At 38.5% G+C, this 72,089-nt stretch overlaps 6 protein-coding genes across 6 annotated transcripts; 3 read left to right on the forward strand and 3 right to left on the reverse strand.

Annotated features, from left to right (window-relative positions):
• Positions 1-1,025: 1,025 nt before the first annotated feature.
• On the forward strand, positions 1,026-2,557 carry LOC111338617 (uncharacterized). Its single transcript, XM_088739516.1, has 2 exons — positions 1,026-1,505; positions 1,912-2,557. Exons 1-2 carry the CDS (start codon positions 1,052-1,054, stop codon positions 2,226-2,228), a joined length of 771 nt encoding a protein of 256 aa, XP_088595642.1. The 5' UTR covers positions 1,026-1,051; the 3' UTR covers positions 2,229-2,557.
• Positions 2,558-2,649: 92 nt separating this feature from the next.
• LOC148720878 (melanocortin receptor 4-like) lies at positions 2,650-4,169 on the reverse strand. The gene has a single exon (XM_088739515.1). It carries the CDS (start codon positions 3,806-3,808, stop codon positions 2,861-2,863), a length of 948 nt encoding a protein of 315 aa, XP_088595641.1. The 5' UTR covers positions 3,809-4,169; the 3' UTR covers positions 2,650-2,860.
• A 5,540-nt stretch (positions 4,170-9,709) lies between these two features.
• Positions 9,710-24,034, forward strand: LOC148720879 (uncharacterized). Its single transcript, XM_088737689.1, has 2 exons — positions 9,710-10,565; positions 23,079-24,034. The coding sequence occupies exons 1-2, from the start codon at positions 9,710-9,712 to the stop codon at positions 24,032-24,034; spliced, it is 1,812 nt and encodes a 603-aa protein (XP_088593815.1).
• Positions 24,035-32,467: 8,433 nt separating this feature from the next.
• Positions 32,468-34,502, forward strand: LOC148720880 (melanocyte-stimulating hormone receptor-like). The gene has a single exon (XM_088739530.1). It carries the CDS (start codon positions 32,523-32,525, stop codon positions 33,456-33,458), a length of 936 nt encoding a protein of 311 aa, XP_088595656.1. The 5' UTR covers positions 32,468-32,522; the 3' UTR covers positions 33,459-34,502.
• A 7,757-nt stretch (positions 34,503-42,259) lies between these two features.
• On the reverse strand, positions 42,260-50,882 carry LOC148720881 (uncharacterized). Its single transcript, XM_088737691.1, has 5 exons — positions 50,651-50,882; positions 50,158-50,544; positions 48,906-49,576; positions 48,422-48,425; positions 42,260-43,194 (listed from the first exon to the last, which is right to left on the reverse strand). Exons 2-5 carry the CDS (start codon positions 50,171-50,173, stop codon positions 42,260-42,262), a joined length of 1,626 nt encoding a protein of 541 aa, XP_088593817.1. The 5' UTR covers positions 50,174-50,544; positions 50,651-50,882.
• A 10,775-nt stretch (positions 50,883-61,657) lies between these two features.
• LOC148720882 (melanocyte-stimulating hormone receptor-like) lies at positions 61,658-64,226 on the reverse strand. The gene has a single exon (XM_088739143.1). The coding sequence runs from the start codon at positions 63,714-63,716 to the stop codon at positions 62,766-62,768; it is 951 nt and encodes a 316-aa protein (XP_088595269.1). The 5' UTR covers positions 63,717-64,226; the 3' UTR covers positions 61,658-62,765.
• Positions 64,227-72,089: the final 7,863 nt, after the last annotated feature.

Genomic DNA, 72,089 nt, shown 5'->3' on the forward strand with positions numbered 1-72,089 from the left:
ACCTATCATGGTTAATAAAATGAGAGGTGATTAGGCTCTCAGAAATATTGATAATTTTATTAGTGGACACATTTTGTTTCGGACGAAGAGGACATATTTGCTAAATAAAGACGAAAAAAGGCCATTTCGCAAAATTTCGTTTCATTTTGTTTCGTTTCGCAAAATAGTACAATTTCGTTTCGTTTCGTTTCGTTTCGTTTCGCAAAACAGTATAAGCCGGTGAAGCCTCCACTGGCATAGTATAAGTAGCAATTGCCTCTTTTAGAGTTGAACGAATACAAGAAAAAAACTAGAATACGAGCAATAATTTTCGCTATTGCATAGATAGCGCTCTCTACTGTGAGGATCGTGCATCATACGTATCTAATACCGCAGTTCAAAATATATGAACTTCATATATTCATTGTAAATAATAATTATGCCGAGGCAACAAATTCGATCGAAGAGATTAAAGATCACCATGAGCCCATGACTACTGAAATCAAATGTTGTTTATTTCCGTGTGATTGACACTTGTGGTTAACATAAATCACTGATTGCTGTCTCAGCTCGCCCACACTTGACAAATTACAAATTTGGCTGAGACAAATTTGTCGAGATTTTTGGAAGGGCCAAAAGAGCAAATTTTGTCAATCCAGTACGTCCGGAACCTTAGAATACATTGCTTTGGTTTCTCTGTGTACTTTTCGAAAATGTCTTCATCGCAGAAATTGGAGGAAGTCGAGGAGGATGATAGGTCCGGCGACGAAGCGTTCGAGGAGGCAAGCAAACGCATGAAAGAAGCATTCGACATTTTGAACCGTCAGTCAAAAAAGACTCGTAGAGAAATGGAAGCTTTTGACAATGCCGCCAAGAAGCTTAAACGTGTTCATTTCCAGAAGACGCTGAGGCTTAATGTCGGAGGGTATTTTTTCCCACCAGTCTGGAAACCATGATTAAAGATCTAGGTTTGTTCATTTCATTTCTAGCTGAAATCATGTTCCTAATTTTAGCCTGGTCGAATTTTGACTGAGTGTTGTTTTTCATCAATAAACTGATTAATCCAGGTTCCATGTTACACGCTATGTTTTCTGGAAGATTTGACACAAAACCTGGCGAGGATGGATATTACTTCATTGACCGAGATGGAACCCACTTCCGTTACATCCTGAATTATCTTCGCACCGGAAAACTTGTTATACCTGACGACCAAGTTATTTGCAAAGAATTGCTATACGAGACCGAATTTTTTCAAATTCAGGGGATAATTACTGAGCTGAAAGCGAAGCCATTCACGAACTCAGTAATCCTTTCGTCATATCAACGAAAAACCTTGATCGAGTGGTTGAAAGATACTTTGACCAGCGCGAGTCATGACGATGTGTTGTTGTACCGAGCTTCTCGAGACGGCTGGAATGCTTCCAACTTTCACTCCTGTTGTGATAACGAAGGACCGACAGTTGCAGAGATAAAGAGTGGAAATTATATATTTGGAGGTTACACCGAGGAACAGTGGGAGTCACCTGGTAAGAAGATTTGTGGGGGACATAGAGATAAAATCAGTACTAGCTGTTGGGCGCGGCGGAAGTGGCCCCGTGCACGTTGACGAAATAGCAAGACCTATTGTTAATAACCCTAGGCATTTTTATACAGCTTGGAAAAGCATATATTAAGCAATTTTTCTCTGGTTTTAGGGTATGCCGTGCAACGAAGGGGAAATTTCTTTGAACTTTAAAATTCTATATCGAAATAGTCAAAATAGTTTTTCTAGGGGTCCCTCCGTGTAGTCGCTTTAAAAAATTCGAACCCAGACCTCTCTCGTATTTACTATGTCGGGGAAGATCTGGGTACACATTTCAGCTGGAAATAACATAAAATGGTAACATAACGGTGATAAGACTTGTTTAATTCGGTTGTTCTTTTCTTTTATAGGTACTGGAATATACAAAAGCGCGCCGGCATCGTTTCTATTCAGCCTTGTCAACCCATACGGTCTACCCCCTACAAAGATACCTCTGCTGGATGGAAGAGAAGGAAATGCTATCTATTGCCAAAACCTCGTGGGACCAGTCTTTGGAGGGGGTAATGCTCATGATCTTTACATCTCCAATACACCACATTATTATTCAAACTCTGCGAACCTGAAACATGCTTACCGGTGCCCTGAGGATCAAAATGCTAGCTCCTTTTTCGTAGGGTCACAGAACTTTGCAGTCAACAAAATGGAAGTTTTTGGGTTCGAAAAGTAACATACTTGTATACCTACACAATTGTTTAATATCACTAGTTGAATTTGCATTCATCAAGCCTATTCATGCTGCTAACAGTTTGAAGTAACCCAAGTAGGTACCAAGGACTTTCCTTCTAAGGAATTTAAAAGTAAGAAAACTCGATCCCTGGAATTGGAAAGCTATTGGTCTTGGAAAGAAAACATTTTGAAGCATTAATTTATTTTTACTAAATTTATTTTAAGTGTTGACCTAAACATAATTGAACAGATGAAGATAAAACCTCACATCTTATTGATATCAAAGAATTAAGCCTATACATCATTAAAATATAACTCTTGCAAGTTCAACTGGTCTCCCTGCTTATCTAACAAAATTATAAATCCTTTTCTTTCCAATGAAACCTTTATTGTATAGGTTAGTTTGAAAAATAGCATTAGCTGCAGAACTCGATCGAAAAATGTCTAATTCCTGTGACGGATGCTAGTGCATATTATCAAATACCATCGTAAGAATTTGACTTCGTGGATCGATGTCTCACTTCTGTGGTAGAGTAATTATGACCGTGTGTTGAAAGGTTGGTCAACTATTGCAATAAAGTTAGTGGTTTCTGCTTGTTACAACACGATTGTCCGTTTAATGCACCGCTCGTTTCAATTCCAAGCAGAGGAAAATGCTTTTCTGATTATCTGCTTCACTGCTTGTCTCACCTCACTAATCTTCCAGCAGTAAAGGAACGGGTTTAACGAGGAGTTAAAGTAAACTAAACCATAAGCTATTTCAAAACTTAAGGAAGATTGAGATGAATATGTTTCGCGGAAAACCATCGTAATTTGCATTACAATGTACGGTAGGTAACACACGACTAATGCAATCTGCACCCACAGTCCACTAAGCACTGCCTTTTTGTATCGCGCCATGTTCAGTGCATTTGTTTGGCTAGGCTGTTGTTGGACATGATCTTGTACTTGTGCACGATGACTGCGAAGAGTGCGGAAAATTTTTGTGTACGAGGTGACTGAAACAAACAGGCAGGGCGACGCCACGATACAGCTGCAGTAAAAGGAGATCTGGGAATCTAGAAGGTAGGAAAAAGCAGCAACACTGGATACAACCCAAAATGCAGCTACAACGAAATGTGTGCGCTTCAAAGTTACAATTTGCTTGTATCTGAGCCCCATCTGTAGAGCAAGAAGTCTATCCACGCTTATGGCCGTAATCGTTAATAAAGAGGCTCCACATAATACTGTGCCTGTGATGAAGGCAGCGTCAACCACGAATCGACAAAGATTCCAGCCTCCGTAAACTAAGGAAATATAATACATAGCATACAATGGCTGGCCTGCAAGACCGACTAACAGATCGGTTGTGGCCAGACAACGATACAAGAGTTTGGACGGCGGATGGAGGGAAGATTCTTTGTGAAGGGCAGCAAGGATAAGAGAATTCCCAAGAAATGCTGTGATGGAGAGGAGAATGTTGATTGCGGAGGGATAAATAGATTGTTCTTGTAATCCACCTACTAAAGATGGGGAGCATCGCTGTTCTTCAAATGTTTTCGTTTGTGTTCCACGTTCTGTTAAATTTGTTGAAACCGTCATTCTGCAGTCATTTCCTAGAGCAGTTATAACTGCTTTTTTTTTTTAAAAAAAAAAACAAAATTTGCGTGAAGTTTAGATTTGAGTTACTATCAATCTCGGTGAGTTGAAGTTGGCGATGCCAATCGGTCCAGAAACTGAAACTGAATTCGTGGCAATCTCCGACTATGTAAAACTGAATGGTTACGATTGTTTTTGAAGAATATTAGACGTCAGCCTTTCAATTAAGAGCGTGTTTCCGCATTTAATTATCTTTTCGCATCCAACTTGAACAAGAAACGAAGCAGTGACAGGAGATGCAATAAAGCCCTTTCCACTTTTCTTTTTTTATTGTTTAAATGCTCTCTTCCTTTACGTTAGAAAATTTACGGTACATTTGACAAATTTTTTCCTCTTATGTTACACAAACGGAAACAATTCTTTGGTAACGAGCAATTCTGTGATATTCTATTTATGCTGTATGTCCTTGAATGTCTTAGAATAAAGGCTGAAGTCTATTACTAAACCGTGTGCGACACAACTTCAAGTTTGCCTAATCAGTAAAATTCAATCAGACATGAATTGACATTAAGAGTAAAGCAAAAGGACACTTGAGATATAATTACTTTTTTACAATATAAGATGAGAGTCCATTTTTTTGGGCAGAAAAAAAGTCAATGACAGCTAAAAGTGAATTATTAAGTCTAACATTTAATTTCAGAAAAATGATCAATATTAAAAGTACTTTTCTCCTTGAATAGCCTGTACATATCAATGATATTCTATTCCCTTTCATCAAATTCATTGACATGTATAAAAAACATCTTCGTACATTCATAAGCTTTGAGGACATTATCAAAGATGTAATTAATTTTTAAATTAGCATCTCTCCTTCACTGCCCTTTTGAAATTTTTGTCCCTTCTTGCATTTTCCAGGAAGGGTGAACGAAGTAAAATGAGACCAATGTTCCGTTATGAATTGGTTTATTCTTGGTACATAGTAAATGCCGTCGGATGAAATAGAAAAATATATAGTGTGATTTAAGTATCGTTAATGCCTCACGGTTTCCTTATTCTTTAGTTGTTCACGCAGAATAACAAATACCAAAAAACGCTCAAGCGATGATGCTATCAAGCTTTATATTTATTACCATCCAGGGACGTAGCCGACAAGCGACTTTTACTTGGAGCGGGCGTAACTCTAAAACTTGAGTTTGTTTTTGGAATAAAATATACGATTTTATTAAAAACTGGATCATTGGATAATGCAATTCAAGACTTTTCATTGACTTAGCCATTAAAGTATATGAGCCAATATACCATAAATCGGCCTCCCGGTTAGCTCAATGGATAGGGCGCTGGACTGTTGTGCGGGAAGTCGAGAGTTCGAGCCCCGGCCGGACCAATACTCAAGGTCTTAAAACAATTGAGAAGAATATGCTACCTTTCTCTAACATCAAAGAAATGGTTAGATATTCTAGTCTTCTCGGATAGGGACGAATAAATGGAGGTCCCGTCTCCTGCAGGGTTAGGGGTATGAGACGTTAATTTCCCACGCACGAGATTACTGTGTGGTGGATGTCCTCCCCTGGGGTGGGTTTACTGGGCCCTCGGTAATTGGCGCAAGCTGTCGAGGTGTCCCTGCCTGTCGGCGAGGTTAAATAAATAAAAGATATGGTAAGCGTACGCATAAGCTTAAAATTGAAAGGGAGCTAAAAATTTAATAAAATTTAATAATTTAATGTAGCGTTTTTAATAAAACAATTATTCCACTCGCCTTTGTTGGATATGAGATGATTATAGCCAACTCGGCGCTACGCGCCTCATTACCATCTCATATCCAACGCGCGCTCGTGGAATAATTGTTAAATAGCTCGAGGAGAATCTAAATCCATGGACAACACAGCATTTGTCTGATTGTCTGCTTCACAGCTCGTCTAACCTCATCGATCTTCCAACAATAAAGAAACGGGTTCAAGGTGGAATTAAAAGAAGCAAGAGTAATTGCTATTTCTCTAGTAACAATCAAATGCGGTGGATATGTTTTGCTATGAGATATTACTATTAACACTATACTTAATGGTACATAGCAAAATACTAATGCCAACTGCACCCATAGTGCACTGTTCACTGCCTTTTTGTATCGTGCCATGTTCAGTGCATTTGGTCTGCTCGGCTGTTGTTTAGGATCATCTCGTACTTGAGCCTGATGACGACTGAGTGTACGGAAAATCTTTGCATGTAAAGCCATTGAGATTGCCAGGCAAGATGGTATCATGACGCGACCAAACCAAGGCGCTATAGGAGAAACAAACACAAAATATAGAGTGTCGACACTGGGCACGACCCAAAATAGAGCTAATGCGACGTATGTACGCTTTAAAGTCACAATTTGTTTGTATCTCAGCCCCAGCAACAGGGCAAGGAGCCTGTCCACGCTTATGGCCATCGTCGTCATTAAAGACACTAAATATAATGCATGCGATGTTACAATGCTTGCATCAAGTATTAATCGACAAAGATTCCAGTGTTCATGAACCACGGACATCCAGAAAGTAGCAGCAAGAGGCTGTGCAAGAAGGCCGGCTAAAAAGTCAGTTATAGCCAGACAACGATACAACAGTTTGGACGGCGGATGGAGGGAAGATTCCTTGTGAAGGGCAACAAGGATAAAGGAGTTCCCAAGAAATGCTGTGACAGAGAGGAGAATGTTGACAGCTGAGAAAAATCTTGCTTGTTGTTTAAATCCACTTCCCAAATAGGGGAAGCAAAGCAGTTCTTGAAATGTTTTCGCCTGTGTTTCACATCCTGTTAAATTTTTTGTCCCCATCATACTTCGTTTCAGTCGTTTCGTTCTTCTCGCGGGTCTTCTCTTATTCTAGCGTGAGATATCTCGTCTTGACAGCTTCCGAAAAGTTAAGATCACTTAAACCCTGCTTTCTTGGAAATACTCGTATAAAGATCTCCTCATTGGTGTGTATCCATTTAAATGGGTAAACAAAGAGTCTGCTGTCAAAAGTAAATTGATTTCCCTTCAACTTTTGATTTACCCACACATGAATTAGCGTTAAGACGGAAGCATAAAGACATATGTGCAATTATAATCTAACTGCGCGACAAATGATTGCTTTTTTTTTTCTTTTTTCACTTTTTACTATTATATTGCAAAATAAATCTAAATTTACAAATCTAAATCTAAATTTATCATACATATTACATATTACTGTTATCATTATTATTATCATTAACTAATGAAAGTTAAAATTTCTAAAAGCTATATGTTGATTTTCAAACATTTTTAATATAATTTTTCGTTGATAAGGATGAAATATCATATAGCTGGCTTTTTATGGTATTTAGGATTAGCTTATTTGCTGGCAACCAGTCGCAGACATTGTTTCAATCTTCATTGACAAGCGATTCTAATAATGGTAATGATTTATCTTTAATTTAAACAAAACATTGGTATCATCTGCAAAAAGGAAAAACTCAAATTTAATTGAAGAAGCCGAGATATCATTAATATATATATATTGAAAGTTTAAAAAATTGCGAGGATGGACAACTTCTGACCTAAAAAATATAAAAAATATTAATAAAAAACGTTTCGGTCAGAGACCTTCTTCAGTTATGTACAACTTTTGAAATAAAAAAAGAGCATTAAATAGGATCGAAGTGCCAATACTTGGCTGTGTAGCCGCGCGATGCGGTTCCAGTCGAGCCCCACAAATTGACCCTTGCTCACCATAGAGTCTCCAGTAGCTCAGTGGTTAGAGCATCCGACTAGATCACGGAAGGTCGTGGGTTCAAGTCCCATCTGGGGCTCGCATTTGTTCTATTACACTAAAAATTGTTTCATCTGAAGTGCTAATGATTACGTAATTACAGATAACGACTAATGAACTGGTGCTAATAAAAAGATAACAAAAATCTAATTACAAAGAAAGCAATGGACAAAATACAAGAAATAAATCCTTAAAACTAAGAGATAAGGATACTAAATATGTTAATATGAGTGGCGTAACCAATTGCAAAGAAGCAATGCGGCGAGCATTAAAAAAGGAGAGGCTCACTTTTTACTACAACTGTAAACCGTAACAAAATCTCAAAACAAGGCCTTTGGAGCCCGAAAGGGCAAATTAGCAACAAAATCCCTGGAGGGGCCCTTAAATGATACTGATCATAATAAGATCCCTTGACAGGGCCTCTGAGTCCAATCCACAACTAAAGGGCCGACAAAATCCAAGAAAAGGGCCTTTAAACGATCAATTAGTAGCGCCTAATATAAGATGGAAAACTAATTATAGCAAATTCTATTTTTCGAATGAAATTCCTTTCTTTTATTCAAACTATGGGGTGCCAAGGAGAACAACTGAGCACTCCAATAAGCCTCTTTTGTGACTAAAAGCCTATCGATCTCTGCAGAGCCACCTGTACCTGATCAATGCATGGGAACGAAAAATCGTCCAGGGTGTGTGGGGTTTTGTTAAAGTGTATCGCTACTTCACAAGTTGTTTTGTTTGTGAGCATAGTAGATTTGTGATTTCGAAATCTCACTTTAAAGTCGGTGGTAGTAGATCCCACGAATTGCAGGCGACATTTCTTACAGGAAGCCAAGTAAATGACATTTTTAACAGGAATTTCTAGAGTGAATGGTGTAATTATAATCGACAACCATAACAAACGCATCCTAACAGCATCTATACAGTCTGATGACACCGCCGCCACCGCCACTACCATTGATAACAACAAGACATGCAACTGCCGACAAAAGAACACATGCCCGCTCGACGGAAACTGCCTGCAACCATCAGTAATCTACCAAGCCTCCGTTACACGCAAAGACAACAACACGACAGAAACGTACATCGGACTCACAGAGAATGACTTCAAAACAAGATACAGAAACCACACCGCATCATTCCGCCACGCTAAACACAGAAACTCTACCGAACTCAGCAAGCACATCTGGACCCTCAAAGACAACAACATCGATCACTTTATTTCCTGGCGCATTCTCTCATCGCACTCACCGTATAACAGCTCAACTAAAAGATGTAACCTCTGCCTCAAAGAAAAATTCCTAATCATCTGCCGGCCCGAACTATCAACACTAAACAAACGTAATGAGCTCGTGTCTTCATGCCGCCACAGAAGCAAAGCCCTCCTACGCAACAACTAAACTGTCAATTTCGCGCTGCATAAATTAGACTAGTTAGATCATGCAAATTATATTGTATATAAGCAATGGTAAAGTTCATTCTCATTAAATCCCCTGATGAGTGGGCGACCACGAAACAGGCTTGTAGGGATGAACTTGTAGTTTACTTGTCTTTTTCCTCGCACAATATATACTTAGCTCTACTTCTATGTATTGAGCACTGTTCTACGAAAATCAAGTCACACTTTATATATATATATAAGTTATATATATTATATATGTTATATAAGTTATATATATATATTTATATATATATATATATGCAGTTAGATATAGCTCTTTGGCATACAAAGCTTTGCTTTCATGTCCAAATTGAGCACTCTAACTAGGATGAGTCATTGCTCTGCAATTGCGCATGCTCGCTAGTGTACTCTAGTTTGAGCACTCTGGCATGGCTTAGACGATACCACAAAGGTTGGATCGTTTGGGGTGAGCATATTGGTTCTCCTCCATCCTAGTATTAGCACTGCACTGATGAGACTTTTGCTTGTTGGTAAGTGTTCGCTCCTTTCCCTAGTGGTTGGGAGTTTGTCCTGGTTTGTTTTTGTGGTTTCTGAGGATTTTTGTTGGATAAGTGAGTACCTGCCGGGAGGGAAAACTTGCAACTTTCTTCCTCCTTGGCAGTGTTTTTTCTTTTATTCGGGTCGGTCACCCATCCCTTTTTGGGATTTCTTGGGTGGAGCCGAACTTACCTTGGTCTCACAATGGTTGTTGCTTTTAAGAGGTCAATCGACATTGACTGTCGGGGGCTCCCTGAGGGGTTGTCTTTCCCGGACGTCATGCCCTTGATCCTCGGGTTTTTTGAGACTGAGTCTCAATATGGTGTTGCGGCAGTTCAAGCGTGTCCTGGTCGTGTGGCCAGAGTCACTTTTGTTGCTGGTGGTGAGCCTGCTAAGGCTCATTTTGAGGAGTTAGGTGTAGTGGTACTGGATGGGGTGGAGTGTAGGGTGGCTCAGCCCCCGCCCCCCCCTCCCCAGATGTCAACCGTTGTGGTTTCGTGGTTCCCTTTTGAGGGTCCAAATGAAGCCATCACCTCTGCCCTGTCAGCCTATGGCCCCATTAAGAGTTTGAGGCATCAAGTCTGGCCTGATAGACCGTCGGTATCCACAGGGTCTAGGATAGTTTCAATGGTGGTGAAGAAGGAGATTCCAAGGTTTATCTCCGTACGTGGGGCTAGATGTAAGGTTTGGTATAGGGGTCAGCCCCTACGGTGTGACTTGTGTCACAAAGTTGGCCACCGTTCCTCTGAATGCCCTGTCAAGGGTAAATGTTTCAAGTGTGCTAAAGAAGGTCATCTGGCCCGGAATTGTCCCAATCCAGCAATGGCCTCTGCGGCTATCGAGCCTGTAGCTGATCCCGTGGCTGTTCCTCCAGCGGAGATCACTCCCGCCGAAGAAGAGACCCCCGACACTGTTATTGAAGACTCTGAAGATGAAGTTGGTTCATCTCCAGACTCAGATGCAAGCGAAGACCGGTTCGCCTCTTGTGAGGCGACTGGAAATGAGGTTATTATACCAGCAACCGAGGGCTTTGCTAACCCTGCTGACACTGACATGGCTGGTGAAAGTGGTCCCTGGACCACTGTTTCCCGGAAACGCCCTGCTTCCTCTGCTCCCGTTTCAGTTAAGAGGACTCAACAGGCCCCGTCTAAAAGTGCTGCGGTTTCACCCATGAGCGATATCCGCAATAGTGGCCCTGATGTTTTCCTTGAAGTGCCGGAATTGGCAGCCTGTTCTGCAGACCACCGTACAATCCTGTGGGAGATTGCGGTTGATTATCGTAAACCGCCTGATCAGCGAAAACGTTTTTGCCGTTGGACTTCAGATCCCCGCTTTATTGGTTTGAAAGATGAGGACTTTAAGACTGCTATAAAATTTTTCAACAAAAAGTTCCCAAAGTAATTAATTAAGGTCATAAAAAGAAAAACAAAAGAAAATAATTAGTTAAGTAATGAGCGGGTGTGTTTAATTTTTGGGTGTGAGTGTGTTAATTTTTAAGTGAGGTGGGGTTCGATTCCCCAGCGAGTTTGGCGTCTGGTGGCCCTCGTTTCTGGTGGTCCCCTTCCCTAAGGCATTGCACGTAAGCCAATGGGTTGGGATTAGACATGTAGGTCGGCGGGATTGCACCTCCCTTCATCGGGGCCCGGCCGTCCACCTTAAACATAAAAAAAAACTGCACTGATGAGGCCCAGAAGGCCGAAACAGTACTGTCTGCAGTTAGTTATATATATATATATATATATATATATATAACAAGTTAAAAGGCCTCGAGCCAACAGTGACGCCGAGCCAGAAGGATCCAGAAGGATTCACAGTCCAAACCTCGATAAATGGTAGGAGAAATAGTGTGGCACACGAGGACTTACAACTTTGAGTGAAGGAAGACATATACTCAATAAAAAGTCTAAAAAGTTTAACAAAAAACGTTTCGGTCCGAGACCTTCATCAGTTGTAATACAATGACTTCAAAATTCCTTAAATAGATTTATATAGGGCGTGGTAACACATATAAACAAACACAGTAATTACTACGCGAAAAATTATCACTATAAAAAGAAATGGAAAAATTGTCGAATCCACTGAAAATATAAAGGAACCAGCGTTGACTTAAAAGGCGAGAATTGCACTAACATTCCCAATTAACGCTGACTGGAACCTCAAAGGTTCCAGTCGGGCAAAGGTTCCAGGCGGGCATCAAAGGTTCGAGTCTAATCTTTTTATAGTGATAAGCCTGACATACTTTTGTTGATTGATGCCTTGCGAATAAGACTGTGCAGCTATTTTGCTCTGGCAGCGAGATTCGATACCCAATAAATTCACTAGTAGGATCCTCGGTTGTTTCACGCCTTACTGGCTCCTCATACTCCCTAAATAAAAAACGCCTAAATTATATTTTTAAACTGCATGTATTAAGCTTTCTTTTGATGTATAGTTTGTTAGGGTTTTCTTCAAACTAGCGCGCGTACGAACTATTTCTATGGCTGCCCTATGCTTAAAAGATAGTCTTCCCATTTCCGTTGTCGGTTTAGTGATATTTATATTTAAAATCTTTCTTAGATTGTATCTGTGTTCCTGCTTCGAAACTAAGTTATTAAGGTAGTCATTAGAGAGACCATAATATGATTTATAAGTTATGGATAGTACCCTTTTCGTGTAAAAATATGAAATAGGGGACCATCCCCTAAGCTTACACATGTCGTCCATATTGATGTCCCTAGGCAGATTATGGATTAACCTTGCAGCTCGCAGGTGGAAATGCTCCATTTTTTCCATCAAGACCACTGAGCATGAGCCCCATACAGCAATCCCATACAAGACAGATGGAATAATAGTCTTGAAATAAATAGACTCTAGAATAGACTTAGGTAGGAATTTTGTACGTTTTAATATAGCGAGTTTCTAATTAAACGTTTTACAGACAGCCATGATATGTTCTTTCCATGATAAGTTTTGATCGATGGTAAGACCGAGACATTGAGATGACGACTTAAACTTTATGACACTCTGGCCATATTTCAATATTCTAATTTGGTATCGTTGTCGGCATACTATCTGAGGCATTTCATGGAATAAAGCCAGAATGAAAAGTCACAGGAAAATCAGTTCTATTTATACGATGCTAATGTTGGCACGACCACAAACTTTACGGGGAAAACAAACAATCTGCTCTTGCATTTTAATTAAGTAAACTCTTCTGAGGAAGTCTCCTTGTGATTATTATCAAAAGAATAACGTAAAAGCGACTGGCAAATTCTGTTGATACCAAATCTTTCGTTTGATATAACCTGCAAAACAAAGCAATCGCCCTTTAGTCTATAGATCGTAGAGGAGGGGTGTCCTTTTGGCAGTACACATGGATTTGATCTCGGTTAGAAGAAAGGATCTGGAGAATGATGACAATATTGAAATTGTAATGGTGGAAATTTGTCAATTCTCGAAGGATAACGTTTTATTTGGAGTGCGCTACAGATCCCCTAGAGCTGATGTGGAATGTTCGCTCAAATTACGTCAATGTTCGGAGAGAATTGAAACGACTAGATTTGCTACCTCTACCTTGTGGGCGACTTTAATTCCCATGCATAGACAGGCATAGCTTAACTGCTACCTCAAGCGATAAGTGTACTGCTGATTTTTGTGATATGCTTAATGATAATATTTGGTTCAATGTAATTTCAATCCAACAAGAATGCTAAATGAAGCTGATGGCAATATACTTGATTTAATCCTGACTAAAACTCCTGATACGGTTAGTAATGTTGAAGTACTGACTGATCATTTTAATTTTGATCATTTTCCTGTTAGTTTCAATATCAAACTCCTATCTGGTCGTCCTCGTAAGTCTGTCTCAAGGACAAACTACAACTTTAAAAAGGCAAACTTTATTGAACTGAATGAATTATTAAAGTACATCCCTTGGAATTGTGCTTTTTCGGTAGAGGATGTGAATATTTGTACTGAAAGAGTCAACGACTTATTACTAGCTCCAGCAGATATGTGCATTCCAACCTTTACTGTGAAAAAGAAAATTAATCCCCCATGGATCACCAGTGATATTCTTAAGAAGGTCAACAAGAAAAAAAGGTTATGGAGAAAACTAAAGGTTCGTCCATCAGAAGCCCTATGCCGAAAGTTTAAGGAGTTAAGAAGATCTGTCAAACAGTTACTAAGATCTGAATACAAACGATATCTGCAGCATCTGTCCAGTCAACTTAAGATAAACCCGAAACGATTTTGGAGCTACCACTCAATCAAGTCAAAATCAAAACGGCTTCCAGATGTAAACACTTACAACAGAAGATCTGCGACAAAACCTCTAGAGCAAGTCCACTTATTTAATATTCACTTTCACTCAGTTTTTCAGCGTAAACAGAGTACTGGGATACCAGCCCCAATATAAACTAACTTACAAGATCCAAGTACTGATGTCATTACCAACTATGTGGCTTGTGACACTAAAGAAGTTGGAAAACTTCTCAAAGGTCTTAATGCTAATAAGTCTTGTGGGATTGACAATATACCTACTCGTTTACATAAAGAGACTGCTGATACATCTGCAGTTCCTCTGAGTATGCTTTTCAATTTATCTTTCAAACAGTGCTGCCTACCTAAATTATGGAAATCAGCTAATATCACACCTATTCATAAGAATGGTGATCATGAGCCTGTAGAAAATTATAGAGGCATTTTGCTTCTATCCATCATTGGGAAATGCCAGGAAAGAATGGTGTACAATGCTATTTACAATCAAGTTATCAGTTTTGTGCACGATTCCCATCACGGATTCCTCACCGATCGTAGCTGCACTACTCAACTACTCTTGGTACATTATGATTGGTTCAAGGTTTTGGATAAGAGTGGCCAAGTCAATGTAGTGTTTATAGACTTTTCAAAGGCCTTTGACCTTGTCTGTCATGACATTCTTTTAGCCAAGCTTTATAAATATGGTGTCCACGGGGACTTGCTCAACTGGTGTAGGCATTATTCGACAGAACGTCAGCAGCGTATAGTAGTCAAAGGAGAGGCTTCCGATTGGTTAACCGTAACCTCTGGTGTCCCACAGGGTTCTTTGTTGGGACCATAAATTCTTCACAATATACATCAATGATTTACCAGCGGTAATTAGTAAGAACAGCTCAATTGCATTATATGCTGATGATAGCAAAATGTTTAGGGTTATTAATACTCAAGAAGATCTGTCCTCTTTTCAAAGTGACATTCATAAAATATCAGATTGGTGTGAGATGAACAAGATGACAATTAATACTAAGAAATGTAAGATCCTGCGAATAACCAGGAAAAAGGCACCCTTAGTTGGGGAGTATAACATTGAGGGTCAACCTTTGGAATGTGTAAATGTTTATAAAGATTTAGGATTATTTACTGCTAGTGGTCTCTCATGGAACCAGCATATAGATAGAATAACTGCTAAGACCAATAGGGTTTTAAGGTTGGTAAAAAGGACTTGTAGGGACTTCAATGATGTTGAAACCATGAGAACACTTTATTGTAGTCTTGTGAGACCCTTATTGGAATATTCATGCGAAACTTGGAATCCTTATACTAAACGTAACATTGACAAATTGGAGGCTGTTCAGCGAAGAGCTACCAGATGGATCAGTAGGTCTGATGATGATTATGGTACTAGACTATCTAACTTGAAATTGTAGCTATTATCTGATAGGCGGTTCATTAGGGATGTTACGTTTTTGTTCAATGTAATTAATGGCCATTATAACATAGACATTTCCAATAAGCTCATATTTTGTAAGGACAGAAGCATAATTTGAGGAAAAATGACACACAGGACCTTGTCCCAAATTTTAGCAGAACTAACGGTCTCAAATATAGCTTTTTTAACCGTATCGTTAGTGAATGGAATAGCTTACCTAATCACATTAGAGAATCAGATAGTATTGAAACTTTTAAAAAGAATGTTTTAAGTTTTATTAAGGATAAGGATAATTAGGGCATCTATTTTTATATTTCTATATAGTTTTGCTATGTTAAATTTTTTTTAATTAGAGGGGGCATCCCTTGTATGGTGCGTCAGCGCTTTTGGTTGTCTCCTTCTCCACAATTTTTCCTTTTATGGTTTTTATTAACCTTAATTGTAATTAATACTAATTGTTTGTGTATTCTTGTGGAGTGAATTTGTAATAAATAAATAAATAACCTGCAAACAAAGCAAACGCCCTTCAGTCTAAGCTACAAAATGATATCGTCAACAAATCTAACAGGAAGTGGGAAACAAACGAACACATTCAAAGAACTGTCATGTTCTTCCTCTTTGGTGGGTGGATTATAACAACAATTTATTTCTCTCTCAGCCGTCAACATTCTCCTGTCCATCACAGCATTTGTGGGCAATTGTCTCATCCTTGTTGTTCTTCGCAAGGAATCTTCCCTCTTGTACCGTTGTCTGGCAACAATTGATCTATTGGTTGGTCTTGTTAGCCAGCCTCTTGCTGCTACTTATGGGATGTCTGTGGCTCGTGAACGATGGATTTTTTGTCGATACGCTTCTGGGGCAACTTTCATAACGAGCTACGCATTATGTTTGGTGTCTTTATTGACTATGACGGCCATAAGCGTGGACAGATTACTCGCCTTGTTGTTGGGGCTGAGATACAAACATACTGTAACTTTGAAGCGCACATATATTACTCTAGCTGCCTTTTAGGTTCTATCCATTGTCACTGCTCTATTATACATTTTAGATTATCGTATAACTATTTGGTATGGCCGTGTAGTTGGACCATCTTGCATAATTGTCTCAATCGCTTCGTACAGAAAGATTTTCAGCCTCCTCAATCGTCATCAGGCTCAGGTACAAGATCTTGTTCAACAACAGCCGAGCAAACCAAATGCACTGAACATGGCGCAATACAAAAAGGCAGTGTACAGTGCACTGTGGGTGCAGTTAGCATTAGTTGTTTGCTCTGCACCGATCAATTTAGTGGAAATTGTGATCGCTCATAGCAAACGATATCCACCATATTTAGTGGTCTTAAGGCAAATAGCAAGTTGCTTAGTTTTCTTTAACTTGACGTCAAACCCATTTTTTTACTACTGGAAGATAATTGAGGTAAGACAAGCAGCAAAGCAAACAATTAGACAATCACTTTGTCCATGGAGTTAACGGGTTGAAAGGTAAAAAGTAAGATCTGACGGATCGAAACAGACCAATCACGACCGACTTACGCCACTTGAGTCTTACCGCCAATAACATCACGGTAAAACCGCCTCCCGGTTAGCTCAATGGATAGAGCGCTAGACTGTAGTGCGGGAGGTCGAGGGTTCGAGACCCGGACCAACACTCAAGGTCTTAAAATAATTGAGAAGAATTTTCTACCTTTCTATAACATCAAGAAATGGTTAGATATTCTAGTCTTCTCGGATAGGGACGAATAAATGGAGGTCCTGTCTCCTGCAGGGTTGGGGCAAGAGACGTTAATTTCCCACACACGAGATTACTGAGTGATGGATGTCCTCCCCTGGGGTGGGATGGGTGGGTTAGAACAGCAGGTTCACATCAGCTATTACAGCTGCCAATTAATCAACCTGCTTAAACAAATAAATGAACTTCAAGCTTCAATCATTTTACACGAACTGAAATAAGAACATTCTACTGGCAACAACTATTCACTTGACTCTGATGATGACTTCCGCACAGGTTGTGGAAACGTCAGTCACTACCACCGACAACAGTCCTTCTCAGGACTACACTCACCCCGACGATCACACCACACTTTAAAATGTTACCCCCGGGTTCAAACCATTTACTGCAGTATTATTATTGTTATCATTTTTTTATTCGTTATAATATCATCATTTTAAATAATATTTTTAACATCATCACTGTTAATGTCACTCGTAACACTGAGTGGATCGATTTCCGACCTCGACCCTAGACTAATTTGTTATTAAAACAGAATGTTCGTGAAGTTTCTATGACACAGGAAGAATGTTAGGGTACAAGTACCTGCCGCATACATGACACCTTGTGTACATGTAACAACCAAGCTTTTACCTTATCCCAACTACTGTCAAACTGGGGAAATAATTACAAAAGTGTCACCACGCTCTCTCGTACGCGACTGAAATGATTTGTTAGACGGATAATCCTAAATAATTTTAATAGCTTGAAGCGAGGGCATGGTTGAATTTTGAAGGAAAATAGGTGAAATAGCCTAAAGTATTAATTTGGTTCTGTGGCATTTCGCACCTGTCGAGTAATTGTTTCTGTTTCCAATTTTAGTCGGATGTTGGGTGCAAAGAAAAAAACCGGTAATGGGCTGTTATTTACGAAGTCTGCGTTCAAATAGTTTCCGACTAACTATTAACCTTTCATGTCGAATATTCAAGTTTCTGAGTAAGTGTAATTGAGCAAAGCAGGTCAGTTACGTGATCGTGGCTTGGCGGGTGCTGTCAAGAAAAAAATGTCTCTCTTCAGATGCAATTACAAAAAGGCATAGAAAAAAAAAGACAAAACAAAACAAAACAACTGTTTATGAAGTCACGGAATGCTAAAAAAACATTTTCTAGCCTAAATACTGTCTCTCAACTTCAAGAAATGTGATAGCGTTGGGTAGAATTTCATTTAAAATATCCTTTTCAGAAAACGGTAAGTTATTATTTCTCTTTTTAAGCTCGATCGTTCGCTTGAAATTGATTTTCGGAAGCAGAATATAAATAAAGGAAGAAATATTTTAAATTTACGCGTATTATCTACATTATTTGAGACATTTTGCTTCAAAGGAGATACTTTTTTTATGCCATAAGAACTGACACAGTTTCACAAACGTCTGGTATGACTTAAATGCTAAGTAAGACCTACACTAGACATGTAGGTTTGGCAAAAACCTTTATTAGATGATAAAACTTCCTGTTTTTTTCATGTGAAGGCACTTTGCTGAGAAGCTTTCCCGGTGTAGAAGTTTGGTAGCACTCTTTCATATAGAAAAAACAAACAAAGGAAAAGATCGCACCATTTAAAGGCTTAAAATTAATGATATCACTTATGGTTACGTTCTGTTCTTTTTAATAAAGACTTTTAAGTAAAATGTAACTTATGGCAAAAAAGTCCAGAGAAATTATAAGGAATCTCATAAGCTGCTAGTTACGCAGAAACTGGTTCCTCTCAAGGATGACAAAAAATGCAAAACACAGCGATACAATGGGATAAAAAGTGATATGCATCTTCAGAAAAAAGACAGTTTTCACCCACATTTAAAATGTGGTAACTGCTTTTGAAGTCAATATTCTGGATCTTAAAATCAAAGGAAGTTATAGGTGGTTTTGGTGCGTAGGAGTATTCTAAAAGAAATGTTGCATGTTGCAATTTTTAGATAAATTCAAGGAAAAAGGAAACGAACGTTTACTAAGCTTCGCTATAATGACGACAATAGATTTAAAAGGAGGTGGATCACAACTTCAAATATTTCAAGAAGAGCAATGCTCCCCGTCTTTGGTGGATGGGCTTGAACAAAAATCAGTTTCGTTCTTAGCGGTGCATATTCTCCTCTCGGTGACCGCTTTTCTTGGCAATTCCCTTATCCTTGTTGCCCTTCAAAAGGAATATTCCCTTCATCCGCCGTCCAAACTGTTGTATCGTAGTCTGGCCATAACTGACCTGTTGGTTGGTCTTGTTAGTGAGCCTCTCTATGTTACTTATTGGATATTCTTGGTTCAGGAAAACTGGAGTCTTTGTCAATACGCAAGCAACGCAGCGTACATAGCAAGCTATGCATTATGTGGAGTGTCTTTGATGACGATGACAGCCATAATCGTGGACAGACTTCTCGCCCTGTTGTTGGGGCTGAGATACAGACAAATTGTAACGTTGAAACGCACATACATCATTAGAGCTGTTACCTGGGTTATGTCCACTGTCGCTGCTACATGCTTCAAGTTAGATCATCGTATAACGCATTGGTCTGTATATATATCTATACCATTTTGCCTAGGTATCACAATCATCTCGTATACAAAGATTTTCCGCACTCTTAATCGTAATCAGGCACAAGTAGAAGGTCGTTTTCAACAACAGCCGGGCCAACTGAATGCACTGAACATAGCCCGATACAAAAAGGCAGTGTACAGTGCTTTGTCGGTGCAGTTAGCATTAGTAATTTGTTATGCACCATACTCAATGATGGTAGTTGTAATCGCAGACAGTAAAACACATTCGTCACACTTAGTAGTAATATGGAAACTAGCTGTTGTCTTAGTTTACTTTAACTCGACATTAAACCCGTTTCTTTACTGCTGGAAGATTAGTGAAGTAAGACAAGCGGTAAAGCAGACAATAAGACATGTACTATGCTGAGGTTAGAAATGATAATATGTGATTGCATGAGCAGTAATCGTGCATTGAAAAATTCAATGTACTTGTTTCAGCTCCATTGAGAACAGCCAAGGAAAAGTCGAGAAAATAAAAAAATCATTTTACTGACTGTACTATAGTAGAGAAACGTCTCTGGCTGGCATTCTTATGATAAAAAACGTCTTGCAAACGTCTTGCAAACGGATAGAAACATGTTACTGAGAAATTATAACAGAAGAAAATCAAATTTATTCCCTTATAACGATCAAGTTTCGACCAGGATCACAATGCTGTTGTCACAAGAGACCATTATGATGGGAATGTTCTTGTAGCTTTTGCCTTAAATCCGTGTGTAGCGTTATAAGATAACATACAAAAGAATGGGAAATCGCAATAACGATCGCATTTTGTTTCCCTTATTTATTATTGTTTTTTTTTTTTTCATTTTTAAGACAAACATACATTATGGTGGAGCAGTCTAGGTAATTTTACTGAATCCTATAAGCTGCAAATTACTGAGAAATTGGATTCTCTAAAATAAAAGCAAAATCCAGCCATACAATTAGATAAAAAGTAACATGTATCTTTACAAAACAGACACTTTTCATCTGCATTTCAAAACAAGAAACACTGCCTTCAGTTTATTTGGATCTTGGTACCAAATTAAGGTTTGGAAGTGTGGGTGAAGTCTAAATTAAACATTCCTTGCTGCAATTTTTAGCGGAGCCCATACTCATAGAAAAAGGTAGTAAAAACAGTAACCCATCAAGCAGAAAAAAGTTGGTGGAATTACCAAAATTTGATAGGTTATGACTGTGCGTCCGTGCGTACAAGGTGCTACTTTCAGCTTGAGCGGCCGACTGCATTGCAGGCTCGAAACTCGTTAGGGGAACGGAGAAGGAGACCTTAAATTTGACCTAACTTTAGCCCCAGCCCCTCTCTGTCTAATCGTTTGAGAACAAAGTTACACTTATGAAGTAAAAGCCCCACTATAGCAGAGTCCATGGTGAAATTCATTTGGCAGCACAATTTACCAATGAAGTTTTACAGCACTTTGAAAATGCCACCTAGCAGGGTGAATGCTTGGTGCACCATAGGCCACAGATGGGACCCCCTCCTGAAACTCCAGAACAAACAGTCAGAGAAGTGAGCGAAAGAGGCTTTTGAAATATCTTGTCACACTCAACTTCTGTGCTAAGTTTCAGCCAAATCGGTTGACTACCACTTTTGGCCCCTGGAACACTTTCTCAGACAGGGACACTTAGGGAAAATAGCAAGTTGCTTAGTTTTCTTTAACTTGACACTAAACCCGTTTCTTTACTGCTGGAAGATAGGTGATAAGACAAACAGCAAAGCAAACAAATGGACAATCACTTTGTCCAGGAGTTAAAGGACTTTTGACATTTGTTATCTAATTTTTAGAGATTCAACCAGAGATTGTCCGTAGACAACCTTTTTGAAACCACCTATATGTTTGATTCGTACCATCATGCCCTCTCCCACGTGACTGAAATGACTTTTTAGATGGATAATCCTAAATAATGTTAATAGCTTTACGGGAGTGCAGGGTTGAATTTTAAAGGAAAATAAGTGAAATAGCCTAAAGCATTAATTTGGTTATGTGGCATTTCGTACCTGTCGAGTAATTGTCTCCATTTCCAATTTTCGTCGGATATGAGGCGCAAAGAAAAAACCCAGTAAGGGGCTGTCATTTACGAAGTCTGCGTTCAAATAGTTTCCGATTTATTAACGTTTCATGTCGAATATTCAAGTTCAGCTTCCTGAAGCTGATCATCATTTTAAAGGTCTTTATAAATAAAAGCTGATACCAACAATTTATTATTTATCCTATCAAGGACACTTTTCCTTAGTATTGGTAGCTTTTACACTATGGTGTAAAAGCACAAAGTTTTATATTTCTACCTGGTAGTGCAAATTCATTCGAAAATTAAAGTTAACCAGTGGGATAGACACGTAGTTTTGACGCAGAACAATTTTAGGTGATAAAGATCCCTGCCTCACCAATTATGAAAGATAAATTGCAAGAAAATCTTCCTTGCGGGTAAGAATATTTCTATCGTTCATGATGCTACAAAATAAAGGTATTCAGTGGATCTATGGAGGGATCTTTTAGAGTTTATAGACGGGATAATATGACATAGCATTACCTGTTGAAATTCATAAATGGTGATATTTAAAGCTACTGGGAAGAAATTGGTATCTCTTGTAACAGAATAAGCATTATTTAATACATGAGTGAACGTTGCTGAGGACGTTTCTGGGTAAGTGTAATTAAACAGAGTGAGGTTTACGTGATCGTAGCCTGGCAGGTGCTGTCAAGGAAAAAATATCTCTCTTCAGATTCAATTGCAAAAAGGCATTAGAAAAAAAAAAAAACAATTGTTTATGAAATGCTGGAGAATATTTTCTAGCCTAATTATTGTCTCTCGACTTCAATATATGTAGTAGTCTTAGGCAGAATTTCATTTAAAATCTCCTTTTCAGAAAACGGTAAGTTATTATTTCTCTTTTCATGCTCGGTCGTTCGCTAGAAATTGATTTTCGGAAGCAAGCTATAAACAAAGGAAGAAATATTTTATATTTACGCGTACTATCTGCATTGTTTGAGACATTTTGCTCCAGAAGAGTTTTTGCTTATGCCATAGTCAAATTACGACACCAGTGCCAAAAATGCCTGGTATGTCTTAAATACTAAGTAAGACCTGTACTAGTCATGTAGGTTTGGCAAAAACCTTTATTTGGGAATAAAACTTCTTGTTTTTTTCATGTGAAGACAATTCGCGGAGAAGCTTTCCAGGTGTAGAACGTTGGTCGCACTCTTTCATATAGAAAAAAAAAAAAAACAACAACAACCGAAAAGATCGCACCATTCAAGACTTACAATTATTGATATTACTTATGGTTACGTTCTGCTCTTTTTAATAAAGACTTTTAAGTAAAATGTAACTTATGGCGAAAAAGTCCAGAGAAATTAGAAGGGATCTAATAAGCTGCTAGTTACGCAGAAACTGGTTCCTCTCACGGGTGACAATAAATGCAAAACACAGCGATGCGATCGGATAAAAAGTGACATGTGTCTTAATCAAACAGACAGTTTTCACCTACATTTGAAATGTGGTAACTATGTTTTTGAAGTCAATATTCTAGATTTTAAAATCAAAGCAAGGTATAGGGGTTTTTTTTTCGTAGGAGTGGTCTAAATAAAATTTTGCTTGTTGCAATTTTTAGATAACTTCAAGGAAAAACGTATAATGAGGACAAAAGATTTAAAAAGAGGTGGATCACATACTCAAACATTTCAAGAAGAGCATTGCTCCCCCTCTTTGGTAGGTGGGCTTCAACAAGAATCAGTTTCGTTATCAGCGGTGCATATTCTCCTCTCGGTGACCGCTTTTCTTGGCAATTCCATTATCCTTGTTGCCCTTCGAAAGGAATCTTCCCTTCATCCGCCGTCCAAACTGTTGTATCGTAGTCTGGCCATAACTGACCTGTTGGTTGGTCTTGTTAGTGAGCCTCTCTATGTTACCTATTGGATATTCTTGGCTCAGGAAAACTGGAGTCTTTGTCAATACGCAAGGGACGCATACCACATAACAAGCTATGCATTATGCGGAGCGTCTTTGATGACGATGACGGCCATAAGCGTGGACCGGCTTCTCGCCCTGTTGTTGGGGATGAGATACAGACAAATTGTAACGTTAAAACGCACATACATCATTGCAGCTACCCTGTGGGTTATACCCACTGTCGCTGCTTTATTCATCAATTTATATCATAATATAACGAATTGGTATGAATATATAGTTATACCATCTTGTCTAGTTATCACAGTCATCTCGTACACAAAGATTTTCCGCACTCTCAATCGTCATCAGGCAGAAGTGCAAGGTCGTGTTCAACAACAGCCGAGCCAACCAAATGCACTGAATATGGCGCGATACAAAAAGGCAGTGTACAGTGCACTGTGGGTGCAGTTAGCATTAATTGTTTGTTATGCACCATACTTTATAGTGGCAATTGTAATCGCTGAAAGTAAAAGATATTCATCACACTTAGTGGTATTAAGGGGAGCAGCAGGTATCTTAGTTTACTTCAACTCGACATTAAACCCGTTTCTTTACTGCTGGAAGATTAGTGAAATAAGACAAGCGGTAAAACAGACTATTAGAGAAGCACTATGCTGAAGTTAGAAATAATAATATGTGATTGCAAGGGCAGTTATCGCCCATAGAAAAGTTCAATGTACTTGTTTCAGTTCCATCGAGAACAGCTAAAGAGAAGTCGAGTAAAAAAAACTCATTTTACTGAATGTATTAAAGTAGAGGAAAGTCTCTGGTTGGCATTCCTGATGATAAACAACGTATTGCAAACGGATAGAAACATGTTCTTGAGAGGTAGATAGGAGATGGGATTTTTTCCTATCTTTTTAAAAACAGCGTTAGTCAAATAAAGATTTAGGAGAGACTTTTCAGCTTCAGGAAGTAGGCAGTTTGCTGTAAGAGCCGGTTTACAAGTCAGCCGGTAAGCGAGATCAACATTTTTATCATGTGGTAATCCCTAAATCAATTTCCTTTTTTTTAAAATCAAACTTAACCATGATTATCACTGTTTCTCATAGAGTTGTCTTTAAAGTAACAATCTTTAGCCAAAGACAAATTTACTGAAATTACAGCCGGAGAAAATCAAATTTATTCTCTTATTTTGATCGGGTTTCGACCGGGATCAGAATGCCGTTGCTACAGGAGACCATTATGATGAAAAGGTTCTTGTAGCTTTCACCTTTAATCCGAGTGTAGCGTTTCAAGATAACGCAAAAAAGAAAAAAGAAATCGAAATAACGATCACATTACAATCACTCAATCGCAAAATAATGAAGTGCGCATAATGACATGTAGATCTTCGGTTCAGAATACCGCAGGCACGCAGTTAGGCATTACACGAGGGCGTGAACTTCGACGAGAATCTAATTTTTAGCAAACATATTAGCGAATTATGCAAGAAGGCCAGTCAAAAGGTGGGCGTTCTCGCCAGGTTGAGAAACTTGGTTACTACGGAGACTAAACTATTACTATATAAAACTGCTATTATGCCATATCTCATATGGCATTTCTGTAGGGCGTCGGATGCAAGGAAAGTTGAAAGAATTCAAGAGCGAGCACTGAGGATAGTCTATAGTTCACATCCAGAAACGTAAATGAGCTTATTAGATCGTGCTAAACTACCTACCCTTCTTAATAGGAGATTGCAAGATATAGTTATACTTATGTATAAGGTTAAATATAGGCTAGTTCCTGATTTCATTTGTGACATTTATAGTCCTAAGTCTTGTAAATATAATTTAAGAAATCAAAATGTTTATATGCCTAGGTTTAATTCTGTATTCTATGGTAAACACTCTCTTAGATATCTTGGACCATTTCTATGGAACAAACTAAAAAAAAAAATCACTGAAATTAGTAGCCTCTCTAGGTTTAAGTTCCATATTAGACGTAAGGATCCTACCAAACTGATAAATGGTAACAATTGCTCCGCGTGCGTAATTTGTACCTTACGTGATATAATCTATAGCTTATTTCTTATAATTAATTAGGTTATTCATCTACGTTGCTCCGCGTGCGTAATTTGTATCCCTTACGTTATATAATCTATAGCTTATTTCTTATCATTAATTACGTTATTCATCAACGTTGTGTCCCCAATTAGCTTCAGCTAAATACATTGACACATGAATAAAGTTCATCATCATCATCATCATTATCATCTAAAAATACTCCTTTTTTTCTTCATTTCAATAGAGTTATATTGTACCGTTGTCTGGCAGCGACTGATCTGTTGTTTGACCTTGTTAGCCAGTCTCTTGCTGCTACGTATGGGATGTCTGTGGTTCGTGAACGATGGGTTTTTTGTCGATACACATCAGAGGCAACTTTCATAACAAGCATATGTTTGGTGTATTTATTGACTATGACGGCCATAAGCTAAGCGTGGACAGACCTCTTACCTTGCTGTTGGAGCTGAAATACAAACATATCGTAGCTTTGAAGCGCACATATTTAACAAATAGTAAACACCACAGCGTACACTATTGAGTTATGATGCACGCGGGAGGTTGCTAAGCACGAAAGAAGCGGAAGAGTCGCGCGAGGTGATAGCCGAGAGCGACTCTAGCTTCTTGATTTTGTTATTAAAACAGAATGTTTGTGAAGATTCTACGGCACAGGAAGAATGTTAGGGTACAAGTACCTGCCGCATGCATGAAAGCTTGTGTACATGTAACAAGCAAGCTTTTACCTCATCCCAAGTACTGTCAAATTGAGGAAATAATTACAAAAGTGCCATCACGCCCTCATACACGTGACTGAATGATTTGTTAGAGGGATAATCCTAAATAATTTTAATAGCTTGATGGGAGGGCATGGTTGAGTTTTGAAGGAAAATAAGTGGAATTGCCGAAAGCATTAATTTGGTTATGTGGTATTTCCTACCTGTCGAGTGATTGACTCCGTTTCCAATTTTGGTCGGATGTGAGGCGCAAAGAAAAAAAGCCGGTAATGGGCTGTCATTTACGAAGTCTGCGTTCAAATAGTTTCCGACTTAATAACGTTTCACGTCGAATATTCAAGTTTCTGGGTAAGTGTAATTAAACAAAGTCAGCTTTACGTGATCGTGACCTAGCAGGTGCTGTCAAGGTAACAATATCTGTCTTCAGATGCAATTACAAAAAGACATTAAGAAAAAAAAACAAAACAACTGTTTGTGAAGTCACGAAACGCTTAAGAATATTTTCTAGCCTAAATACTGCCTCTCAACTTCAAGAAATGTGGTAGTGTTGGGTAGAATTTCATTTAAAATCTCCTTTTCAGAAAACGGTAAGTTATTATTTCTCTTTTCATGCTCGATCGCTCGCTCGAAATTGATTTTCGGAAGCAAAATATAAACAAAGGAAGAAATTATTCATATTTACGCGTACTATCTACATTGTTTGAGACATTTCGCTTCAGAAGAGAGAGGTTTTTTTATGCAATAGTAAAGTTATGACAGCAGCGTTTGATACATCTTAAATCAGTGTTAAGTAAGGCCTATAGTAGACATGCAGGTTTGGCGCAGCCCCTAACAGTTTGTTTAGAAACTATCAGCCTTTATCCAAATTTATCAAGCTATTTAGAGGTAAATCAATTCGAATATCTTAAAAGAGTTGGGTATCTTTCGCACTGTTAAAATACTGATATACTGAATACTGAATACTGATGTCTCTATTGATTCCTGTTGTTGCTATCTCATCCTTGAGGCACCCATTCTCCATCATGCTACTGTTTGGGTGCCTCTGGTTCACGAACAATGGAATCTTTGTCGATGCGCATTTGACGCCACCATCCTCACAAGCCGTGCATTATGTGGAGTGTCGTTGATGACGATAACGGCCATAAGCGTAGAAAGACGTCTCGCCCTGCTGTTAGGGCGGGTGCCAGACAAATCGTAACTTTGAAACGCACATATATCCTTGTAGCTACCTTTTGGATTGTATCTACTTTCACTGTTTTATGCCACACACCAGATTGCCTATACTCATTTCGTATGGCCATATAGTTATGCCATCTTGCCTTGTTATTTTAGTCGCCTGGTGTATGAAGATTTTTCGGGGTCTCAGTTATCTCCAGGCTCAATTACAAGATCTTGTTGAACAACAGCCGAGCCAAAAAAGCAGTGTTCAGTGCACTGTGGGTGCAGATAGCATTGGTAGTTTGCTATGCACCATCCTTTATAGCGGCAATTGTAATCGCTGACAGTAAAACATATTCATCACACTTATTAGTATTAAGGGGAGCAGCAGGTGACTTAGTTTACTTTAACTCGACTTTAAACCCATTCCTTTATTGCGATGAGATAAGTGAAGTAAGACAAGCAGTGAAGCAGACAATCAGACAAGCACTTTGCTGTCTATGGAGTTAGGTCTTCCTCGACTCATATATAATACTTTTAAAGCTGAAAGTGATTACACAATTATTGTATGAAAACACTCGTTAAATTTAACAAATAGAGAAGCCTTGACTATGCTCTGTTCTGTAGTAAAGCCCGTAAGAAGCGGCTAGTAGCCTCGTCATGGGTCATTGACACGTATTCCCGTCCGTTGTCGTCTAACAAGAACTGGAAGCTTTGCTTCGTCAACTGTAGTAGACCTTCGCGTCCTCAACGACACCACTACAAGGTTATATGAAGCCAGATATTCCGTACAAGACCCCAAGGATTGTCTCCCCAAACTGGATTTAACGACTGCAGGTTTTGGAGGTCAGGTACTTGAATTGGAGGTTTGTGTTTCGTGTACTGTGTTTCCTTTGTTCTCGCGCTTGTTTCGCTTTATTTGACTCCGGAAGAGCTTGTTTGACACTTGGAAATCTGTACCTTTTGAAATAGAAACTATCCTGTTAAATGGCGGGTTGTTGAGGTATCTTTCAATTGCATTTCGCAATCCAAGAAGGGATGACCTTGAATACAATACACCATCTTTTGTTCGCGCTTCTGAACTGATTCGTTCTTCAGTGCATAATATGAAGCATGCAGTAATTTTACAGTCGAGCTTGAAAGGTGGCTAAGAGTTGCTAAAGTCGGAGCTTACCAAAACCAAAGGTTTATAAGTTATGGTAATAATGGTAAAAAGTAGTAAGTAATAAATTGTTCTTCAAGTCAGTAATAAATTTTGACAACCTATCCCGGGCTTTTATTTATCACCTCGATCAATAAATAGTCGTGTTTATTTCAATAATGAAAAATAACTGTCAAAATTACCAAACGAGAATCGCTCATCACTGTAGAGAATTACAGGAGGAAAATTCAATAACTTTCCTTTTACATGAAAGTTTACCTAACACGAAGGTATTTTACTCGTCTGATTGTGAACAAATCGGATCTAGGGTCTACTAGGCTACCTTTGGCTTGTCATTATCCGGGGTAATCACTACTGGCGAGTTCGCCGGCGAAAGGAGGAGAAAAACCAGAGAATAGAAAAACAAATTGTAGAAACAGAAAATGGTTTACTGGCGTAATCGATGTTTTTGTTAACTATTTCGTTTCAAGTACTAGTCAGAAACATAGCTGAGAGAGAAAAGCTCGAAAGCGCAATTAAATACTCAGGTAAATTCGAATATTTTAAAACAAGTTCGTAGCTGTTACGAAAATTTGAATTTAAATAGTTTGATGAGTTCGGAAATTGTCAAAAAGTTCAACTTTTCCGAGACTGAGTGCAATCGCCAGCTTAAATAATTTATTTTGCTTGCTAAGGCCGCAATGATTCAAATTTCAACTGACTCCTAAAAAATGATATGAACACTTGATAAGCATCCAGCCAATGAAATTTTAATGACAGATGTCTCCATATCTACCCTATAGTTTATTTCGTAACTAAGGTATCTCGCAGGTTGAGGGCGTTTTCTGACACAAAAAAGAACTTCCGACGCATTTTAACTGCGTAAACGCTGGTGGGGAATTCTAATCGTGAACTTTCCTTAGGAAGTAGGGCTTCAGTAGTCGTTGGTGGGCGTGGTCATTAGGGAAGTTGCAGTTTTCTTCGTTTACATTAACTCGACGTTAAATCCATTTCTTTACTGCTGAAAGATCAGTGAAGTAAGACAAGCAGTGAGGCAGACAATCAGACAAGCACTTTGCTGTCCACGGCGCGGAGTTAGATCTTTCTCGAGTTGTATTTTTATTCGTGCTCTCAATGCTGAGAGTGATGAAGTCACGTCACGTATGTTATTAGAAATATTGTTGTTCAAGGTTTTTACATAGTCTGTTGTGAATATTTTACTCGTTAATTTTTGTTTTGTTACGTTGTGAATATTTTCCTTAGTTTATGTTTCCTTACGTTGATTTACGTGACGCAAAGCCCTCTGGGGCTCTCGCTTCTAATCGGGTAATCATTAACACAAAATGGCTTGTTGTGTAAGCTAGAAAGCCTTTTTTAACTAAGAAAACTAAAAGTAAGGTAGAATTTAAAGAGAATTAGCTACCAATGATCAAGAATACGACAAGGCATATTTGAAGAAAGATAAGCATACATGTTTAATTAATCTTCTTTTAGCAATATAAAAGTATTGGATAAAACTTCGAAGAGTAGTTTGTGAGAGTGTTTCAAGGTACTTCTTATCGAGTTGTATTGGTTCACCTTTAGTCTCGAGCTTGTTTTGTCATCAGAAAAATGTCCGTAATGCTTTTGAATATGCAGAGTGGTTTCGTTGCTTGTGTATATACCCACCGGTACTTTAAAGTGCACCTAAACTCAGAAATTTTTTTTTACGCTTAACGAAATAAGCGTATTTTTTGGAGTATTTCTGTGCAAAAATTGTTTAATTTGCTCAAATCTTTAATTTTCTGTGCCCAGTCAAAATACGGAAAATCGGCCGCCATCTTGCCCTACGACCGAGTTTAAAGAGGAATGGCTCTAGCGGGTAATGTGGCGTCAAATCGAGAACACGAAAGTCTGCATTTGACACATTTTCACTTGTTTGGGAAGGTTGTCGTCGATATTGTTCGAAATATGCCGACTAGGTGTGTTGTATGAGGAATGTATGAAGCGCGATACCTTCTTGCAAATTTCGCATGTTGCTACATCCTCCTACAACACACTTAGTCGGCCTATTTTCGGACAATATCGACTACAACCTTCCCAAACAAGTGAAAATGTGTGAAATGCAGACTTCCGTGTTCTCGATTTGACGCCACATTACCCGCTAGAGCCATTCCTCTTTAAACTCGGTCGTGGGGCAGGATGGCGGCCGATTTTCCGTATTTTGACTGGGCACAGAAAATTGAAGATTGAGCAAATAAAAAAATTTTTGCACAGAAATACTCCAAAAAATACGCTTATTTCTTTAAGCGAAAAAATTTTTAGGTTTAGGTGCACTTTAAATAATGGGTATAAAATAGAATTGACTTTAACCGGTTGTTTGGAAATTTCTTCACTTTCAGATCGATCAATATCCTGAAACTACATGTTACGGCCGAAAAGGGAATTCGAATGAGGAATATTATCAGCTTTAAAAGTTCATTAATTCAAAGGGTTCCTCTACTCCAGCAGGTCGCTAATTCGGTTTATTTTCTAGTTGTTCCTAAGTTATACTAATTATAGAAATGAATAAAAGCTGATAGTTTCTAAAGAAACTGTTTGGAGCTGCGTCGGTGGGGGTAACGAAATAATTTGGATATATCAACAAAGTTGAAATGGTAAATTGGCTACCGTAACGATTGCAAAAGCTGACATTTCGAGCGTTAGCCCTTCGTCGGAGCGAATAGAGGAATTGTGGGTTGTGCGTGCTTTCTGCCTTTAAAAGCACGCACAACCCACAATTCCTCTATTCGCTCCGACGAAGGGCTAACGCTCGAAACGTCAGCTTTTGTAATCGTTACGGTGGCCAATTTACCATTTCAACTTTGTTGAGATATCCAAATTATTTCGTTACTCCCACCGACGCAGCCCCAAACAGTCTCTTTTAGATCATCTACTCTCTTATCTTTATGTGAGGAGGAGGAAACTCAAGGCTACTTGATCTTTACCTTTAGTTATACTTTAATCAATGGATAATAAAAAATCGTCCAAATCATTTAAATACAAAATACTTTGAAATAAAATACCAAATTATACTAATTATAGGTCTACCGCTTTCGAGAGGTTAACTACTCCAATATTTCCACTCTCTTTTCAAGCTTTTTTGTAGTTCAGAATTGAGTACAATACACAAAGAATATTTTTACTTTATTATCGGCCCTAGCAGAAAATAACAGCATATCAAAGAAAGTTCCCTTATTCATATTGCATTTTCAAACAGTATTATAGCTGACGTGTTTTGTGCTTACCAAGGGATTTGACTTAAGTGCTAATTCGTATTTAAATTCAGCTTTGGTAATTGATTGATATAAACAGTTGAGAGCCGTCCACATATAATTGCTTAGTAGTTTAGCTGAGGTCGCTATTTGGAATAAAGAATTAAACAAATTTCGATTCCACGTTGGTTTAACATTAAGTTGAGAACTTTTTCCATTTTCAGCTTGCCGAGTCTGATAATTATTAGTGTCAACTTACCACACAAACAATATGGCACTTAATAAGATTCCTATCAACTTAAGTTGATCCAAGTAAAGAGGGTCTGTTTGTCGCACTGTGCAATGGGAGGAGAAATATTAAAAGATGTCTCTACAATTGCCCCTTATTGTTATATTGTCATATCTAAGATAATCACTTACAATCTGTTGGCGAAAGGAGAAGAACAAATAGAAAATGTAAAAGAAAGAAACGGCAGCAATTCTTTGTTCTTTTGTTTTGCCCTAGTTTCGTCGGAGACGAAACGGAGGTGGAAGAGCCACAAAAGGTTATAAATTACACAGTTGAATTCAAATATTCTAAAATAGGTTTGTATCTGCGTCCAGAGGTGTCCATACCGATTAATTTGAAATCACTATATGCATTCGAAAACCTGAACTGATTGACATGGGTTGGACATCCTTAGCTTGAATCTTCTTTATTTTTCTTTCTCAGACGTTTTTCAAACGAATAAACAATTATAAGGAGGTTATATAATTACTAAGTAGGAAGTAATGTTTTTTCGCTGTTTAGATGAAATATTTCTCGTTGCAATCCCAGATAACCTCAGTGCAAGAAAAAGGAGACGAGAAAACAGAAGAATGTCGACCAATTTCACTGAAGGTGGAACACAGACCAAGACATCTCAAGAACTGTATTGTTCCCCCTCACTAGTTCAACAAGAATCAAAAATTTCTTTCCTAACAGTCCACATTCTCCTCTCCATCACAGCATTTCTTGGCAATTCTCTTATCCTCGTTGCCCTTCACAAAGAGTCATCCCTTCATCCGCCGTCCAAACTCTTGTATCGTTGTCTGGCAGCAACTGATCTGTTGGTTGGTCTTGTTACCCAGCCTCTCGTTGCTAGTTTATGGCTTTCTGTGACTCACGAACAATGGAATCTTTGTCGATACGCATTTGAAGCCTCCTCCCTCACAGGCTATACATTATGTGGAGTGTCTTTGATGACGATGAGGGCCATAAGCGTGGACAGACTTCTCGCCCTGCTGTTGGGGCTGAGATACAAACAAATTGTAACTTTGAAACGCACATACATCATTATAGCTAGCTTTTGGATTGAATGTACTGTCGCTGCTTTATGCTACACATTAGATTACCGTATACCCATTCTGTACTTCTCTATATTAATACCATCTTGCCTTGTTATTTCAGTCGCCTCGTATATAAAAATTTTTCGGGGTCTCAGTCGTCATCAGGCTCAAGTACAAGATCATGTCCAACAACAGTGGAGCCAATCAAATACCCAGAACATTGTGCGATACAAAAAGGCAGTGTACAGTGCATTGTGGGTGCAGTTAGCATTAGTAGTTTGTTATGCACCAAACTTTATACTGACAGTTGTAGTCGTTTGCAGTAAAACATATTCATCAGACCTAGTAGTAATATTGGAAGTAGCAATTGCCTTAGTTTTCTTTAACTCGACTTTAAACCCGTTCCTTTACTGCTGGAAGATAAGTGAAGTAAGACAAGCAGTGAAGCAGACAATTAGACAAGCACTTTGCTGTCCATGGAGTTAGGTCCTCCTCAACTTATAAAGAGTACTTTCGAAGCTGAAAGTGATTACACAGTTGTTGCATGAAAACGCCCGTCAAATATGTTATTGGATAGGAAGAAATCGAAAGCTCAAATAATACTGCTGCTTGAGGCATGTACACAGTCTGTTGTAAATATTTTCCCCGTTAATTCTTGTTTTTTATGTTATAAATATTTCCCCTGTTAATTTATATTTTTTAGGCTGATTTATGTCAATCATCGAACAATACTTTTGATTTCTGTCGCGCAAAGCTCTGTGAGGATCTCACGTCTAATCGAGTAATCATGATAACAAAATGGCTTGTTGTGTACACCATGCAAATAGCTGAAAGAAGGCAATGGAAACACTAACCATATCTTTGCAAGACTGTTGTTCGTGTTAGCTAGCCACCAATGATCATGAATACAGTAAGGTATAATTGAAGAAAGATATGCATGCATTTTACTTTCATGATTAATCTTCTTTTAGAAATATAAAAGTATTGGGTAAAAAATTCAAAGAGTAGTTTGAGGGATCTTTTAATTTCAAAGTTCCTTTCCTAATTTAAAGGAAGCGACTTGTTATTGACGCCATATTACCAAACGAGTTGCGTTGGTTGACATTTAGTCTCGAAATTGTCTTGTTATCAGAAAAATTTCTGTAATGCTTATGAATATATAGAGATGGTTCCGTTGCCTGCGTATGTTAAAGTTGCACCGCCCTCGCGGGAGCCTGGCCGTTCGCCTTAAACATAAAAAAACTCCAGGTATCCTTTGCGGATAAAAGGAAGATTCCATGTGAACGGCACTTAGGATAAGAGAACTGCTTAGAAAAGCTGTGAGGGAGTGGCGAATGTTGACAGTAGACAAATAAATTGGTTACTGTTTTACCTAAAAATCTTCCTCATTAGAGTTCCCTTTTCTTAAAGACTCCTTATATGAACTGCTTACCCTGTCAAAAGACATGTCTGTTTTCCTTCTGAGATGTACGTGATGGAACCCTGCTTTGGTCATCACCCTTGTCACCAGCGTTTAGTCATTAAAAATTCCGGCGCGAAAACCTTTTAAATGGGAAACAGACCAATTGTTTTCAGCGTTCATTGATGTGCCTTGTATTTACATTATCAAATAAACGGAGACAATTTGTGAGTTAAAAGCAAAGTAAAGGCCGGTAATTTTTCCAATTAAGCTGAACAAATTCAAGTTTCTTACTTCCTCATTAGTTTTGACCGGCTCGTATCGCAATATGACGGTAACGTCAACTGCTTTATTTTAGAAAGAAGGAATCAAAATTGTTTTACCGTCAAGGAACAAATTCTTCAATAAGATATTCTTCACCACAACCTTAAGACCAGACTTTATTAACGTTAACAAGAAAGTTAGACAAGAGGGCAAAACCCAGCTAAAAGTATGGTTAGCTTTCCTTTACCATGCATGAATGCATAGCTCCGTTTCTTTTATGTACTGTTGTATTTATGGCGAGTGCCGTCGCTTGAAAAACATTTTAAAACGTGGTTCTAGTGTTTCCGTTCGCTTTCTTTAAAAGATATAAGGAACAACTTGCTCAATAAATAACTTCAACCAAATTCACTCTCACCTTCTGTTATATTACTGGTCACCATAATTTATCAGTTCATCAGTAAGGCAGTGGTACACTAAGAAAAAGCTATTATCATCCTCCAGGGACGCTTCGCTTAGCGAGTTTGTGCAAACTATCTTCCCCACCTAACGTGCAAACAATAAAAGGAAGATTCCTTGCGAACGGCACTTAGGATAAGAGAGCTGCCAAGAGAAGCTATGAGGGAGAGGCGAATGTTGACTGCAGACAAACAAAATTAATTGATTACTGTTGTAATCCATCAATTAGCGAAGGGGAACGTGACTGGTAATAAAATATATGCTGCGTTCCACCTCGTGTCAGATTTTGGTCACGTTCTTCTGACAATCCAGTCCAATGAAGAGCCATCTCCAGTTTTTCGGCTTTGATTCAGGCAAGACATATGTTGTCTCACCTGAACTTGCAGCACCATCAGTACTTGAAATGACTTTTTCTTTGCAAAATTTCCCGCCGTGACTACTCTGGCTCCGAAACTGATGATGATGGATGGGAGAGAGTTAAACCTAGGAGAAGGCGGTACAGACATTAATTTTTTATTTATATTCAATGAGTAAGCTTAAAATAATTTCTTTAAATGTGCGAGGACTCGGGTCCTCCAGTAAAAGTCGAAAAATTATTCAAGAATTAAATTATTCAAACTGTGACATAATCCTTTTACAAGAAACACATGTCTCATGCAAAAATCAAGCGGAGGAATTCGAAATACTCTGGCGCGGCAAATGTCTGTGGTCCTTCGGGACTGGCAGGTCTGCCGGTGTTGCCATCCTCTTTTCTCTAAACTTCCCAGGCAAAATTATCCGTTTTTTGACCGATTCCGAAGGAAAAATATTGAGCTTACTCATTGACTACTATAATTCTAAACTAAATTTAGTAAACATTTACTCTCCCAATACTATTTCGGATCGTAAAAGTTTTTTCTCTTGTCTGCACAATTACTTTCTCCCCCAAGGGGATCTAGTGATCGGGGGAGACTTTAATTGTGTAGACAATGTCCTAGATAAATTAAATTGTTCCGCCATCCTATTGTCTGATCAAAAACTTCTCCGATCCCTTTGTGCTGACTTCTCACTTACAGACATTTGGCGCAAAAACAACCCGCGCAAAGTAACTTTCACCTGGTCTAACAAAGACCATACCCAGGCATCTAGAATTGACCGCTTTCTCGTCGCTAAAGGCTTAACCCTAGTAACGAAATGTAATATTCTTCCATGCGTATACGACCTATCCGATCATGACTTTGTAAAAATTGAACTAACGACTAACCCTTCTAATCACGGTCCTGGAATTTGGAAGTTCAACAGCTCTTTACTCTCAGATGTAGAATTCAAAAACATTATGTCAAAATCGATTAATAACTTTAAGCTTAAAATTCCCGAATTCGCCTCCCTTCGCGAATGGTGGGATGCTCTAAAAATTGAAATCCGCAAAACAAGTATTTCATACTGTATCCGTAAACAGAGAATAGCAAATGCCAAAAGAATCCTAATTACTAAGCAATTAACCCATGCTAAAAACGCTTTACATTCTAATCGCTTAAATAACCCAGGTGTAATTAGCGATTTGGAAAGCCAATTGTCCTCTCTAATCTCGAAAGAAGCCGAAGGAGCTAAAGTCCGCTCCCGAGCACAATGGTTCGAAGAAGGCGAGAAACCAACACGCTATTTCTTCCGTCTGGAGAAAAAACGAGCTGACATGAATAGTTTTGAATCTTTTTTTGACGAGAACGGTGTTCTCAGAAATTCTCAAAATGATCTTGAAAGAATTTTAACCAATTTCTACAAGAATTTATTCACCAAAGATCCTCTTGATATGCGAATTCAAACTGAAATAATTGACGACCTCGAATTTTCACTGACTGATTATGAGCGCAATTTATGTGAAGGCCCTTTTTCTAATAAAGAATTACTTACTGCATTGGAAGGCCTTCAGACCGGCAAGTCACCCGGTTCTGATGGTCTCCCAACAGAATTTTACTCGTGTTTTTGGAACGATTTGAGCGAATCTCTCCTTTCTGTTTTGAACGAGGCCTTTCTTGCTGGCTCCCTCGCGGATAGCCAGTACGAGGGCCTCCTACGACTCATCCACAAAAAAGATGATCGACGCCTCGCAAAAAATTGGCGCCCAATTTCCTTGTTAAACACTGACTACAAGTTAGCATCTAAAATCATCACTGAACGATTGAAAAAAGTCATGAACTCCATCGTGCATTCAGACCAAACGTGCGGCGTGGTCGTCCGCACTATCTTCTCAAATTTGGCCTTACTTCGTGATGCCCTTGACATGATTGACAAAACTAATGAACCAGGTATTCTCATTTCCTTAGATCAAGAAAAAGCTTTTGACCGAGTTGACCACGAATTCATGATGAGAGTATTGCGTAAATTTGGTTTCGGCCCCTCCCTTTGTGGGTGGGTCGAACTATTTTATTCTAAAGCCTTCTCTAGAATCATTGTTAATGGCTCCCTGTCCCCCCCTGTCCACTTAAGAAGAGGGGTGAGACAAGGATGCCCATTATCTCCTCTCCTTTATGTGCTAGTTTCAGAAGTATTATCAACGCAAATCCGTAATTGTAAAGATATTGAAGGTTTCCTGCTCCCCGGAGCAGGGGGCCTTCAATATAAAATATCCCAGTACGCTGACGATGCTACTTGCATCTTAAAATCCGAAAGATCTCTTTCTTCACTTCTCCGAGTCGTATCAAAATTTGAACAAGGATCTGGCGCTAAACTGAACACGTCCAAATCTGAAGCAATGTGGTTAGGAAAATGGCGAACTAGAATTGAATCTCCCTATGGCCTCAAATGGGTCACTAAAATGAGAGTGCTTGGTGTTTACTTCTCAAACGGCCTCGTCAATGTCGACGACGACAATTGGCGGGCCAAATTAGACAAACTAAGTTCGGTTCTAAATCTTTGGAAACAAAGAGACCTGTCTTTTATCGGTAGAACCTTAATTGTAAACACTTTAGGCGCAAGCCGTTTATGGCACGTTGCTAAAGTCATCCCCCCACCCCGTTGGGTGCACGATAGCTTTAAGTCGATCATTTGGCCTTTTATCTGGAAAGGAAAAATGGAAAATGTAAGTCGCGATCGCTGTTGTGCGCCCCCATCCTCTGGGGGCCTCAACGTCGTTAATTTTAAAGCTAAGTGCGCTAGCCTGCGCCTTTCTGTTTTTTCCAGTTTAAGAGATGACTTTGGCACATCCAAATGGCATTACCTAGCTCGATATTTTTTAGGACATAAGCTAACTATTCTAGATCCCCGTTTTTCTTTTCCCACAAATTCTGGCCCCTCTTCCTTCCTTCCTTCCAATTACTACCGGCTTTGTTTAGATAATTTCCGTACCTTGCATCAGAAAACTGGTGCCTTACCTGATTTACTCACCAGTAAGAATTTATATCTTTTGTTGCTTGACCCCGTCTGCGTTGCACCCCGGTGCTCCGGTTTTTGGGCGTCTGCTATGGACCGCCCCATCAATCGTTGGGCCTGGGTGTGGCGCAAGTCTCGCCTAAAGCTAATTGAGAACAAGAAGAACGATCTAATTTGGCTATTGATCCTTAGAATGATCCGCGTAAGATATCTCCTAAAGTCTTGGGGATACATCAATAATGATAAATGCGCGATCTGCGGTAAAACAGAAACTATTGAACACTGTTTCTTGGGATGTCCCAGAGTTGTGAAAGTCTGGGACTATTTCTCTCCCCTTTTTCGTGTTCTACTCGACTCCCCCTTCTCTATCTCCCCTAACTCTATCTATTACCCCTTTTCCCTAGACCAATCTACCACCAGTATATCCTTATCTAACTTTCTCAAGGCAACCATCATATATTGGTGTTGGCTTGCCAGAAATAAAGCTACCTTCGAAGGTTCTCTTTTGAGCTCCAACGCGATTATCGACTTAATTAAAAAAGATGTCCAACTCAGAATTCTTAGCAGCGACACTGATACCTTAAGGAATTTTTGGTCTTTTAAAAACGCATTTTGTTCGGCCGATGCTGGTAAACCTGTCTTCTTTCCCTCTCTTGCTCCCCCCTGAACCTTTGTATATAATAAAACTTGTTAAACCTCGCCCATGAGGGGTGCTTACTCCGGGCTACAGGCCCGCGCGCTGTTTGCGCCCCACATGGTCTGAAATATCTCTTTGTAAATAGTAAATAGAAAACTTTTAAATAGAACTTTGTTACCTCTTACAGGTGGGCGCTTACTCCGGGCTGTTATAGCCCGTGCGCTGTTCGTGCCGCCTGTAAGAGAAAATGTCATTAGTTAATTGAGACCTGTAATTACCTAAGTAACTCATAATTTAATTCGAATACTTTAATCAATTAGAATTGTAAATAGATATCATTGACGAAATAAAACTGCGTGGTCTCCAGGCTTTTATATTTAAAAAAAAAAAAAAAAAAAAAAGTACTGTCTGCAGTTAGATATAGCTCTTTGGCATACAAAGCTTTGCTTTCATGTCCAAATTGAGCACTCTAACTAGGATGAGTCATTGCTCTGCAATTGCGCATGCTCGCTAGTGTACTCTAGTTTGAGCACTCTGGCATGGCTTAGACGATACCACAAAGGTTGGATCGTTTGGGGTGACCATATTGGTTCTCCTCCATCCTAGAATTAGCACTGCACTGATGAGGCCCAGAAGGCCGAAACAGTACTGTCTGCAGTTAGTTATATATATATATATATATATATATATATATATATATGTCCATATCTAATGACAACTTTATGGGAAAATTGTAATGATGAACTCCCAGCAATATTGACTACTCCAACAATATACAGCTGTAAATCGTGTCGTAAAAGTGTCAAAAAATGCTCTTAGCGGTTTTAGCTGGGGTATCGATTCTTATTTTGAACCAAAAGAGGGTAACGATTCTTTTAAAAACTAGCAATTCCGTACTACTCTTCCCTTTCTGTCAACAATGCGCAAAAAGAAGTAAATGACTGAAGACGAAGACCCCCAGAAGGCTGGCGTTTCTTTTGGCCTTTTTTCAGTGACACCAAAAGCTACTCAGTGTTTATTTTAGCCGGAAAATGTATTTGGCCGTGGTTTTGTTATGGCATCGCTCAATATAAATACTTTACTCGGCCATATTGACCAGCTTAAGATATTTATAGGTAGTTAAAAACTCGCTATATTGGTGATCAATGAGACCAAGCTTGATAGTTCCATCGGTGATTCAGAAATATATCTACCGGGATTTAACGTCTTCAGAAGGGACCGTACCATCAACGGGAGATGCGGTGGCGGTGTATTTTTTTATTTACGAAACAACGTAAATTACCATGTCTTGGAGGAGCTCGGTGCTGACCAACTTGAATGTCTTGTTATCGAAATCACCAGACCGCATTCCAGACCATTTTCAATAGGTACATGGTACAGACCGCCAAGTTCACAACAAGAAATTATTAATCAATTTGAAAACCTTTTAGATATAACTGTTTCAGAACGCAGCGATTTCTACCTACTCGGTGGCCTGAATTGTGACATGTTGCACGAGCGGTCAAACAACCACACGTCGCCGCATTTAATAAACATATTTGATGTTCACGGATTGAGTCAAATGATTTCTGAACCAACTAGGATTACATCGATATGACGAACATTGATTTATCTTTCTATAAGTAATAATCCCAAAAAATATTTAATTCTGTGTCGTTCATCGTTGCATTAGCGATCATTCACTTGTGTTTATGACGATAAAGATACGCTATGAACGTGCTGTTTCGCATTGCTCTATTGAAACTCGCAGTTTTAAGAATCTTAATATCGACCAATTTCTACATGACCTTGTACGAAATCCATGGGATTTATTTGGCTTAGGGTCAGATGTGGGACGCATGGAAGACCTTAAGGACGCTCCCAATGGATTTCACAAGTGCTGATGCGTAAAATCCACAAACGAAATTATTTTAAAAAAGAAAGCTGCCGGCAAAAATAATGTTGCTAGGTGGGAACAGTACAAGCAGGCGCAAAATAGTCCATCAATCGAGATCGGAGATGAAGGGTAGTCAGAAAAAGGCTATTAACACTTGATTGACAATTTATTTTATTCTATCTCATACTCCTGGGGAACCCATAGTTACTCTCGGCTAGGCGTTGAGCTTGTACAACACTTCCTTTCTGCTCCCCAAACCTTTCGCGTACTTCCTATCTTTACAACCGCACGCCGAGGCAGGAACCTATCATAGAATCTAGATTGTCAAAAATGAAGACAAATCAGCTCGGCTAGACACTATCGGCTTCGCTTTTAGTCTGAAGTGTCATCAAAAACTAAATTATTCATATCATTTTCATAGCATGCCACTTTATTTTTTTATTTTTACTCCATTGCTTTTGTTACAGACACCGGGATGACTGACAGACAAAACTGCATAAATCCCTTCATGATTCTTGAATTAGGGTTCTCTCCCGGAAATTGACTTTGTAATTGCTCAGAACAAAAGACTGCAGCTTTGGAACTAAACAATGGCATATTGGTCGCAGTCAGGTATTGATTCCAGTAGATAAAATTTAATCTAACTTCAATGAAAGTTTTTTCCTTGGCAAACAAAGACGACATCGGCCATACTATTGTTTGACAATATAGTAAGAAAACTCCCTTTTATCACTTTATTGAGATGAATTTAAAAAATGAGTATATTTAGATCTGCTTTCATTTTCTAGGGTTGTGAATAATGCGGAAATACTCTCTGTATTGTTGTCAATTCTAAACTCAAAAAAGACTTCTTATAACGAATTAAAAGAGAGCAAATGAAAGTTAGGGACAGTAACTCGCTTGGAAATGATAAAAATAGAATAAAAACAACTTGGAGTTAGTTCACAGTTGCACCAGCAACAAACGTGAAAAGTAAACATGGAGAATAAACATGAGAGTATAATACATGTATATATTTCCTTCGATGATGACTTGTTCTACTCATGATGAATTGTGGTGGCACAAAATACTCCTTTAAAAAGATATAGATGGTGTTTCCGTTTCCTTCCCTTCGATTGTCTTCGTGCAAAAAAAAAAAAAAAAAACAGACCATGCTCAATTTTATTGAGCTTCCTATATCTTCCCATCCGTTCATATATCTGGCTAGAGTTCTAAAATAATCATCGAGACTTTATAATTCTGCTTAGAAGGTATTAATAAGGGCAATGTTTGGGGAGGCACTAACTCGATGGAAAGCTAAATACTTCTCAGATAGTTTGCTTCACTGCTTGTCTCACTTCATTTATTTTCCAGCAGTAAAGGAAAGGATTTAACGTTGAGTTAAACAAAACTAAGAGAGATGCTAAACCTCTTATGATGAGTAAGTGTGTTGAATATGTTTTTCTTTGGCTGATCACAATTTCCACCAAAACATGTGGCAAATAACAAACAAAAAATGCCAACTGCACCCACAGTGCACTGTAAACTGCCTTTTGGTATCGCGCAATGTTCAGTGCATTTGGTTGGCTCGTCTGTTGTTGAACATGATCTTGTACTTGTGTCTGATGATGCTTGAGAGTGAGAAATATTTTTGAGTTCGAGGCCAGTGAAATAAAAAGGCAAAGTGGTATACTTATGTACCCGTACAACAAGGTTAAACGGAGATCAAAACTGGCGCTTAAACCGGCGACAAGAGATAAAACCCAAAAGGTAGCTACAATGATATATGCTCGCTTCAAAGTTACAGTTTGTCTGTATCTCAGCCCCAGCAACAGGGCGAGAAGTCTGTCCACGCTTATGGCCGCCATTGTCAACAAAGACACTCCAGATAATGCATAGCCTGATATGAAGGTTGCGTCCCTTGCGTATGTACAAGGAGACCAGTGTTTGTGAGCTATAAACATCCAACAAGAAGCCATGAGAGGCTGGGCTACAAGGCCAACCAACAGATCAGTTGTTGCCAGACAACGATACAAGAGTTTGGACGGCGGATGAAGGGAAGACTCTTTGTGAAGGGCAACAAGGATGAGAGAATTTCCAACAATTGCCGTGATGGAGAGGAGAATGTTAACTGTTGAGAGGGAAATTGACTCTTTATGAAGCCCACTCACCAAAGAGGGGGAGCACGTCAGTTCTTCCAGTGTTTTCGTCTTCGTTCCACACCCACTGAAATTTTTTGTGGACATTATTCGGTATTTGTTACCTTCTTTTTATAGGTTATCTGTGATTGCACTAAGATCACTGAGACCTTAATGACGTCCTTAATAATCATCAAATAAGACTTCTCTACCAGCGTCTATTTACTTACAATGCATCGGGATATTGTCTATTTTGTCAACGTAAAGAGAATATTTTTTTTCCTTGAACTTTGAACTATATGGCCATACCAACTGGCTATATGGTAATCTAATGTGTAGGATAAAAGAATGACATTAGATACAATCCAAAAGGTAGCTACGATGAAGTATGTGCGCTTCAAAGTTACGATTTGTCTCTATCTCAGCCCCAACAGCAGGGCGAGAAGTCTGTCCACGCTTATGGCTGTTATCGTCATCAAAGACACTCCACATAACGCACGGGCTGTGATGGCGGCTGCGTCACTCTGCGAGTCGACAAAGACTCAGAAAATTGTCTATTATGGCAAAAAGCTTATTTTTGTCCCTTTAACTTGTCAGGTACACCCCGTATGAAATTGGAATAAGAGGAAAATACATTAAAACACATGAAACATTATCATGGTTTTCTCTGTGCGACAAACAATTCCTCCTCGGGAAGTCACTCATTATCAACGGTTCAGTACGAGTTACTTTGCTCGTGAATAAGTTTAACCCCTGAGCAACACGACTCGCGGACAATGGAGTGACGTGCCGCTATGCTAATAACGAGGACTAGCTCGTAAGCTGACCCAGTTTTATTGACAGGGTGTCAATCAAATGTCCATATCATTTGTGTAAAGTTGAGGCGTGAATCGTTATCAGCATCAGCAAGCTAGAAATAAAGAAACTGAAACAACCGGTTATGGTCAATTTCATTTCACACGAATTATTAAAGTTTGTTAACATACACAAGCAACGGAACCATCTTTACATATTCATAAGCATTACGGAAATTTTTCTGGGGCGATAAAACAAATTCGAGACTAAACATCGACAAATGCAACTCGTTTGGCAATATGGCGTCGATAACAAGCCTCTTTCTTTGAGTTAAGAAAAGATGTTGAATTTAAAAAACTCTTTTAAACTTCTCTTTGAAGTTTTATCCAACAATTTTCTATTGCTAAAAAATTAGATTAAACACGAAAGTAAAATGCACCCATATCTTTTTTCGATTATACCTTGCCGTATTCATGAACATTGGTAGCTAGCAAGCACGAAAACTACTCTTGAAGAGATATGGTTGGTGTTTCAATGCATTTATTTCAGCTGTTTCTGTAAAAAAAAGCTATTTAGTGCACACAACAAGCCATTTTGTTTTAATGAATACTCGATTAAAAGTGGGAGCCCCACAGGGCCTTGCGTTACAGAAATCAATAGTATTGTTCAATAATTGACATTAATCAACATAAAAAACATGAATTAACGGTAAAAATATTCACAACACAAAAGAACATAGATCAACGGATACACTATCCCCAACAGACTGCGTACAGACCTCGAACAAAAATATTATTTGAGCTTTTGATTTCTTCCTATCTAATAACATATTTGACGGGTTCGTATGATGGACGATCCTCGCAGTAGATAGCGCTATTTAGGCAATAGCGAAAATCAGACCTGAAAAAAATCAGGCATGTACGGGATTCGAACCACTGACCTCTGCGATACTAGTGCAGCGCTCTACCAATTGAGCTAACAAGCCAACTGAGAGCAGGCCGTTAAGTTGATTCGTAATAAACCCGTGAAAGTAATAAATGAGATACAATGAATATATGAAGTTCATATATTCATTGTATTTCATTTATTACTTTCACATTGTAATCAGGCCTCTACGTATTCCGTACAGGCCTGATTTTTTTCAGGTCTGATTTTCACTATTGCCTAAATAGCGCTATATACTGCGAGGATCGTCCATCATACGTATCTAATACCGCAGTTCAAAAATACATGAACTTCATATATTCATTGTATCTCATTTATTACTTTGACGGGTTTATTACGAATCAACTTAACGGCCTGCTCTCAGTTGGCTTGTTAGCTCCATTGGTAGAGCGCTGCACTTGTATCGCAGAGGTCAGTGGTTCGAATCCCGTACAGGCCTGATTTTTTTTTCAGGTCTGATTTTCGCTATTGCCTAAATAGCGCTATCTACTGCAAGGATCGTCCATCATACGTATCTAATACCGCAGTTCAAAACTATATGAACTTCATATATTCATTGTATCTCATTTATTACTTTGACGGGTTTATTACGAATCAACTTAACGGCCTGCTCTCAGTTGGCTTGTTAGCTCAATTGGTAGAGCGCTGCACTAGTATCGCAGAGGTCAGTGGTTCGAATCCCGTACAGGCCTGATTTTTCTCAGGTCTGATTTTCGCTATTGCCTAAATAGCGCTATCTACTGCGAGGATCGTCCATCATACGTATCTAATACCGCAGTTCAAAAATATATGAACTTCATACATTCATTGTATCTCATATTTGACGGGTGTTTTCATACAATAATTGTGTAATCACTTTCAGCTTTAAAAGTACTTTATATAACTCGAGGAGGACCTAACTCCATGGACAGCAAAGTGCTTGTCTGATTGTTTGCTTCACTGCTCGTCTTACTTCAGTTATCTTCCAGCAGTAAAGGAGGGGGGCTTTGGGATTTTCGGTTTTGCGGTTTTTGGGCCTAAAAGGTTCGGTTTTTCGGTTTTTCGGTTTTGATATTCAGAGTGGTTTGCGGATTTTACGTGTTTTTGCATTTGGTTTTCGGTTTTCACGAAAACTCTGATGCGGTTTTCGGTTTTTGCTTTTTGACCCCTTTAAAGGTGAAAATGTAGCGGTTTTGTCAGGTTTGCATGCGGTTTTCGGTTTTGCTGCCTTTTTTCGTCGGTTTTTCGGTTTTGGAGGTTTTTTTCTCCGGTTTTGCGGTTTCCCAGAGGCCCCGGTGCCCCCCTCGTAAAGGAAAGGGTTTAACGTCGAGTTAAAGTAAAGTAAGACACCTGCTACTCCCCTTAGGACTACAAAGTGTGATGAATACGTTTTACTACAAGCGACTACAATTGTCTCTATAAAGTATGGTGCCTAACAAAGTACTAATGCTAACTGTACCCACAGTGCACTGTACACTGCCTTTTTGTATCGCGCCGTGTTAAATGCACTTGGTTGGCTCGGCTTTTGTTGGAAATGATCTTGTACTTGGGCCTGATGACGACTGAGACCCCGAAAAATTTTTATATAGGAGGTGACTGAAATAATAAGGCAAGATGGTATTAATATAGAAAAATACGGAATGGGTATACGGTAATCGAACGTGTAACATAAAGCAGCGACACTAGATAAAATCCAAACGCCAGCTGCAATGATGTATGTGCGTTCCAAGGTTACAATTTGTCTGTGTCTCAGCCCCAACAGCGGGGCGAGAAGTCTATCCACGCTTATGGCCGTCATCGTCGTCAAAGACACTCCACATAATGTATAGCCTGTGAGGAAGGAGGCTTCAAATGCATATCGACAAAGATTCCATTGTTCGTGAGTCACAGAAAGCCAAAAACTAGCAACGACAACTAGGCTGGGTAACAAAACCAACGAACAGATCAGTTGTTGCTAGATAACGATACAAGAGTTTGGACGGCGGATGAAGGGAAGATTCTTTGTGAAGGGGAACAAGAATAAGAGAATTGCCAAGAAATGCTGTGATGGAGAGGAGAATGTTGACTGTCAAGAAAGAATTTAAAAAAATTCTTGTTGAAGCCCACCAACCAGAGAAGGGAAACAATGCAGTTCTTGAAATGTCTTGGTCAGTGTTCCCTCCCAGTAAAATTTGCCGTCGACATTATTCTGTATTCCTCTCTTTTTTTCCTTTTTTGAGAAATATTCGATCTACACAGCTACACAACGACGACGAGCACTAAAAAAAGAGCTCCCTACGTACTGAGTCATATAACTTCCCCATCATTGCTTATTTGTTTGAAAAATGTCAGAGAAATTGTCGCTTTAACTTGTCAGGTACACCCCGTATAAAATTGGAAAAGGAGGCAAATACATAAAAACACCTGTAACATAATTACTGTTTTCTCTGTACGACCTAAAATCCCTCTTAAGTTAGCCTACGGGCCCATTATCGACGTTTCAGTAAGAGTTACTTCGCTCGTGAATGATAAGTTTGAGGCCTTGAGCAACACGACTCGTGGACAAAAGAGCGACGCAAAACTAATAACAAGGACCTGCTCGCAAGCTGACCTAGTTTCATTGATGGGGTGTCAATCAAATGTCCATATCATTTGTGTAAAGTTGAGGCTTGAATCATTATCAGCCTAAGCAAGCTAAAAATAAAGAAGATTCAAGTTAAGGATTTCCAACCCATATCAATCAGTCAAGGAAATTCAAATGCCTATAACGAATTGAAATTGATGTATAGCCACACATGCAAACTTACTTTAACATATTCGAATTCAACAGTGTAATTAGTAACATTTTGTGGCTCTTCTACCTCCGTTTCGTCTCCGACAAAACTAGAACAAAACAAAAGAAGAGCTAAAAAATGACGCGAACATACAATTTTCTGCTGCTTTCGTTTGCATTCTCTATTTGTTTTCCTCCTTTCGCCAAGAAATTAATATTCTTAGTGATTTTCCTGGATATTAATAAGCCAAAGTTTGCCTATTATATCGTAGTTATACAATTTCTTCGCTTCCAACGTCTTGTTCGCGAAAAGACAAGTAAATTATTTTGGTATGAAACAAGCTTTGACGTATAAGGCAGCTCACTGAATATTTCATGTCGTAATTCTCTCAAGCGATTATATTAGCAATTGTCCTCTGATAATGAAGTTTTTATTATAACGCTAAAGTTAACATGATAATCCATTGATCAAGAAGTAAAATGAACGAATTGGGATAAATTTTATCGAAAAAACAAAGTTTGTGTTGTTAACTTGCTTACTGCCAATTTTGGTGACCGAGAGATCAAGGGTTTTAGAGAAAATGGTGAAAGAAACAAAGGAAACAAAAACTGTGTTCAGCCACCTTGATCTAGGAATGAATTAGTATCAAGAGTCAAACACATGGACAAATGTAATAGCATTGTTATTCTACAACTTATTAAAAGCTCAGTCTTGTTATGTAGAAATTCATTCAGAGCTGAGTAAGGAGGATTAATGAATATCATCAGTGTGGGGAAAAAAAGAAAAATCCGGTGAAAAGAACTCTATAAGAACCAGTAACTTCCATTTTATTCCATATGCTAATTTACACATTGCTAGCATTAGTCAAGCAATAGTATACATCTCTAAAATTCATAAGCATTATGCACTATGTACAGACTTCCAATTTTTTGATAAGTTTCTAATTTCTTCCTATATAACCAACATACAACATATCTGACGAGCGTTCTCTCTGGCTGGTACTAATCGTGACGTTTCTACTAAGCTATGAAAACTGTCCATTAGAGTGTACCCTAAGAAACCGCGGACCTAACTCTAAAACCATGGACAGCAAAACGCTTGTCTGATTGTCTGTTTCATTGCTTGTCTTACTTCACTTATCTTCCAGCAGTAAAGGAACGGGTTTAACGTCGAGTTAAAGTAAAGCAAGACAGCTGCTACTCCCATTATGACTACTGAGTCTAATGAATACGTTTTATCGTCACCGATTACTACTGCCACTATGATTAAGTATGGTGCATAGCAAACTACTAGTGCTAACTGCACCAACAGTGAACTGTACCCTGCCTTTTTGTATCGCGCCATGTTCAGTGCATTTGGTTGGCTCGGCTGTTGTGGGCCATGATCTTGTACTTGAGCCTGATGATGACTGAGACCCCGAAAATGTTTATATAGGAGAGGAATGAAATAACAAGGCAAGATGGTATAATTATACAGGTATACCAAATGGTTATGCGGTAATCTAATATGTAGCATAAAGCAGCGACGCTAGATAGAATCCAAAAGGTAGCTAAGATGATGTATGTGCGCTTCAAAGTTACAATTTGCCTGTATCTCAGCCCCAACAATAAGGCGAATAGTCTATCCACGCTTATGGCCGTTATCGTCATCAACGACACTCCACATAATGCTAAGGATGTGAGGAACGCGGCGTCACATGCGTATCGACAAAGACTCCGTTGTTCGTGGACCACGGAAATCCAGGTCGTAGCAGCGAGAGGCTGGGTAACAAGACCAACCAACAGATCAGTTGTTGCCAGACAACGATACAAGAGTTTAGACGGCGGATGAAGGGAAGATTCTTTGTAAAGAGCAACAAGGATAAGAAAATTGCCAAGAAGTGCTGTGATGGAGAGGAGAATGTTAACTGCTGCAATAGAAACTGATTCTCGTCGAAGTTCACCCGCCATAGAAGGGGAGCATAGCATTTCTCGAAATGTTTTTGCCTGTGTGCTGCCTCTGTAATTTATTGTGGACATTGTTCTGTGCTTGTTTCCTAACAATGACAAGGTAAAAGTAGCGTGCTAGACCCTAATCTGATCCAATTTGTTTTCTTCCAATGTCTTGTTCACAATAAGAATGAAATATACTTTCATATCAGATAACTTTCATGTAAAAGGAAAGTTATTGAATTTTTCTTGCTAGAGGGCAAACAATCCCTCTCTATTTGATAGGGTGTTTGTCAAATTTCCATGTCATCTGCTTGAAGTTCAAACTTGAATATTATCAAACTCGGTAAACTAGAAAAAAAAAAAAAAAAGAAAAGCTCACGATTTTACTTGGTCTATGAAAAATCTGGACTCGTACAATCTCCGAAAGCATTAAACTATTGAAATTGAAATTTTAATCAGAGATGCCAGCTTACTTTAAAATATTTCTTTTAAATTTCTAATGAACACAGTCTTGCAGCTAACAAAAATGGTCTATTATCAAGCAAGCTGCACGCTATTCAATCTTGTCGTTGTCATTATCTGGACCATTGATAAATTTTCCTTATATTACGACATACTACTACTGAAGTGAAATACAATTTATCATTCCCAGGAGGAAATCAAAGGATGGATTAGCTGGTTCTACCTTTCATCAGCAACATTCACCTCAAGACTTCCTCTAATGCGTTGACTCTTTAAAAATGCGCCCACGACATGGCTTTCAAATGACAGTGATGGCGATCCCTTTTCTTTTTTACAGTTCATAATTTACCTTACGTTTCTCATTTATGATAAGAGAAGACAACTCGTGACTAAAAATAATTTTGTAACACCTTATTCTGGTTTATTTTTTAAATGTCTCATAATAAAGGCGGCAGTCTATTTTGCGCCACAATTACGTGTTTGTCTAATTGGTTAAGTTTAATTTAGGAGTAAATTAGCATCTACAGTCAAACTTACAGACATCTATGATTGTATTGTTGTTTTACATCTTATTTGAACTCCGTCTCCACAGGCAGAAAATCATTCATAGCTGAGCGAAGAGGATAAAATACTGCATTTCATTTCGGAAAATGGAGAGATTTTGAAATAACTGTACAAAAAGCGGGGATTGTAAATTTTATCATATACACACTTACACATTGTGACTAGTATTATTATCCAACTGTGCTTCGTAGAGTACAAATAACGCCCAAAACGAGTACAAATACCTCTCGGTATTTGTACTCCAGAGAACCGGTTAGAAAATATCCACGAAATTCGCCCGTACTGAAACAACAATTTGGCGCGTTGGATAATAAATCTCTTATTAGACGTTTCGTTGTGTAGTATGGCTGAGTTTTTTTAATCGTTGCCTTAATATGGTTTAAAGAAGAATTAACATGAGAGTAAAATGTATGCATATCTCTCTTCGATTATGACTAGATATAATTATGATAAAGCTAGAATTAGTAGCACGAAGAATACTTCCTAAAGAAAGTCCACAATCAGAATTCCTCACCAGCGTTTAAGCATTTAAAATGCATCAGAAAATTTTATGTTGTGTCAAAAAATGCCCGCAACCTACGAGGTACCTCAGTTAAGAAAAAGACACTAAAAGGCAAATATAGAGACATCTGCCATTAAACTTTCACCTCCAGGATGCTAATCAAGAGTTCATGTCATTATCAGCCTCAGCAAGCTTAATAAATAATGTGAACTGGATATTTTACTCGGTCTTAGATAAATAAAGAAATTTTTGACAATCTCCGAACGCATCAAACTATTCAAATTCAAATTTTGATTACAGCTGCGAACATATTTGAAAATATTTAAGTTTACCTTAGTAGTTAATTGCGCTTTGCAGTTTTTCTCTCATCGTTAAAAATTACGCCAGCAAACCGTTTTCTACATTTTTTTTTATTCTTTGTTTATTCTCCTCCTTTAGCCAGCGAATTGTTGGATTCTCTGGTGTGATTATCCATTCTCTCTTGAGCAGTTACATCCTAATGCTTTGGTGAACAAAAATTTATCAACCGCGTTCGAAATTACAAAAATAGCCGAAGGCTTATCTGATTCTAACTTCGTCAGTAGCATTTATCTCAGGACTTCCTCGCATGCGTTTACTCTTTAAGAATGCGTCTACGAAATTTCTTTTAAGTAACATACTTGACAATTCCTTTTGTTTTTTGGAGTTTCCATTTTATTCCATATGCTCACTTACAAATTGCTAACATTAGTCAAGCAATATTATACATCTCTAAAATTCATAAGCATTATGCACTATGTACAGACTTCCACCAACAATTTTTTCGTAAGTTTCTTATTTCTTCCTATCCAACATACAACATATCTGACGAGCGTTCTCTCTGGCTGGTACTAATCGTGACGTTTTTACTAAGCTATGAAAACTGTCCATTGGAGTGTACCTTAAGAAACCGGGGACCTAACTCTAAAACCATGGACAGCAAAGTGCCTGTCTGATTGTCTGTTTCACTGCTTGTCTTACTTCACTTATCTTCCAGCAGTAAAGGAACGGGTTTAACGTCGAGTTAAAGTAAAGCAAGACAGCTGCTACTTCCATTATGACTACTGAGTCTAATGAATACGTTTTATCGTCACCGATTACTACTGCCATTATGATTAAGTATGGTGCATAGCAAACTACTAGTGCTAACTGCACCAACAGTGAATTGTACACTGCCTTTTTGTATCGCGCCATGTTCAGTGCATTTGGTTGGCTCGGCTGTTGTGGGCCATGATCTTGTACTTGAGCCTGATGATGACTGAGACCCCGAAAAATGTTTATATACGAGAGGAATGAAATAACAAGGCAAGATGGTATAGTTATTTAGGTACACCAAATGGTTATACGGTGTTCTAATATGAAGCATAAAGCAGCGACGCTAGATAGAATCCAAAAGGTAGCTAAGGTAATGTATGTGCGCTTCAAAGTTACAATTTGTCTGTATCTCAGCCCCAACAATAAGGCGAATAGTCTATCCACGCTTATGGCCGTTATCGTCATCAACGACACTCCAAATAATGCTACGGATATGAGGATGGCGGCGTCATATGCGTATCGACAAAGATTCCATAGTTCGTGGACCACGGAAATCGAGGTCGTAGCAGCGAGAGGCCCGGCAACAAGACCAACCAACAGATCAGTTGTTGCCAGACAACGATACAAGAGTTTAGACGGCGGATGAAGGGAGGATTCTCTGTGAAGGGCAACAAGGATAAGAAAATTGCCAAGAAGTGCTGTGATGGAGAGGAGAATGTAAACTGCTGCGAAAGAAACTGATTCTTGCTTAGGCCCACTCAACAATAAAAGGGAGCATCGCAGTTCTCCAAATGTTTTGGTCAGTGTTCCACCTCTTGTGAAATTTGTTGGGGACATTGTTCTGTGTTCGTTTCTTTTTTTCTGGCAAGTTATCTATGATTGCAACGAGAATTGAGGTCCAAACAGCACACGCCTACCAACGATCACTGAAACCCTACTTCCTAAACAATGTCCACAATTAAAATCCTCACCAGCGTTTAAGCATTTAAAATGCGTCAGAAAATTCTCTGTTGAGTTAAAAAATTCCCGGAACATGCGAGGTACCTCATTTGAGAAAAAAATACTAAAATATGAAGACATCTGTTATTAACCTCCACTGACAGGATGCTAATCAAATGTTCATATTATTTTTTCGGAATTGAAACTTTAATCATTATCAGCCTCCGCAAGTTTGACAGATACTTTAAACTAGCGATTTTTCGCGGTCTTAGAATAAATTGAGTTTCACGAACGGATCAAACTGTTTTAATTCAAATTTTGGTCGCAGCTGCGAATTTGTTTCAAATATTTGAATTTACCCGTGTAGTCAATTGCGCTTTGCAACTTTTCAATCATCTTTACGTATCCGACCAGTACCTTAGACGAAATTGCCACAAAAGCAAAATTTTACGCCAGCAAACCATTTTCTACAATTATTTTGTTATTCTTTGTTTATCCTCCTCCTTTTGCCAGTGAACTCATGGTGATTATCCCTGATAATGACAAGCCTAAGGTAGCCAACTAGACCCTAGATCAAATTTGTTTTCTCAGTTCCAGTGTCTTGAACACAATATATAAGACCAAGAAAATACTTTCGTATCAGGTAAACTTCCATGCAAAAGGAAATTTACTGAACTTTTCTTCCTGTGATTGCCTTCAGCGATCAATGATTCTCGCTGGGTAATGCTGACAGTTATTTCCCAATATGGAGGTAAACATGACAATTAATTGATAGAGATGGAAAATAAAGGGATACGTTTTCCAATCGTATCGCTGACTCGATGAACAATTTATTTCCTACTAGTTTATTATAATTTTTTTTTTTGTCTTTCGAGCTCGATTGTTAAATTGGCATTTAAAATGTCTCTGGAAGCTATCTACCGTGTTAAAAAAGTTACTTTTTTCATACCCTAAATGGTATGAATTAGCAATAAAAGGCAAGCCAGATATAGAGACATCTATCGTATCATTTTTAGAAGAGCCACAAACCATCTCTCTTAATTTGATAGGGTGCTTTTGAAATGTCCATATCATCTGCATGAAATTTAAACTTGACTGATCATTATCAACCTCGGTAAACTAGAAATAAAGAAAAATAATAGCTGACGATTTCACTTGGTCTAAGAAAAAAACTGGAAACTCGAAAGCATCAAACTATTGAAATTGTAATCAGAGATGCCAGCTTATATTTAAAATACTTCATTTTAATTTCTAGTAAACACAGTTTTGCACATTTTCCCATACATTTCCTTCTAATTGTCAAGTGTGGATACGCTATTGTCCTAGAACCGGTACGTTCTAACTACTGTCTCGTCGCTAAGAGTTTGGACGGCTCATGGAGGGAAGATACCTTGTGAACGGCAACAATGATAAGAGAATTTCCAAGAAATGCTGTTGGGAAGAGGAGAATGTTAACTGCTGTGATAAAAACTGATTCTTGTTTAATTCCAGCTTCTAAAGGTGGGGGCAGCATCGTGTGTTGTTTTCGTCTACTTTCCACCTCTAGTGAAATTTGTTGTCAACATTATCTGTTTTCTTTTTCTTGTCGTGTATCTGTGATTGCAAGGAGAAATATTTGTGTAAACTGGAGACACCAAGCCGCGATCGCTTAAACCTCACTTCTTTAAATTTAGCCACATAAAGACCACCTCACCAGCCTTTATTCATTCAAAATGTGTTCGGAAATTTTCTGTTCTTTCAAAAACTGAATAATTTTTTCCGAAATCCATCAGGTGCCTTACGTATGAAATAGCAATAAAAGGAGATTATAGACACCTGCTTCAGTTTTTACAATGCACTGAACAGATAATAATAATAATAATAATAATAATAATAATAACCTTTATCTTAAGAGGGTGAGACCAATTACTTTTGAAATTATTCTCCCTAGAGTCCCTCTTTACCTGGATCATTTCATCCGGATAATTTGAAGCGAATATTTTGGAACGAAGCAAGTTTTCTTTTATGTGGCAAGAGATTGAAGTCTTGTTGCGATTCTCTTGAGCGATTGACAATTCTCTTTTTGCAGTGAAAGTTGTTATCCATTATTGAATTAAACATGATAGTTTATTGATGGAGATGGAAATAAAGGGATGTGTGGTCATAACCTATCAAGACTCGATGAACAATTCTTTTCAATCTAGTTTTTTTAATTTTATCATCACTTGTGAATAAAAGTTGCGCACTGCTCCGCCTATTACCAACTCTTACCAGTCTTTCAAGCTCGACTGTAAAATTACCGCATGCTTCATATCGCACACAGACCAATGAATAATTGTTAAAACTCAAAATTTAGGAGACATCAGTTAATCATGACAGACCCGACCTCGTTTTGAGTCTAGGTTTTATCGAATACCAAATTATTCATATGTACTCGTTCTATAGTTACTTTTCTTTGAAGCCTATAATTTTTTTTTTTACTTTAAATCTGTTATTATATTAATCGACGGGGAACTAGCTGATGGACAAACCAAACGAGTGCGTGAATCTGTTGCTTAAAAGATGCAGTATATCATGCAATTCTTCAATACGGTTAAGAGTTTATCCAGGAAATTTTTACTTCTTTTAAATTCTCTTTGATTATCCCGAATAGCAACTGCAGCTGAACTTCTAAACAGTTACGAGTGGGCTGACACCAGCTTTTTCTTCTCAACTAGTAGAGTTTAGCTGAAAAGAATTATCGTTGGCAAAAACAAAGACATCGGCGATATTTGTGTTTGACAAACCATAAGGGAACTCTTTCTTGTCACCCTTTATAAGAGATGAATTAAGTGGTACATTTGGATATATTGTCATTTAAGGGCCGATTATTAAGTGGAGATGTTCTTCCTTTATTGCATTCAATACTAAACTAAAGATCTGTGTGAAGTTCAGACTTGACACATAATCAGCCTCAGCGAACTGAAAATAAAAAGTTCAAGCTGGGTACTTTACTTGGTCAAAGCAAGAGATCGTCTGAGGAAACATTAATTTCGTGACAATCTCCGAATGCATCAAATAACTGAAATTCAAATTTTTGTCACAGATGTCAACTTTGAATTAAATTTGCAATGAACAAAGTTTTGGAGCCTATTTTTCTCCTTTTTGTATTCCCTGACTAAAATCTTAAACAAAACCGTGACAGGATGTTAACCTACCAAACCATATACGTTTTTCAATTTTACAATCTTGGTTAGAATATTCAAAATGAACGTCGTTTATAATATTTTAATGGTGCATTTCTCTAAATTCTCCTTTGATCACGACGGTTTGAATAACGAATTGTTAAAGCGCCACACGATGATTGAATTTCATTTACCTCAAGACGACGAGAGTAAATATTAACCAGCGCGTTGAGCAATAAAGCATCAAAATTAAGCAATTTCCCTAGGGAAGCAAGCAAAGGTGGAAATTGTTTAACTTAACATAAAAATATGTCGAGAACTCTCCGCTGTAACTACTCTTTAAAGTTTTACCCAATGCCGTCACATTTTGTTAAAGAAATTAAACATGAGAGTAAAATGCATATAATTCTGTTTTCATGACAAAGTTAGAATTCGAATAGGATTAGATTTAATCGAACATGATCTAATGATAAAAATAAGTGAAAGAAGTTTTACACTACGTTTCGATGACATCATGTCATCATTTTCAAGTGAGAAGAGAATAAAATTTGACAACTTAATATATACGTGCAAGGCGATAAAACGTAAAATATGCATGTAAAAAGTGACAAATTTAAATAAAATTAAATAAATAGTTTTGCGCGTATGGAGTCTGGTTGTGTGTTCAAGCATGGCCTTTTCTTTGTTATGAATAACATTTCATAAATCAGACAGTCCAGTTTTCCCTTACACTTTGCTGAAGTTCTTATTTCTTGCTTATCCAAGGACAGATGTTACGAACGTTCTCAAATAAAAATCGTGACTTAATGACTCAGCTTTGAAATTTAAAATAATATAAGTATCAATTTGATGAGGATCTAGCTCCATGGACAGCAAAGTGCTTTTCTGACGGTTTGCTTTACTGCTTGTCTTACTTCACCAATCTTCCAGCAGTAAAGAAAACGGGTTTAACGTCGAGTTAAAGTAAACTAAGACAGCTGCTACTTCCCTTTATACTACTAAGTGTGATGAATATGTTTTACTGTCAGCGATTACAATTGTTACCATGAAGGATGGTGCATTACAAACTACTAACGCTAACTGTACCCACAGTGCATTGTTCACTGCCTTTTTGTACCGCGCCATGTTCGGTGCATTTGGTTGGCCCGGCTGTTGTTGGAGATGATCTTGTACTTGAGCCTGATGATGACTGAGAACCCGAAAAATTTTCATATACGAGGTGACTGAAATAACAAGGCAAGATGGTGTAATTACACTATCATATAAAATGAGTATACGGTAATCTAATATGTAGCGTAAAGCAGCAACACTGGATACAATCCAAAAGGTAGCTGCAGTGATGTATGTGCGCTTCAAAGTTACAATTTGTCTGTATCTTAACCCCAACAACAGGGCGAGAAGTCTGTCCACGCTTATGGCCGTCATCGTCAGCAATGACACTCTACATAATGCAACGTCTGTAAGGAAAGCGGCGACAAATACGTATCGACAAAGATTCCATTGCTCGTCAGCCACGGACATCCAATAAGTAGCACTGAGAGGCTGGCAAACAAGACCAACCAACAGATCAGTTGTTGCCAAACAGCGATACAAGAGTTTGGACGGAGGATGGAGGGAAGATTCTATGTGAAGGGCAACGAGGATAAGAGAATTGCCAAGAAATGCTGTGATGGAGAGGAGAATGTAGATTGGTAGAAAAGAAATTTTAAATTTTTGCGGAAGCCCACCAACCAGAGGGGGGGGGAACAGTACAGATCTTGAAATATCTTGGTCTGTGTTCCACCTCCAGTGAAATTTGTTGTCGACATTATTAGTTTCCTTTTTTCTTAGATGGAAGTTATCTTTGATTGCAACGAGAAATATTTCATCTAAACAGCTTCAAAACGATGACGATCATTAAAACCTTACTTCCCACTTAATGACCATATAGAGACTTCCTCATCATTGTTTAATTGTTTGGAAAACTTCAGAGAAATCATCACTTTAATTTGTCAAATATATAAAAACACCTGTAACATTAATATTGTTTTCTCTGTGAGATAAACAATCCCTCCTTACTTAGCCGACGGGAAGGCACCCATTAGAAATGCTTCAGTATGAGTTCTTTGTACCTTGCTGGTGAATAAGTTTGAGGCCTCGAGCAACACAACTGGTGAGCGAAGGAGCAACTTCCCGCAGTGCTGTTAACGAGGACCCAGCTCGCAAGCTGACCTTGCTCCATCGATAGAGTGTCAATCAAATGTCCATATCATTTATGTAAAGTTAATTTTTGGCTCATTATCAAACCCAGTAACATTAAAATATTGAGGGTCTAAGCTAGGGATGTCAAACCCATGTCAATCAATCAAAGAATTCGAATAAATATATAGATTAAAATTGATGTATGGCCACTGATGCAACCTTATTTTAAAATATTCGAATTCAACCGAGTGATTTGCAACATTTTGAGGCTCTTTTACCTCCGTTTCTTCTCAAAGAGTACAACAAAATAAGAGAAGAGCAAAATATTAGGCGAAAAAGCAGTTTACTGTCGTTTCTCTTACATTCTCAATTTGTTCTCCTCCTTTCACCAACAAATTCTAAGTAAATGTTACGTTATCAGACAAGCTTTTATTTTTCCGGCAGGTGACTTCATTCTTTATGTTCTAATTCCCTCGAGCGATTAGCAATTGTCCTCCGATGATGACAATTTTATGACAGTGCTGAAGGGAACATGATATTCTATCGATCGAGAAGGAATATGAAGGAGTGGATAAGTTTATCATTTATAAAACTATGATGGTTCTTGGTTACGTCTTTGGCAACTCTTGCGCACCTTTCTCTTTCTCCAGACTTCCTGCGTGCTTCATATTTTAATGAACACATACTGACCTAGCCACGATACACTCGGCGTTGTTTTGAGTACGAGGTTTTATCAAGTACCAAATAATTAATTTCATCTTTGTCACATACAAACTGCTTTTCTTTCGACTCTACATTCATTTCAACTTTTTATCATATAAGGGGCAAAATTACTGAATTGTGATTGGTCAAGACAGAAGGCATTTTTTCTTAATTTTTGTTATTGCCCCGGGCAAAATTACTTGAAAATGATTGGCTCAAAATCGCTTAGCAACGGCTGCCAAGGTAAAGAAATTTCTGTTTGTTTTGTAACAATGGCGTCCCGTTTTGCGCGAGATCAGTAAGAAAACATTTTGCCCCTTATATTATATACAAGTAATCACATGGTTCCTCGTAAAATTAAGGATTAATATCACTTGTGTTTTCGGAAGTTTCAGAAATTGCCCGAGTCGCGCATCGACTCGAGCAATTTCAGCAACTTCCGAAAACACAAGTGATATTAATCCTTAATTTTACTCGGCCCCATGCGATTACCTATACTAATCTATTCTTTTATTCACCAACGCGGAAATAGCGGAGAGACAAACCCAACGAGTCCGTATCAAACTTTTGGTTAGGATTTTGGCCCGACAATAAGTCAAGCTTTCGCTCCTTATATGTCCTTATCTATTGTTCGAAGGAAAGGGTTTCTATTATTCGCAAGACAAAAGTTAGTAATCACCGGCGCGTAGCCAGCTCACCGAACATTACCCGTAACCGCGACAGCTCGTCTCCTTCGTATATTATGGGAGTTGCAGTCAGTTTACGCTGCATTTAAGTCGCGTTTAAGACGTAAATTTGCGGTTTCGTGCTGTGGCTTTACTGCTCGGAATGCTGGCGAATGACAGAACAAGACCTCTCAAGACTAGCACCCTTCCACACAGCTAGCCTCAGAAGATTCTAAGAATCTTCTGGCCTCGGAAAATATCAAACGACCAGCTACTGAGAAAAACCAAGCAGGAGGATATTCGTACACTTGTCGCAAGGGAAAGATGGAGGTGGATTGGACATGTGATGCGGAAGCGCAGTCACGAAATAGCCAGAATTGCAATGTACTGGACACCTGAAGGCAAACAAAGCAGAGGGCACCCGAAAACAACTTGGCGCAGGACTGTAGAGAAGGGACTAAGGGAGCTCCATTAAAGCTGGAGCACCATTGAAAAACTGGCTAAAGATAGGCAGGGATGGAAGGATTTCGTTGCTGCCCCATGTGTCACAAAGGCATGATGGGCAGTAAGTAAAGTAAGTAAGTATATTACTTTAGTAAGACCTATTCTTGAATACGCAGCCCCAATGTGGCGTCCATACTTAGTAAAACATATACTAACACTTGAAAAGGTCCAAAGGAGGGCATCTTGTCTTGCGCTTGGACCATGAAATGCATGGACAAATGGAATATGAGGAACGCATCAAATATTTGAACTGGCCCACTTTAGAGAAGCGGAGACTCTTTATTTCACTTATAGAATGTTAAAAAATTATTTTTGGCCTAAATTACCCAAAGTTCGGGGATCTTTTCGAACTCACTCGAGAAAAAAAGGACACGAGCTAACCACTTTTTTAATTTAGGTGTGAAAAATAAATATTCATGTTTTTTTTCGCACAGTGAAAGAATAGAATAATTTACCGCAGTATTTGGTTGAAGCCAAATCTTTTAATCTGTTTAAAGCGAGGTTAAAGTATTTTTAAATATGTGAATATGTAAATAGCGATAGGCAATAATCAATGTATAAACTTTTTTTTATGTTTTACTTATTAATTCATTCTTGGAAATGTTATAGGGTGAACCTCGTGTTTCCCTTTCGTGATGTAATTTAATTACTTTTATTTGCTTTCCCAGGAAAAGTAACGCATTGCAGACACGTTTGTTGTATCTCGATCGCTCAGTGAAGCGTTGAGGAGATTAACACAATAATGGGTAAACTAAAAAAATTCGCGGTAAAACTGGACAAAACCGGATAGTGTGCTGAGAAGTAAGACAACGAATCGAAAGACAGCTTCCAAAATTATGATTCGACGTGATTGTAAATGCTTTTATAACATAACCAAAGTGAAGCGCGCGCTCTGATTGGTCGATTTAGCGTCCCCCATTTGCCCATGGGTGTACCCTGCTGACGTGAGCAAATGTAAAGACTATTTTTCCGCAAGCGCTTGTTTTTTCTGGTCACGTAAGATTTGTTGAATAAAAGGGAACTTTTTAGCTACAATGTATCAATGTTATGTTCTACATACCTGAGATTACCAAGAAAGCAGCAAAGAGAACCTATTTCCTTGTTCAGCTAAAAAGAGCTCACGTTCCACCAAAAGACCTTTGCCTCTTTTACACGGCATGTCTACGATCCCTAATCAATTATGCAGCACAAGGTTTTCATTACTCTCTCCCAGAATACCTCCACCAGGAACTAGAACGTATTCAGGAAAGATCCATGAGAATCATTTGTCCTGGTATGCAATACGAACAGGCCTTAGCTATTATGAATCTTCCAACTGTGAAAGACCATCATAAAAATATGTGTACAGCAACATTTCGCAACATAATGAACGATCCTCAGCACAAATTAAGCAAACTTTTACCACCCCGCTATGTAAGCTCTCATAGGTTAAGGCACTAGCGTACCTTTGCTTTGCCACTTTTCAAGACAGACTTAAAAACAGTTTTTTTTATTGCTTCGGCCAGAATAGTCAACAGCCTCAAATAATGTACAAGTTCCCCCTTACGACGAACTACGTATTTTTTAATAATAAGATGAATACATGTACATAGTAGTTTTTATTTTATATCTGTGACTACGCAATTCAGTTCATGCTGCGAAGTATTTACCAATAAAGTATCTATATATCTATATAAAACAAATGGTAAACACCACAGCATACACTACTGAGTTATCGATGCACGCGGGAGGTTTGCTGAGCACTCGAGCTCAAGAAGCTAGATTCCCTCTCGGCTATCGCCTTGAGCGACTCTTACGCTTCTTTCGTGCTTAGCAACCTCCGCGTGCATCCATAACTCAATAGTGTACGCTGTGGTGTTTACCATTTGTTAATTGTACTTGGAAAAAATAGAGGGAAAATTCGTTTTTAGCCAAAGTATGACAAATTTTGGTTTGACGGCGAATTCTAGATCTTAGTTCGAATCTGGACGCCATTACCAGTCGCTTTTACCAAGTACTACAGGCTACGCACTTAGTCTCGATCGATCTGAAAGAGAACTCTGTTGCAACTGATGATGGTAAATTTTATTTCAAATCCTTTGCCAAACCCAGTTGACGTGTGCAGGTGAAAAATCATCTTCACATATTTATAAATATCACGAATATTTTTCTACTAACCAAAAAAAATTGAGGACTAAAACTAGACCAGCTCGGTTGGATATATGGCGCCAACATTAAGCGCTTTTCACTGATTAGCGAGAAATAAAAAATTTGACATGTTTTAATCGTCACAAACAAATACCTCAAAATGTCTTTAAAGAAGAATAAATATGACAGTAAAATGCATGCATATATTTCTTCGATTATGATTAGATATAATTATGATAAAGTTTGAATTAGTAGCACGAAAAACAGTTATAAGAAATATAGCTCCTGTTTCCATTGCTTTTCTTTCCGCATTTTACCTGCGAACTTCGAGCAAAAATTTCTTTGAGCTGTCTCGTCCCATCTTATAACAAAGATATGTATTCTCTGACAATAAACGCGATTTTATGGTCACCTTTGAAAGTCTTCAATACAAGTATAACTCATGAGGAATCTAACTCCATGGACAGCAAAGTGCTTGTCTGATTGTCTGCTTCACTGCTTGTCTTACTTCGTTAATCTTCCAGCAGTAGAGAGATGGATTTAACGTCGAATTAAGGCAAATTAAGACACCTGTTACTTCCCTTATGACTACTAAGTTTGACGGAGACGTTTCAGTGCTCAGTTTAGTGATTACAGCTGCCACTATGAAATATGGGGAATAGCAAACTACCAATGCTAACTGCATCCACAGTGCACTGTACACTGGCTTTTTGTATCGCGCCATGTTCAGTGCATTTGGTTGGCTCGGCTGTTGTTGGACATGATCTTGTACCTGAGCCTGATGATAACTGAGACCCCGAAAAATTTTTATATGGGAGGCGACTGAAATAACAAAACAAGATGGTATAATTATAGGGACAGACCAAATAAGTTTACGGAAATCTAATGTATAGCATAAAGCAGCAACAATAGATATAATCCAAACGGTAGCTACAATGATGTATGTGCGCTTCAAAGTTACAATTTGTTTGTATCTCAGCCCCAACAACAGGGCGAGAAGTCTGTCCACGCTTATGGCCGTTATGGTCATCAAAGACGCTCCACATAATACATAGGCTGTGGTGTTGGAGGACTCAAATGCGTATCGACAAAGATTCCAGTGTTCGTGGACCATGGACATCCAAAACGTTGCACGGCAAGGCTGGGAGACAAGACCAACCAACAGATCAGTTGTAGCCAGACAACGATACAAGAGTTTGGATGGTGGATGAAGGGAAGATTCTTTGTGAAGAGCAACAAGGATGAGAGAATTTCCAAGAAATGCTGTGATGGAGAGGAGAATGTGAAGTACTGCGAAAGAAACTGATTCTTGTTGAAGTCCACCCGCTATAGGAGGGGAGCATGGCAGTTCTTCAAATGCTTTCGCCTGTGTGCCACCTTTCGTGAAATTTGCTGTGGACATTGTTCTATCTTCGCTTCCTTTTTCTAGCAGGTTTTCTGTGATTGTAACGAGAAATGAGGCTCGGATGGGACACGCCTACCAACGATCGATGAAACCCTATTTTCTAGAGAATTTCCACAATCAGAATCCTTCACCTGCGTTTAAGCATTTAAAATTCGTCAGAAAACTCTCTGTTGTATCAAAAAATTACCAGAACCTGCGCGGTACGTCAGTTAAGAAAGAACGCTATAATGCAAATGTGGAGACATCTGTCATGAAACCTTCTCTGACTGGATGCTAGTCATATCATATCATTTTTGTGGATTTGCCAGACAACAATACAAGAGTTTCGTCGGCGGGTGAAGAGAAGATTTCTTGCGAAGGGCAAACAAGTTTCCCTAAAAAAAAACAATAAAAATGCAAAAAAAAAAATCAACAAAACCGTGAGTGTATGAACTGAGTAATTTTAAGCCTTAAATCGTGCGACCTAAACGTTCTTTTTTTTTTTTGTCTGTTTGAAAGATTACGAACACATCACACACCGGTAAATCTTTTCAGTAACTTGCCTTATTTCAAGTTAATCAAAAAGGAACAAAAAAACAGGAAGTTCTATAATATAGGTCATAAGCGGCTGTCTCTCTTATTTCCGCCGGGTCAATTTCGCGTCAAGAATAATTTTTACCTGAGACACTGTCGACTGAAAAACTTTAATTAGGAAAGAACTAAATTAGATTTGGTTTGACTCGAAATAATTTTCTGACTACATTGGGAGCCAGAATTATTTCCTCAGTCCATAGAGACCATCGCAACGCCCCAAAAATTGAAAAAAAGACATATTTTGCAACATTGTAGATTGTCATTGAACTTTTTTTCTAGGAAAATTTCACTTCTCGAAAGCGAGAGACATTATCTATGCTAGAAATTAATCTATCGCATTTCGGGTCTTAATAAACAGTTGTTCCGTATTTCCTAAAGTTTGTTTGACGTTGTATGTAGCAAAAGATAATATTTGTCTTGACCTGCCAAGCCAAAATCTCGTAAACTTCACTTTGTTAAAAACATTTTCACAGAAACTTCCTTAATAACGTTCATTTAAGTATTAAGTAAAGCTCATTCTTTCGCAAGAGTTTCCTACTTTGTATTCCTGCAACTTATATTTAAAAAATCAAGTGAAGCGGGGATGTTTATTAACTAAAATTGTTGTGCGTCACTACTAAGTCGTAGAACATAGCTAGCAGAGTCGCGCAATCCAATTCATTATACGTGAGCGTGCTCAAAATCCCGATAGTGCACGCTGATAGCGTCAGCAAATCCGACTTCGCCAGAAATTTTTTTTTTCGTGCAAATGGCCATTGTTAGCGCGGGGAAAAATAATATATTTCGCGACGATAATGGATACAAACAGAAACTCGGCCTACTAGTCCGAAAACGAAGACAATGTTTCGACCTTTTCCCTTGGGCTAGAGTTCTTAAATGAGGCAGAAAGAGAGAAAAACCAAGGAAAAGGAGACTCGGCATCAGCGCCGTCACGATTCGCTTCAATTGCTATTGTTGTCCGTTTTTCGCGTCGGATTTGATGCACCATTCCGCCGGCTATGTTCTAAAACAATTGGTTCATGCTTTCAGCTGTGCACTATCGAGTTATGGAGCATCTGGGAAGTTTGGAGAGCACTCAAGAAGCTAAAATTTCCTTCGGCTATCGCCTCGGGCAACTCTTACGCTTCTTGAGTGCTCTCTAAACTTCCCGCGTGCTCCATAACTCGATAGTGCACGCTAAAGCATGAATCACGGCAATTGTTAATTTGTTCAATCTCGAAATGAATTTGCACAAGGAGATAAGATTATTGAATTTTTCTTTCATTATCATTTTACAAAATAATGGAAAAGCCATCCATATTGAGGAGACCTAACGTCGGTAAAAGCTGTGAGGGAGTGGCGAATGTTGACAGTAGACAAATAAATTGGTTACTGTTTTACCTAAAAATCTTCCTCAGTAGAGTTCCCTTTTCTTAAAGACTCCTTATATGAACTGCTTACCCTGTCAAAAGAAATGTCTGTTTTTCTTCTGAGATGTACGTAATGGAACCCTGCTTTGATCATCACCCTTGTCACTAGCGTTTAGTCTTTAAAAATTTCGGCGCGAAAACCTTTTCAATGGGAAACATACCAATTATTTTCAGCGTTCATTGATGTGCCTTGTATTTACATTATCAAATAAACGGAGACAATTTGTGAGTTAAAAGCAAAGTAAAGGCCGGTAATTTTTCTAATTAAGCTTAACAAATTCAAGTTTCTTACTTCCTCATTAGTTTTGACCGGCTCGTATCGCAATATGACGGTAACGTCAAGTGCTTTATTTCAGAAAGAAGGAATAAAAATTGTTTTACCGTCAAGAAACAAATTCTTCAATAAGATCTCCTTCACCACAACCTTAAGACCAGACTTTATTAACGTTTACAAGAAAGTTAGACAAGAGGGCAAAACCCAACTAAAAGTATGGTTAGCTTTCCTTTACCATGCATGAATGCATAGCTTCGTTTCTTTTATGTACTGTTGTATTTATGGCGAGTGCCGTCGCTTGAAAACCATTTTAAGACGTGGTTCTAGTGTTTCCGTTCGCTTTCTATAAAAGATATAAGGAACAACTTGCTCAATAAATAACTTTAACCATATTCACTCTCACCTTCTGTTATATTACTGGTCACCATAATTTATCAGTTCATCAGTAAGGCAGTGGTACACTAAGAAAAAGCTATTATGATCCTCCAGGTACGCTTCGCTTTGCGAGTTTGTGCAAACTATCTTCCCCCCCTAACGTGTAAACAATAAAAGGAAGATTCCTTGCGAACGGCACTTAGGATAAGAGAGCTGCCAAGAAAAGCTATGAGGGAGAGGCGAATGTTGACTGCAGACAAAGAAAATTAATTGATTATTGCTGTAATCCATCAATTAGCGAAGGGGAACGTGACTGGTCATAAAATATATGCTGCGTTCCACCTCGTGTCAGATTTTGGTCACGTTCTTCTGACAATCCAGTCCAATGAAGAGCCATCTCCAGTTTTTCGGCTTTGATTCAGGCAAGACATATGTTGTCTCACCTGAACTTGCAGCACCATCAGTACTTGAAATGACTTTTTCTTTGCAAAATTTCCTTAAAAATCTCCAAACTGGATTAACTCATCTGACAATGTAACTGTTATCTGTTTGTCTAAAAGATGTCAAAATGTTTTTCTCATTGGAGTCAGTTAGTACATCTTTTTTTTCGCTATTACGAACGATTCTTTGGGAAATTTATTATTTGCTTTCTGCTCCAAAAGGCCCGAAAATAGCTAGAAAGATGTTCATTTAATTCCTTAATACCGTACACCATGAACTATTAAAAGGTTCCGCGATAATTACCGGTAATGGAAGTTTTTATTGCATAATCTCGCCCCGGAAATTAATTTTAAGATGTTATCGCTTTACCTAACACAGAACCAGTAGTAACAATGAAGTGCAGCTCAAATTGTAAACCCGTTTAAGGACTTGTCGTATTTACTATCGGCAAACCTCGAGCAACAATAACCGTATCCAACGAGCGTTCTCAAATAATAATCGTGACTCAGCCTCGAAGCATATTGATATAAGTATAGCTAGGAGAGGATCTAACTCCATGGACAGCAAAGTGCTTGTCCATAGTTAGTAGAGGGGACTGGTTAGGAAACGCGGCAAACTTCAGTCGGATAAGTTATATTTCGATTTAATCGAGGTCACGTGACAATGATCCTGCACACATAAATCCAAAATGGCGCCGCGGGCTTGTTTCGACAATCACGTAGCGTTTAAGTTTGTGGATTTTCTCCGCGATCGAGCGAAACCTTACCTTCAAAATATAGCTAAAAACATTAATCAAGTCAGTGGACATAAGTCCAGGTGAAAATTGTTGAGTATTTGGCTGTGGAACTTGTAGGAGAAGTAAAGGAATTGGAATCTGGAAGCTACCGGCGCCGCGAAACGCAGAATACAAGAAGTGGCGAGAAGACTGGCTGAAAATAAATAAGTTACTCTTTGTTAGATACTTTAACCATATAGCCTTTATACTCATTTTTGTCTATAAAATCATTAATGAGCAATATTTAATATGTTGCAGGTTGTAGCTACCAAATTAATCTTTTGTAATAAATTACTTATTGACAAATTGTTGCAGGCTCTTAATTCTAACTATATCTGCCTTTCTTGTTCTTTGCTGGCTCTTTCCATTCGTATTGTTTTTGTCTTCATTTGTTTACATTGAATTTTGTGTTGCTGTATAACATCTTTGGCCAGTGAAAAACACCGTACAGTAACATAGAAATGAATAATGCTGTCCAATACATCTTTTGCAATGCTGTTATCTACCACTATGTCTGAGTCCAACAACATGGTATTATATGCTGAGACCAAATGAACATCACAAGCTGATTTGGATTCTATCTTAGCATTGTCAATCTTCAGCTGGAGACTTCCTGAGATCAGAATCCTAAAATTATGTTCTATTCTCTTAAAAATTGTTTGAGCTTTGTCCCCTCTACTAACTATGGCTTGTCTGAAAGACTACTTTACTACTTGCCTTTCCTCGCTAATCCTCCAGCAGTAAAGAAACGGGTTTAATGTCGAGTTAAAGACCTTGAGGACAACTTCTACTTCCCGAACGACGAATACGTATGATGATTACATTTTACTGTAAGCGATCACAACTGCCATTATAAATATTGGTGCATAGCAAAAAACTAACGCCAACTGTACCTACAGTCACTGTACACCGCCTTTTGGTATCGCGCCATGTTGAAAGCGTTTATTTTGATCGGCTGTTGTTGAAGCTGATCTTGCACGTCAGCTTGATGATTGTAACGAATACCGTTCATTGTTGTGATTGCGTGACCGTCGATACCTCCTTGTTTAATGTGACATATCGATTTAGCTATCGGCATTACCTTTCACTCGACACACGTGTAAGTGACAAGCGCATGTAGTGGAAATTGATTGAAGGATCGTCGAATATATCATTGTAATAGAACGGAGAAATAGGTATGTTATATTGTTCGTTCCCTTTATCTAGACCCCGAAATGTACACCATTTAATCGAAAGCAGATTTGTTACGTTTAAGAATACTTGTGTGGTTTAGAATTATATATATGTGCGCTCCGCGTGCTCGAGTTAAAACATTTCGATTAGCGTAGATTAATAATAATAGCTCTATTCGGCTCGTTGTGTTTCAGTTCTTACAAGCTTTCAAGTCCAATAAATCCATTGAAAAAGATAGATGCTTGAAGGTTCCGTCACTTAAAAAACATTCTCCGATGCGGCGCTGTTAAGAAATTCACAGACCGAAAGAATCGATTGAAGTCAGCGTCCGCCCCGTTATAATGATTTCTGAGAGTGCGAAAAATTTTTGTGTAGGAGTCAAGCAAAATGACCAGGAAAAATGGTATAACCATGTAGCAGTCACAAAGGCTATACGAATATCAATACTGGGGGAAAAAGAGACGATTAGAGATAAAACCCAAATGGGGGCTACAATGATATATGTGCTCTTCAAAGGTGCAATTTGTCTGCATCTTAGCCCCAACAACAGGGCGAGAAGTCTGTCCACCCCGATGGCCATCATCGTCATTATAGACGCTCCAGATAATGCAGAGCTTGTTATGTAGGCTGCGTCCCTTGCGTATCGACAAAGACTCCAGTGTTCGTGAACCAAGGATATCCAATAAGTTGCAAACAGACTAACAAGACAAATCAACAGGTCAGTTATGGCCAGAATACAATACAAGAGTTTGGATGGTAGATGAAGGGAAGATTCCATGTGAAGGGTAACAAGGATAAGGCCGTTGCCAAGAAATGCGGCGACTGAGAAGAAAATGTGCACCACAAAGACAGCAATAGGCCTTTTGCAACAAACTGTCACGTGACCGATTTTCCCTTGGCAACGCCATACTGGAGGGCAAGCTATTTAGTCTTTCCTTGACAACCAACAAAGGGCGAGTTCGCGGAGGGGATACAAAGGTAAGGTTAAAGGTTTTTCAAGGCGTTTGTTTGTTATTATGTCACAAGAAAACAACAGGACAATTTCTCCTTGAAATTTTTACATACAACTGAACTAGTCTCGGACTGAAATCAGTCACTAATGGCCGAGTTTGAGACTCGTGAAGTTTTAGCATGGTCAGTCTCTTTTGGAGTGATAGCGATGGCGGCAATGTTACCGAAAAATCGCCGTGATTCATTCGACTTTATTGCTGTCTTACACGGATATTTAAGCCTTTAGAATAAAAATATTGAGCGATAGTTTGGTTTAAATTTCAGGGAGATTAGCCTTGCATCATATGACGACTGCTGGTAGCCAAGCTGTTTCGACCGAACGCGAAGGTGAGTTTCTGTTGGAGGGAGGCTTCTTGCTCACAACAAAAATGCTAGCATATTTAATTGCAGTCTGGTTGTTCAGGGTGAACTCGAATCATTTTTCTTATATTCACAGGTGTGGAGTCCAGAGATTTAAGCAAGTTTTTCCTGATATTTCTTTCGCAGAAGTTGAAAGTTTTGCTCAGAAGGCGTCGGGATGCGAATATACCAGGAAAGCCTACAAGTTTTTTGCTGAACCTGGCTACCTTCATGATAAGAAACGTAAGTAAAATCTGGGATATCCTAACTTCTGTGTACAAATATAAGCTTAAATAAAGTCGTCGGGTGTTACTTAATATTAAGGAGGAGGAAATCCTGGTGGAGTAAATGACTACAAAATAAAAAATATATATATTTAAGTGGTGATTAGCACCTAAACTGAACTGTATTTAGCTTATATAAAGCCATAAGCTTAAGATCAAAATACCAAGAAAATTTCATAACATTGAAAATTCATATATATATATATATATATATATATATATATATATATATATGTCTATATCTAATGACAACTTTAAAGGAAAATTGTAATGATGCACTCCCAGCAACATTGACTACTCCAACAATATACAGCTGTAAATCGTGTCGTAAAAGTGTCAAAAAAATGCTCTTAGCGGTTTTAGCTGGGGTATCGTTTCTTATTTTGAACCAAAAGAGGGTAACGATTCTTTTAAAAACTAGCAATTCCGCACGACTCTTCCCTTTCTGTCAACAATGCGCAAAAAGAAGTAAATAACTGAAGACGAAGACCCCCAGAAGGCTGGCGTTTCTTTTGGCCTTTTTTCAGTGACATCAAAAGCTACTCAGTGTTTATTTTAGCCGGAAAATGTATTTGGCTGTGGTTTTGTTATGGCATCGCTCAATATAAATACTTTGCTCGGCCATATTGACGAGCTTAAGATATTTATAGGTAGTTAAAAACTCGCTATATTAGCGATCAATGAGACCAAGCTTGATAGTTCCATCGGTGATTCAGAAATATATCTACCGGGATTTGACGTCTTCAGAAGGGACCGTACCGTCAACGGGAGATGCGGTGGCGGTGTACGTATGTTTTTATTTACGAAACAACGTAAATTACCATGTCTTGGAGGAGTTCGGTGCTGACCAACTTGAATGTCTTGTTATCGAAATAACCAGACCGCATTCCAGACCTTTTTCAATAGGTACATGGTACAGACCGCCAAGTTCCCAACAAGAAATTATTAATCAATTTGAAAACCTTTTAGATATAACTGTTTCAGAACGCAGCGATTTCTACCTACTCGGTGGCCTGAATTGTGACATGTTGCACGAGCGGTCAAACAACCACACGTCGCCGCATTTAATGAACATATTTGATGTTCACGGATTGAGTCAAATGATTTCTGAACCAACTAGGATTACACCGATATGACGAACATTGATTTATCTTTATATAAGTAATAATCCCAAAAAATATTTAATTCTGTGTCGTTCATCGTTGCAGTAGCGATCATTCACTTGTGTTTATGACGATAAAGATACGCTATGAACGTGCTGATTCGCACTGCTCTATTGAAACTCGCAGTTTTAAGAATCTTAATATCGACCAGTTTCTACATGACCTTGTACGAAAACCATGGGATTTAATTGGCTTAGGGTCAGATGTGGGACGCATGGAAGACCTTAAAGACGCTCCCAATGGATTTCACAAGTGCTGATGCGTAAAATCCACAAACGAAATTATTTTAAAAAAGAAAGCTGCCGGCAAAAATAATATTGCTAGGTGGGAACAGTACAAGCAGGCGCAAAATAGTCCATCAATCGAGATCGGAGATGAAGAGTAGTCAGAAAAGGGCTATTAACACTTGATTGACAATTTATTTTATTCTATCTCATACTCCTGGGGAACCCATAGTTACTCTCGGCTAGGCGTTGAGCTTGTACAACACTTCCTTTCTGCTCCCCAAACCTTTCGCGTACTTCCTATCTTTACAACCACACGCCGAGGCAGG

Source organism: Stylophora pistillata, chromosome 11 (assembly GCF_964205215.1).
Source record: "Stylophora pistillata chromosome 11, jaStyPist1.2, whole genome shotgun sequence".
Lineage (NCBI taxonomy): Eukaryota > Metazoa > Cnidaria > Anthozoa > Scleractinia > Pocilloporidae > Stylophora > Stylophora pistillata.

What these genes read in the sequence shown, in the direction of transcription:
- LOC148720879 (XM_088737689.1), top strand. Translation starts at nt 9,710, where the DNA reads ATGGTTGTTGCTTTTAAGAGGTCAATCGACATTGACTGTCGGGGGCTC. An exon ending in TGCTGACACTGACATGGCTG is followed by an intron (nt 10,566 to 23,078) that starts GTGAAAGTGGTC and finishes TGCAATTTTTAG; the next exon opens with ATAACTTCAAGGAAAAACGT.
- LOC148720880 (XM_088739530.1), top strand. Translation starts at nt 32,523, where the DNA reads ATGTCGACCAATTTCACTGAAGGTGGAACACAGACCAAGACATCTCAA.
- LOC148720878 (XM_088739515.1), bottom strand. Translation starts at nt 3,808, where the DNA reads ATGACGGTTTCAACAAATTTAACAGAACGTGGAACACAAACGAAAACA.
- LOC111338617 (XM_088739516.1), top strand. Translation starts at nt 1,052, where the DNA reads ATGTTACACGCTATGTTTTCTGGAAGATTTGACACAAAACCTGGCGAG. An exon ending in GGAACAGTGGGAGTCACCTG is followed by an intron (nt 1,506 to 1,911) that starts GTAAGAAGATTT and finishes TTTCTTTTATAG; the next exon opens with GTACTGGAATATACAAAAGC.
- LOC148720882 (XM_088739143.1), bottom strand. Translation starts at nt 63,716, where the DNA reads ATGTCCACAGCAAATTTCACGAAAGGTGGCACACAGGCGAAAGCATTT.